Source organism: Haliaeetus leucocephalus, unplaced genomic scaffold, assembly GCF_000737465.1.
Source record: "Haliaeetus leucocephalus isolate CR32 unplaced genomic scaffold, Haliaeetus_leucocephalus-4.0 Scaffold751, whole genome shotgun sequence".
NCBI classification, from domain to species: Eukaryota; Metazoa; Chordata; class Aves; order Accipitriformes; family Accipitridae; genus Haliaeetus; species Haliaeetus leucocephalus.
The window spans coordinates 3,571,326-3,642,934 of record NW_010973187.1 but is presented as its reverse complement, the minus strand read 5'-3'; the positions used below and the strand labels follow the sequence as shown (position 1 = coordinate 3,642,934).

Sequence of the window (71,609 nt, the reverse complement as noted above, 5' to 3'; positions counted from 1 at the left end):
TTACACGTGTGAGCTCTTAGTCAAAGGTCTTAGGGCTGGTTATATACAAATAGGACCCAGCTTTCCAATCTTACTGTTTGTCATGATTCCTGGGCACCTAGAAACATTTCCACTTACTGGAAAACAGTCGTCTAGTTCAGCAAAACTTGCTTTCATGTCTTCTGGGTTGCGTGGCTGCCTCTTCTGAAGGAGAGGTTGTAGCAGGGTGTGCTTCTTAGTCTGCTTGCTGCAATACAGCTCTTGGAGGCCTGATGCCTCTGGTACGCTGCGGGGCATCAAAGTTGAGTGCAGCGATAAAAACTCAGAACAATCCTTGATTAAAACTGCTGTTTAGTTTCTGAAGATTTTGTACTATCCAATAAATAGAAGGGTTTGGCAGGAGTATCGGTAGGATATGAACTATCCCTTCATTGTGTATTTACAGCTTTTCTTTTCACCCTAAAGACAGCCTGTCCTGTTTCTTGACATCTCATCTTCCGTGACTTAGGTCTTGCTTAGAACAGACTCCCATTTACAGCCATCCAAAGTCCCTGCTCCAGTTTAGTCACCCTGTCTAGCTCCTGCAGCTGGATAAAGGCCCCAGATGCCTACAACAAAGAAATCCAAAGATGTCATCTTTCTTTTTATCCCCCCCCCCCCTTTCAGGAAATTTGATGCTCTGTAGTTTGCTTTTGGGCACGGATGGGAGCCTCTTGGAATCCCTCAAATAATCTGTTATAATGGGGTTTTTAATTTTTTATTTTTTTTTTAAACATTGATGGCAATTATATAAGCCAATCGGAGGTTAGTGGGAGTTCAGTGCTAGCTGGTGGTTCGATCGTGTCCTGCAGTCTTCAGCATGCTTCTGTCATTAATGCAAAAAGCCTCGGAATTCCAAGTTTCCGTGACTTTGAGAGACTGTATCTGTTAAAACATTTGTGTAGTGTAAACAAAAGGCTTTGATATCCCCAAGCCAGAATTTAAGCCTGATTGGTAGTTAAACTTTTAGGATCCTTCTTGAAAAGTGAAATCCATAGTTTAGTTTTTGAAATCCCAAGATTTAAATATGTGAATATTAATGAAGTAATTGGGAATAAGTTAGAGCTGAAAGACGTCCTGGTTAAGAGACTGACAGAAGTGTCAAAAATGTTGCTCTCTACCTTCATTTTTACTGTTTCCCCCACATTTTTTTAGGGAGTTTTTGGGAGGTCTTTTGGAGGTCTGTGAGTGGTCTCTGGGCTTCAACTGGTGATGTGGCCTCTCTGTTTTGCCATGAGGCACCACTGGCTTCAATTTGGAAAACCAAACCATTTCTTAGGGGCGGTTGGACGAAGAAAGGTGGGATCTCTACAGAAATCTCCTTTGTGAACTTAGGAAGCTTTGAAATGGGCACAGCTGAATTGGTTTTATGGTGGCTTGTTGGGCAGGTGGGTGCATGCAAGGAATAACGCTCACTGTCCCTTCCTTCCCCACCCCAGCTGTAACTGCTCAGAAAGATATACTGTGTGTATATGGCTCTTTTTCTTAAAGTACTTTGACCTTTGAACCTTTATCATTGCTAACCGAAGTATCATCAAGGCATAAATAAACCTGTCAGCTCAAGTAGTGTATTTCTGGCCCTCATCCCAGTCTTGGAGGCAGATGTAAATGCCATCCTGTAGCTGGCTTTTAAGTTGCTTGGTCTGATTGAAATGATGACTGAAATAATCTTATTTCTTCTCCCTTGGTTCCTTCACTTCGTTACTAAGTTGTCTGTCCTGCTATCTTTGTGTTAATTTAAATCTATTTCAAGTCTGAAGGCTCAGTGATGTGCCAGGTTGCTATTTACTGTCGTTGGGTTTGTATTATCTTAGCAGCCTGACAGGCTTCGTGGTGTATTTGTGACATTTTGAGACGAGAAAATACTGTTTTGAAATAGAGCATGCAAAAAGCATGGTAGATCAGAGTGTTTGTACAAGCTTGATTAATAAACTGAAGAGCTGATCCATTAAGTGCAAACACCACTGGAGTCATAGGTTACCCCATGTTTGCGATCAAAAAACCAAACTGGTAGAGATTTTTTTTTTTGTATGCCTCTTCCTTGAGTCCAGTACATCCTGTGTTGAAACATGGTGGAAACCTTACTAATATGGCTCTATCAAGAGAGGAGCTGGCTTCTCTTGGGAGAAATGCCACTTAGCATGTAACTGTACTTCGGTGATGCTGCCGACAGCAGGCTCCCCCTCGGTAGCGGAGGGGAGCTGGGTTTGTTGATGTGCCCTGGTTTATTTGAAGACTTGGTCTAAGATATCTCGTTCCAGTTGTTTGAAGCAGCTTTAAAAATGTAGTTGTTAACTCCTGTGGATAATTTTTTTTTGTCATCTGCAGTTATGAGGCAATAGGATATAATAAGCACCATTAAAATGTTAATTTCCTGCAATTATGGCCAAATTAGTAAGAACTGGGCTAGTTTATGGTAATGGCCTCAGCTGGCTGGTTTACTTGTTAGGAGAAGGCTTTGTACCTTCCTTACAGACTATGTAATGCATCATTTCTGTGTTTTCTTGAAAGTATGGAATTTTTTGTTTAGTTTTCCTCAACTCTATGCATGCTTTAAGGAAGCCTCAAAATTGCTCATAGAGTATGGCTGCGTATCTCCGTTTTTCATCCCCGTTCCTCCATCAGTCATGCATGTAGCCGTATATGCCAAGCTGCTGAAGGTGGGGAGCTGAACCGCTCTGTGTGTGTCTGGAGATGAGTGGGTGACAATTGTTGGCCAGAGTTCATGCATGGCGTTGTTGAGTGTCTTGAGCGATGAGTTATTTTGGTTTTGTCTGCACAATGAAATTGGTTTCACGAACTAATAAAATTTGGGAGAAAAGACAAGAATGCATGGGAAACGTAACTGGAGTCATGTGGGTTGGTTGGTTTTTTGGTGGTTTTTTTGTTGTTTTTTTTCCCCCTTTTCTTTCCCTCCTGTGTATTTCCCTACAAGTGTCTGACTCGCAGGCTGTCATTCTTTCCGAGGTTATTCCACTTCCCGGCACAGACCCAGACTGTCGTCCCCCCTCTGTGACTGCTGGCGGGGTGAGGGGACACCCTCTGCTCAGCCTCACCTTCGCCCTTCTCCACCAGTTGCCTCTCTAACTGTCAGACTGCTAAGAGGTATGGCAGCCCTTTCCTGGGCTGGACTGGCTCTACTTAGAGCCCTTAGCAGTATCACCAAAATTGGCTTTTTTAACAGCAGTTGATACGATGTACAGAGGTTATTGGGAAAGAGTGTGGAGGAGATGCCCAGGCTACATGCGCTTCTTGGAAGAATCAGGTTTAATAGCAAAGATTTCCACTTGTTTTTGCTGTCCAAAGCATGTTAAAATCACCATGTGAAATGAAAGATCTGCAGTTATGGCAGAATACCCAGCAGTTTACTAAACAAAAGAGTTAACTTGGAGGATTGTGATTATATTCCTTATGGCCCGTCTAGTTTCTTACAGGGTTGGACACTCTGCTGCCTGGTGTGGCTATACCACCTTGGTTGGTTGGTTTTTTGTTGTTGTCTTTTTTTTTTTTTTAAATTCAGGGTTACTATTGTAAGCATGGAGTCAAAGAGCAGATATTCTGCCTACTGAGGGAATGCTGCAGTTTGAAATGTGAGGGAACAGAGGTTTGCTCCTGTAAGGGAGATTACCTTGAACGGCAGCGCCTCTCAACCTTAAGCCTACCATTTCACTATGTTAAGAGAAGTCAGTTAAATAGCCAAATTATTTAAACAAGTAATTACAGTTCAGAAATCAAAACTGTCTTCTGGGTACAGTGATTCAGTTCTGTTTGTAGCTAATGTGCCAGCAGTACAGACAGAACTTATGTAAAGGGTCGCACTCTGAAGAAATGGAGGAGGGGTCCGTGATACCTAGAGGACAAGTTTGGTGCTTTCCTGTGTCACGCAACTTCCTCTGCTATTTCCAAACTCTGCTACGTAGAGAAAAAAATCCCTCTCGTCTTTTGACAAGCTGTGTGGGTGGGATGAAGGAGGCTGTTTTCCAGAGTGCTGCTTTCCAGCGGAGCTGCTGTTCACATTTCTGTCAGTCTGGTGGGAGCTTGACCTTGAGTTTTTTATTCTGTGGTAAATTTCAAGGAATAGTTTACATGGCTTTTACAAGCAGCTGTGTAGTACAGACAGTGCCAGAAATGAAGCTGATGCCCGAAGCCAGACTTACTGTATGAAACTTGCTGTTTCTCTGTTACTCCTTCATTTAACTTGGATAAATCCCTCCTTCATGTGTCGTGCAGCATAGCAGTCTTTCACACAGTGTCCTTTTACGTATTATTTAAGCAAGTTTTTTACACAATACTTCATGCCCCTACATTTAGAAGTTGACATGATGAGGAATTACAACACTACAAATTTGCATAATCCACATAGTGTTTTTATTTATTTATTTATTTTCCCCTGCCCTATCTCTTCTGTGCCTGTAGCACCAACTTCAGGAGCGTTTTCAGGTTTTGTTGGGAGGAAGTGAGAAGGGACAGAATGAACAGTAGCACTGCTTCTTGCATGGAAATGTGTGGGATTTGGGGATTATACACATTCTTTGTAAGCTCAAGGCCAGTATATAGGAAGCATATTAAAGGTTCTTAATCATAGTGGTGGTTGTAATTGGCATATGCTAGCTGTATCTTTGTAGTTCTTCACATACCAGCAATGTTGAACTTATTTACCCATGAGGGGAAAAGTTAAAAGACTTTTAACTCATCAAAATTATTTTTATGACTGTATGGTGGTTGGAGAGCAACTGGTGTTTGGTAAAATACTCGATTCCTTCCCTCAGCTGTGTCCATCATTGATTTCTGTAGTCAGCACATCTGAAACTCTTGGGTTTTATTGTGTTTTATTTTTGCAACATAGATATTTCAAAGGCTTAATGAATTCTCAGATCAGCAGTAGAATAGTTAAAGCTCGCAGAAGCAAGTTGCAAAGTGTTGTACACAAAATCACTGCATCCTGGGAATCTTCTGCTGCAAACTTGCATCTAGATGGTTCCATGATAACTTGTTACTCGCTTGCAAAGATGATTATGTTGGCTTCTGCTGAATTGTCTCCCTAAATTGAGGGAAGCCCCTCAAAATAGACCATCTTGCTGCACTTTGGCCCTTAGCCTTGTTCTCAGTGAGGTGCCCGGATAGCTGAATGATTCGGGGAGTATGAACATGGCCCTGTGGCTGCTTTGTGAGCAAAAGGGTAGGGGAGTTCATTTTATCATTGCATATGTAACACAGGTCTGTGGTCTTTTGCCTGATAGCTTTAGTAATTCCTTCTGTATAGTCTTGCGATAAGTGAAACGATACGGCATAGGTAGCTTGGCACTGTGGCACATTTGAAGTGTTGCTCAAATGTGCAAGTTGCCTACGCGTGGTGCTGCAGGTGTGTGTTGGTAAGGTCTGGGGCAGGCTTCTCTTTAGCAGTGGGCTGCATGCTCTCAGCGGTGCTCAGTGGAGGTACATGCACTGCATAGAGGTCAGCAGAGATTGGTCAGGCTACAGTCGTCAGCTGTGAGCTGTGTCCCCCTTCAAATGTGTACCTCTTCGTTCTCTTTTTTTTTAAATGAATAGCAAGGTAAAATCTTTGTTTATCAAAAAAAAAAAAAAAAGGAATACATAGTCATTCTTCAAAACTAGACCATGTTATATACCTTTGTTCTGTTTCTGAAAGTTGCTGGGTGAGCTACGAGCAGTCACCCTGAGCAGATGAAGTACTTGCCTGCTGCTGAGAGTCGTCTCAAAGAAATACCTTCTAGGTCCGAGCCATTCTGCATAGACCTTGTAAGGCTGTTCTCAAAGTGTCTTTCTCTAAGCCTGGATTATCGTTCATTTCCACAGTGTCTTTTTTTTAAATTTTTTTTTTTTAATTTAAGCGGTACCCCCATTCTTATTTATTGGTATTTATCATCCAAAGATGATGAACATGCATCTGAGATTATGAAAAACACAGTCAGCACCAAAAAGGTATAACTGCACTGGTCTCAATAACTTGTGCTTTTTTTACTTGAAGGGATAGAATTAAAATTCTTCTTCAGGGCTGGTAGGGCTCACAGTTTCTAAACAGTTAGTGATCACTTTCTGTAATAAATTCATTAGTCTGAACAAGATGTTCCATGCTAGTACGTGTACTTCTGACTTCAAATGTTTATTTTAAAGCAGATTATAAAAGGCCAACTTTATTCTGTGTGCTGTGTCAAGCTAGGCTTCTTACACTTCCAGTTGGATGGTGGAAGAGAAGATACATGCAGTGATAGCCTAATCTTACCCTGTTTTAGTGGTGTCCTGTCCTTCCCCCCCATCCATCACCCCCATGTCTCTCTGTTTTTATAGGCAGAAGTTGTGTGCTTGCTTATGGCAGTGCTTCCCCTGTGCCCTGGCTGCTTGCTTGGTTGAAGCCCAGCCAGACCTGAGCTGCCTGAGCCTTCTTGTATGCGGAGGTTCTTGCTGAGCTGGTGATGTTCATCATCTTCTCCATTGGCTCCCCTGACTAGTAGACAAAATTCGGAGTGAGGAAGCAGAACAAAGCCTTTTGTCAATGCTGAGCTGTGACACGCTCTTCCACCATCCTTCAGAGGAGGGACTGAAGCTCTGGTGTGGGACTGATTTCTGAGATGTGCCTCACGGCAGCTTCATAAACACTGTCTTTAGGGTAAGGCTTTGCAGTCGTTTAACCTGATTTAAGTGCAGGTGGCTGCTGTAAAAGGATGCTTTCTCCCTCTGCCCACAACCAGAAACATTTTCTGCGCGGGAGGCATGACAGCTCTAATAGCTTGTGCAACCACGAGTGAGGCTGCATAGCTGTCTGCTCTGATTAGACTGACCTTGCCAGAAAACAAACACAAAAATTAGTTGCATCAGCAATGAACTGATAAACTGCATGAGTGGTTAAGTGACATAAAGGCCGTGGCAGAAATGAACGGGGATGCTCCCTTTGGTGTCAGCCTGTGACCAAGTGGGTTTCAGGCTTGCCTGGGCTGGTCTGGGTTTGGGATGGGTACGCAGCAGGGGAGACCCAGTGGGTGACCGGGAAGGGTGGGGGGGTCACCTGGAGGGTGATCGGCTTTTATTACTATCACGACATGCTGCCCCTTTCACAGGATGTCTGCCAGGCAGAGCAGCTGGCAAACACCAGTGCTGAGCAACCACTTGCTGCCCCATGGCTTGAACGGGTGGCTCCTCCAGTCTGCGTGTGCTGCTTGAGCTCCTCTCTGCAGGAAAGGTCATTTTTGTGTGGGGTTTTTGGTGCTGCCTTTCCAATGGCATAGGAGATGTTTCACTTTTTTCCCCACACAGGTGTCTTGAGAAAAAATGAACTTTATCTTCCTTTTTTGGGAGCTAAAATTCCCATTTTCCCAGTTTACAGAGGAATTAAACAAAGCTTGCTAATTTTAGGTTTCATGATGAAAGAGAGACACAGGTGTGTAGGGTGTCAACATGTTTGTGAAAGGGGTGTGTTTTTGGATGTGTGATGTTTCCAGCGTGCTGTTAAGTGAGGGATTAAGTACAAAATACAAATCCCACAGCTACTCAGCTGAAATAGTCGCTGCCCTCGGTTTCTTTCTTGACACGCTGGTGTGTGGTTTGGGGTTTTTTTTGTGAGCCCCTCCACCCACAGTTTTCCAGTGATGATCAAGCCAAGGGCCCCCCGTTTCAGGTGCCTTGGGCGCCGTCCCTAGCAGTGGGAGCAGCAGCTCCCCCTTCTCCATCTTTCCTTGGAGGGTCGCTGGAGGTGCCACCGCCTCTGGATTGCTGAAGGGCCTGTCCCCAGGTGGTTGAGGGGTTCAGGGGGATGCCTTGCACAGGTCTGAAACTTTGCAGGGACCGAGCAGCTCCTTTTGGGAACCTCCTGCCTTAAAATGTTTGCCAAATATGTGTGAAGTACCCTCTGGCTGAGGCAGGTACAGAAGAGAGTCCTACAGCCCCGTGCCGCCATGTTCTGTGTTTCCCCTCTTCCCCCAGCCCCTCCTGGCTGCAGCAGCCGAGCTGAAGGTTTTGAAGGCAAGTCACTCTTATTGTACAACCCCGTTTTGTCTCCCAGGCAGCTTCATGTTGTGAGCTGAATGACACGTTAGTCTCTTTTGGGAAAAAAATAGATTTTAGTGTAATGCATATTCATGAAGCTGCATTATGGTTGCTGCGACAACCTCACCACTGGCAGTCAAGATCGGTGTGTTGAACTTCTGTCTCCGCTCCTCGTGTTGTACTCTAGCACATGTTACACAGCTTTCCACTTTTTTTTCCTCCCCTCCTCCCCCCAGACACTGGACAATTTAAATTGTTTCAGAGTTGATACTTAATTAATAGCAGCATCTAATTAAGCCTGCAACACTGAAGCACAACTTCCAGCTCATTTTTGACCTGTGTTAATCGAGTGTTGCTTCTGCCAGCAGTCCGTAATGCAGAGGAGATGATTCTGGTGGGATTTTTTTTTTGTTCAGCTCCCTTTAAACTCAAGGGAAAAATAAACCTGAATTACTAAGCATAATATTTCTCCACACCATAGGTGGCCTAACTGATAACTTCATCTCTGATGTAAAAAAAACCCAACAAAGTCTATCCCACTAGTCTATCCCTGTCTAGTCTAGTCTATACCTAGAGTTTTAAGGACTCCTGACTCTGAAAGGGTTGGAAGCTTTTAGTAGGTGTTACTCAAAACCAGAAAGCAGTTTGTTCTGTATATGCATTACATCATATTATGACCCTGGGGCCAAGGGTGACATAACTGGAGGATGACTTTATGAGACTGTGACGCTAAGGCGGTGACTAATTTCAGGATGAACCTGTGACGTGTTGAGCGTGGGGAGAGCTCAGCTCTGAAGGTCAAGCCTTGCGTGTTTGTTGATGCTGGAAATTGAGGGCACTTGTGCAATGCTTGCAACTTTTGGAGAGTGTTTATAAGCTGCTCTTGGCTAGTCCAACTGGATGTTTGGGCCAAAGTATTGCCGTTTCTTGGTTTCAAATGAGAAATGGTGACATCATTCTCTACAGAGAGCTTAACATACCGCGTAGTCCTGGATGATACAAGTCTCACATGGGCGCCGTTCACGAAAGGGCTGCATTGAGTGAGGTTTGTGTCCCTTCTGCGTGCTTAAGCGTCTTGTTGAGTTCAGCTTAGTGTAAAGTTTTCTTGAAAGGTGCCAACTTCATCTATACAAAACCACTCCCTGTTGCTCAAGAAGAGATGCTGTTGGTAAGGTTTGGCTTTCTTCACAGATGTGAGCCTTCCGGAGAGCAAGCAATTTGGGAGAAGTGTGTGCACAGGCGAAGAAAAGCTGAGCAGACAAGGAGCTCTCAAGTGCAGTCAGTTGATCTTTCTCTGGTTAGTTTCTTAAATATTAATAAGTACAAAATGTTCAGACAGTGACTTGAGATGAGATTCTGTCCATTAAAATGAGAAATTGGGGGGAAAAAAATCATGTAGCAAGAGGAACTTTTTGCACAGAGCAGTATATAGAGCTGGACTGTGAATCTGTTGTAGGCTTAGATGTACTCACTGAGGTTTCCAGTTTTAATTAGGCACGTCCAGAAAAGACTGCTGGTGTTTTTTTTTGTTTTGTTTTTTTTTTAGTGCAGGGGACTGACCTTTCCCTGAGTTCCCTCCTCCCTTCTGCATCCCAACCTCTTCCACGATCGTGCAAGAGCAGAGCATGGGTGGAGCAGCGGCAGGAAGGGGTGAGGGCCATGTCCGTAGGAGCAAGCCCTGTACCAAAGTCCCTTCAAACTGCACCAGGCAGGCTGGCTTTTGTCATTCCCCAGCAGCTGGCTGTCTCCTTGCTGAAGCCTCTCTGTAAACGTGGCAGAAAAAGCTGTGCTAGATCTCCTTATGATTTTTATGTGAAAGTTTGGGAAAACTTGATTTTTCTCTACTTAGCATAAGTTTGGAATGTGTGCTTATGTTGGTTTGGGGTTTTGGGTCTTGATATGTTCATTTAAACTGAACGTCTGACTGTTATTTGGGGGTTAATTGAGGGTTTTCATATTAGGTCCAAATAAAGGAATTTCTTCTCTGGCCCTCTGTAAAAGGAATAAAACCTCAGCCGTGAAGGATTTGCTTTAGCAACTAGACATTAATGGTAATTATAAAAACCACCTTTAAAGATTATTTTAGGGTGGGGGTTTTTTTAAGTGTGGAAAATACAGACTTTTTTCACTAATCAAACCCTGTACACATAAACTGTTGCCTAGTTTTTTAATAGATGGTTTGGGATTTCACAATAACTTTGCAGGCTGCTGTATAATTCTGCCAGTTTGACCTCTGCTACTGCAGCAAGAGAAATAAAAGCCACCTTCTCAAAAACCTGGGTGCCTGAATAGCCTTGTTTGTAAGCATGTTAATGTAAGATAGCCTTACTATGTTAAAACAGAGGACCTGCTAGTATTATTAGATCTGGCTGAGGTGCAACAAAGTTGGACCTAAATCAGTCTTGCAGAGTCAGCGTCTGCCTTACTGTGCTGTGCAGCATTTTCTGTTGTAGCATTGAATGTGGGAAAGATCTCCTGTTGCTTACATTAATGGTAGGGTGTTTGTATGCAGAAATAAACTTGATTGGGGAGGACAGATTTGATTTTATGTTGCTGAAGTTAGTAATTTGCAAGCATGATACCAGTCTTGATTCTTATTTATAGCTTGTTTGTTGTATGGTAGTGAGAACAATTATTGTCACGTGTATGACAGTGTTGGGAAATGAGTGTTTACAATGCACAGAGTTAAAATATTTGTATTTTTATTATAATTTCATAATATTTCTTTATGGTTAGTTTGAGAGCAGAGGGAGATGTGGGTCTGCATTTGCACTTTGAGCTGTGCATGTGCAAAACTGCATGTTGGTTTTGATGTTGCTGGTATGGGGAGTTACTAGAAACAGCCCGAAACTTAGAGCTGAACCAGCTGAGTCCAGGATGTGGATGGGTAGTAGGGAGAGGGTAAGGGGATGAATAGCTATGGTGGTGAAGCAAATGTTTTGATATTTAGTTCCTATATTTTACAATAAATCTAAGTCTAGATCAGATTCTGGTCTCATGTTTTACAAAAGCTTCCTCAAGCTTATCTAAATTTGACCCGGGTCACTTGGAATACAAAATCTGTGAGAAGCTTTTTTCCTAGTGAGCCTGAAAGTGCCGAAATGTTGCCATATTTATTGATCTTAATCTAAAAAAAAAAAGCTGCTAGTTGCAAGAACAGCTGCTGACATAAAAAGCCTGTCTTAGATCGTACGTTTGGCTGGAGGCCAGATGATGAGTTTCTATAGGAGTTTGTTGGCAAGCTTAGGTTTTTGCTTAGGTTAATGTAATGTAACTGTAAGTAATCTGAGAGCCTGGTACACTCAAAACAATTTTTAGACAAAATGATCTTATTATTTTTAAATTATAACTGAGCAGATACTTTTATATAACAGCTTCTTGTACTTAAAGCACTTAAAAATGCCTAGAAACATGATTCTTTACTGTTTCATCTTTTAATGGTCAACCTACTGATTAATACTTTAAAAATACTGACACTGATGATGTCTCTTTTTGCTAGCCTCTGTGTTACAGAATTTAAGCTGACTCTGTTCAGTGGAGTGATCTATTAGGGCTTTAAAGAAAGGTTTGCATTTTTAGAAGACCGGGTAGTAACACACTTAAGGATAGGTACATCAGTTTTACTAGTAACAAAATACTGTAAATGTGTTTGTGGGTACATCTGTTGGCCAGGTTTTTCTGTGACCAAGGGCTGAAATGCATGAACCATCCTAGGAGGAGGCTGGAGTTCAGGATTTTGTGTTCCCATATGGGGTCCAACCCAGGCAGTTACACTGCTGGGCCTTTTCACTGGCCCTGTGGGTCTTTCATTTGTCATTGCCTGAAGGCAAAGCTTGAAGAGAAGGGTTGGAGATTGCTCTGTCTCAAGATGGTTTTGTTGCCTCTCACTTCTTTTGTGTGGTAAGTGAATGTGAATCCACTCTAAGGGGAAAACTGAATTCAGATCTTGAAATATCCATTGAAGTGCTGTATATGCCAGGCTATAAAAAGAGGTCCAGATCCAGCCCTGCTCTTTGGGGAGCAGTGGATAAATGTGGCTTTAACAGGAGAACGCTAGGGACTCCTGGTTCCACCCAGGACAGCAATGTTCGTCTGCAGCCTTAACTGCTCCACCTGTGAGAGGGTTGGAGAAGGCTTGGGATGCATGCTTGTCCTCCACTGGTAGGGGCTGATGAGCGCTGAGCAGGAAAGGATAGCACTCTACCATCCTTATTTCTTCATGTAGCTGTGTCATTACCAGTGACGGCATGGATGGTGAGCAAATGGAGTTTGGTTTACAACTGCTTTGCTGTAGGCCTGACTTACATGGTATGTGAAAGTGGTTGAACATAGATGGAGATCTTTGAGATGGGAGGGAGTGTGATACAATTGTGCCAGTGCTTATCAGGGGTTTAAACTTCCCTGATAGCATTTGCTCTCTAGTTGCTATTAGTAGTAGGGCCTAGAGATATTTCTGGATGTGATAGCTGACAAGTTTCTTCATCAAATAGTCCATGAATGAGCAAGAAGTGTTGCTATTTTAAACTTAGCTTTGACAAGTAATAGAACTTCAAAGAAAAGCTGTTATTGGAAAATAACCTTGGTGTAAGTTACTGCAAGTGATTCTCTTTAAGTGAAAGATTAAACACAGGGCTGCAACTTTAAGCATCTCTGATAAAGGAAGAGTTTTGTGGGTTTTTTTGCCAGCTGCACTATAGGGGATTTGTATTGGTTTCAAACTTAAATGTTTAAGTGAAGGGTGCTAGTAAACCTTAGCAGAGGTGCAAACTAAGGCAGATTTTGAAGGGAACGATCTGGTTTGAACTTGGTGTGAACAGTCACTGCCAAAGTGTTAGGGTAAGCGGAGAATCCGCAGGGAAAGACGAAGAGCTCTGTTGAAAAGAGGTTTGTGTTCGGAGGTGAGAATTACCTCAAGTGCAAAGGCTGTGGGAGCCAGCAGCAAAAGGCTCTTCCTTCTTGCTCTTTATTTATACTCCTGAACTGACGCATGTCTAGATCTGTCTTTGCTTTTTCATTTCACACCAGTGCCTGGGATGACATGCCATGAAGCTAAGCATGTTTTTTAATGAAGAGGAGGGCAGTGTTGACCATGGGGAAGAAAGGATAGTAACAGCAACAAGTGCCTCAAAATAAATTTTTACCCTTGCAAAATCCATTTGGGAGAGCATTGCAGCACCCTCCAAATGGAATGCTCTGAGCTGAGGCACAGAGTTTGTAGCAGAGAAAGTTAGAAAGTTGCGGCTGGTTTGTTATAAACTGCCAGAGCAGTAGCTTACTCGAGTGGCAGGATCAAGGAACTAACTTCCCACCTCCCCAGTCTTCTGCAAAAGATGGAGCTTGGGACCTTTGATGTGGAGTGTGGTACACATAGAGCGTTGAATTGGACCGATTTGGCAGGTCTGGTTTGAATCAGAAGTTGTACAGTGCAGTGTCTTGGAAAGCTACCATTACAATGAGTTTACATACGTTAATTAAGCTTTCTTCTATTGTCTTTTAAAAAGCAAAATGCTTCTCCCTGTATGGTTTATGATTTAGAATTTAAGTACTGCTCATGTCAAATACTGTCTCTGGAAGTGAAATGTGCTGGGCATTTCTCATTCCTCTGGAGGCCGGGGCACCTGCAGGTTCTGCAAAAATACTGGCTGTGCTATTTCTCTTACAGTAAAATGTGAAAGCATCACTAATAAAGTGATTTGCCTTTGTGTCTCAAAGGGAATAATAAAAATTGTAAGTAGTGGTAATTTTAAGGATTTGGGCAGTACATTTGAAAGTGGTTTATAGGTGATTCCAACAATCTCTAGCTTTTGGTGGGATCTTGTGCGTGGATCTGTCTGGTGGTTTTCTTCAATAAACCCTTGGTACTTTCTGTTTTCTTAGCCTGAAGCAGTAGGGAGGTACGATAGACTCCTGACTCCTTTGCTCCAGTTTTTCTGGGATTTAAAGATTGGTTGTGAAGCTTAGTGGATTTTCATGTCTTTGATTAGAAGCATCAGCATTTTGAAGAATGTGGACTTATCAGCTACACGTTCTCTTGTTTCAAGTAACCTGTTAGGAACTGACTTCCTAATCTTTCTCTGGAGTGCAGGTTGTTAGCTTGTGCCCGTTATGACTTGCTTTAAAAATAGCCATGAGAAAGAGGCCATGATAGTGTGGGAAGATGGTAAATCATCAACTACTGAAAAACAAACCATGCATCTGTTACACTGGGGAAAAAATGCCTGTTAAAAAGCTAAGCTGCAGCATGTTTTTCCTCCAGTGCCAGGAAGGCCCTTGAAAGATGGTTAGAAGTAGTTAGCGATTAGAATGTGTGTATTTTGGTTTATTGCAAGCTTTCTAAAGTACTCTTGATGTCTTGTTTCTTGCAGAGACTCCAACCGTCATGTTAAGGTAAAGCAGAAAAGTGCAGTGCTGAACATGCTAAAGAAGTTGGACAAAATAAGGTTCAGAGGTCACAAGAGAGATGAGTTCCTTGATTTAGCAGAGTCTCCAAATGCTTCAGACACTGAATGTGGAGATGAAATCCCGGTGAAAATACCTCGAACATCAACTCGAGACAATGAAGAGCTGAGAGACCCTGTAAGTACTTGACTTAAGTATCGTTACAGTATGTTATATAGTTGTCAGACAGAAAAATAACAGAAATTAATAATTCTTTGTCCCTATATTTTGGATTTAACACTTGAAGATTTGTGGACTAGGAAGTAAACTTCCAGTAATAGGCTTCCATTTTGTGGAAAGATCAATTAATTTCTTAGTATTAGGGTTCCTTGTCCCTACCATTGATTTTAAATGCTGTGGGTTGACAGGCTTGTTAACCTTGGATGTGCTTCTGAATGCTGTCTAGTTTGTGTTTCGTTGAACTACTGATGAACACATCTGAAGGAAAGACTTCAGTCTGAGGAGCTCAGATCTGCTCAAGTGGCACTGGCCAGGACTATAGGGATAAGACTTCTGGTGGCTTCGTTAGAGTTAGAGTGTCACACCACCTTGTTCTTCACTGCAGTGTTGTATCCAGTAATGCTTCCATGCTATAGAGGTGTTTTAAACCTATGCAGGAGGTGAGCAAGACTCTTCAGGTGCTAAAACTTTTTGGTGCTTGTAAGCAGAAGCACCCAAACAGACCTACCTTTTTAAAAGACACTGTTTCAGGAAAAGTTAAATATTAGTTAAAAAAAAAAAATCCTGCTTTAACTGTTAAAAAATGACTGTGGATCCTTGAGCTTGGAGTTCTACAATCTAAATTAAGATATGTCCATCTAACTGTATTCTAGCATGTGACTTGGAAGTCAGAATTTGTACCACCCTATTTGGAAACTCACTGTGCAGTTTTTATACCCAAAATGGGGTCAGGCTATTGTCTGAAAGCTCATTTCTAGAAGCACAGGGCTTGCTCGCCGCAAGTGTTAAACTAAAAGACTTCAAACTGTATATGCTTAAGCATCTCCTTTGAGGTTGGCAGCTTGTATCCTGTTCTGTAGCTATTAGTTTTTTTAAATTTAAGTGGGCTTGTATGGTATCACAAACAATCCTGCTTATATGGAGCTCTTTTGCCAGAATTTTTTTCCTATGATCATGGAACAAACAACTGGTAATGACAGAGCGTTTTTTGGTCACAAAAAGTCTATCACATGAAATCCTCAAGCTCCTCAGACAAGGAAGTCTGCTGAATGCCTTTCCTTTGCTCTTATTCTACTGAAGACATCTGTCATTTGTTAAGATGTAGGTATTGTGTATACTGGGACTAATCTGTGCTTCTGCCCTTCCAACGTGGTATTTTCTGAGTTTTTTGTAGGTAAATACTGGCAGTAGGTAAAAAACTCAAGGCATTATATTTATGCGTGGAGAGCAGGGAATAAATACCCTTTGTATCTAATCAGAAGGATCTGGATGGCAGAACTGCAGGCTACAGAAAGATCTGTCTGAAACCATAGATACTATTTTCTGTATTTCTTGAGGAGGATAGCAGCTCCAGGATGGTATGGCTGAGGGAATAGCAAGGTAAAACTACAGTTTTCACTGGTTATAAAGCCTTACAGCTGCGCATCTGCGGTGATGGTCTCTGTTTTCTCAAATTGTTGAGCTCAGTGTGCTGAGAAGGTAATTTGAAGAGAAACACTTTGCTTTCTGGCGGATGACATACTGTTAAGTAGGCTGTCATGATCTAAGTCCTTGGGATACAGTTGAGTATAGTTCTTTAAAAACAGGGAGAAAGGGAGAGAGGAAAGCAACAACAGCATCAGACTTGTTTTGCCCTGCTCATGATGTTCGAGAGCTCCAAACCGTGTGTGATGCTGGAACAGCCTAAGAGCAGCAGCTGTGTTACAGATAGGAGCGAAATAAGCAAACTTGTATGAGGAAGGAGATCTGACATGTAAGGGATGAATTTCAGATGGGAAGTTTTGGGGGATTAGCACTTGCCCCTTGGAGGCATCTGCCCACTAAATGCTGACGCCCATCCATAAAATGAAGGGAGAAGAAATAATCCCCTGTGCTGCAGAGGTGCCAAGAGTAAAGAAAGTACTGCTTGTATATTTAAGTCAATATTAAGGTAGCGGCTGAGATCATGTAAACAGGGCAATTCTGAATTATGTCTCTGTTTCTTATTGAGATCATATGGTTGAATTGTGCCAGAATTGTTTTTAATTTGGTGACTAAAACTCAAATTGCAGGGTGGTTTTCTTTTATAGGCTCTGTAAGCAGCTTAGTGTTATACTTTTATTACACTGATCATGAGAAGACCAAGTCTTGGTTTCTTCCTGTTTAATACATTTGCAGAACTGTTGAAAGCATACAAAAGTCATTGCAAGTCTTCTGCATAAACTGAAGTTAGGCTGCGTGTCTTTTCAGATAGATGTAAGCTATACTGTGCTTCCACTTCTGTTGCTTCACTGTTTCTATTAAAATCTGAGTACAGAACTCATGGGCTTGAAAGAGCAAGATTGGTAGCTTGGAACTGAGCATAGGCATGCAAAATTTGAGTCCTGTTCCCCTTATCCACGTCTTCAATATGTAGATGTCTCTGACTCCGCTGTCAGCCATTCCCTTGACAAAGGCTTCATCTCTGCTCCTCCTCTCTACTACTTTATTTTTTTTGGGGGGGGGGGGTGTGATGTTCTTTTTTTGTGGGTGTTGGTTGGTTGGTTTTTGGGTAGGTTTTTTTTCAGTCTGGTATAGTAATCATGGAGCCATTAAAGGAAGATCTCTGTCTATTAGTACAGCACAGTCATATGAATGAAAGGCCCTTCTGTACTGAGCCTCAAGGGTACGTAATGCACTTAGAAATGTGCACATTAGGTGCCTCTTCTTTATATAGGTGTCTGAACTTGACAGGTGTATGCAAAAACTTGCCACAGATGGAGGTGTTAGAGTAAAAAGCCTGGTCATAAAGACGTGTGACTGCAGAACTCTGACCACCTGCAAAGAATGCATCCTCTGTTGCACATCTCCAACAAGTGAAGAGAACGTTCAGTCCCAGGCCACAGATACAGCAGTGGGACTTAGTCCCAACACTTTACATGTCTTGCTGAAGTAGCATGTGCAAAATTTACACCCTGTGGAAAGACAGAAAGGATGGACAGATGAGGTCATCTTATATTCTTTTTGTTAAAACTTGAGCTTTACCTATTTAGTTCAATAATAAACTTCTTAACTCATGTTTGGGTAAAGCACACAGCTAGATTCTGGTAGGAGGGCCCTGCAGTTGGAAGGATTTGTTATTTTCCTTTGAATTCTCCTTAGCGGTTGCTGACACTTTTTTGTTCAAGGGTGTCTTTTAATTTGAACTAGTTTGGTTTCAGCTTACAGGCTGGCTGTTTGCTTGTGTGCGTACTTTTCCCCTCTCATTTAAGTGCCCTGACTACCAGTTATGTCTTGGGCAGCAGGTACTTTCTTAGGTCTCTGTGGGTACTTGGGCACTGTGATCAGATCATTGCCAAGACAGCTGTGTTGGTTAACAAATTAACTCTTTGCTGAGCATCTCTTTCAGTTCCTGAATGGCTTCCCAGATTTCTTCCTCCCTTCCCTCTTTACCATAGGTGGTTGGTTTGTTGTTGTTTTTTTTTTAAAGCAAGGACATTCAGCACTGTATGCAGCACTGTTATTTCTGCATTGTTTTGTAAAAACACCACAATCACTAAATAGATAGAGGGTGTAACCTGGTCCATTCCTACTTCCTCATAGTGAACGTATCAGCATTTGTCTTGTTGTGATGTTGGAAATTTAGGTAATGTTGCTTGCTTGGTAATTAAAGTCCCCATTATTCAGTGCTATCATGGTTTCCTATTCTGTAGATGGGTTCCTTCCAGCTAGATCACAATTCTGCACCTAAAAAAGCTTTAAAACATTGCTCTGGCAACTTGATTTGCTAAGATGCAAATGTTCAGGGAGGGGGACTATGCCCTGAAAATTATAGCCTGCCCTTGTATTTGCCAGTTCTGGCTTGATTTGCCTAATTTCAACTGATATTTTGTGGTATAGATGAATTTATGTTCTCTTAATGTGACAAATGCCCTGTTTTTATAAAAGGGGAGAAAATGTTCAGTACTACGTACAGGTATGTGAATGAACTCGGTGCAGAAGAGGATCACATCCCCTTCGGCAGAGGGGGGAAAGAACAAATTTGTGTTTAAATCTGTGGAGGTTCTACGCTAACTTGGCAGTGAGAATTACAAGTTGAAGCGCTCTTGTACCTGGCATATTGTACTGAAATCTGCAGTCTAATCTACTTATGCAAGTTCCCTGCCAGTGTGCTAGGATTAAATCTGAGTTATTGTGGTACAGAAAACATTAAATTAATTGCTGTTGCAGTACAGTTTGGCTTTTCCTGAAACATGTCAATTAAAACCTTAAATGCTTCTGTATCGGTCACCTCATTTACAGTGATTGGAAGGTATAAAGCATGATGCAAACATTACAATTAAGATTAAAGTCTCTAAACCTGGCTAGTGCTAGATTTTTTTAAATTTATGTAAAATATAGCTGTGTTTTAGGAGCTTGCCAATATGGGTATGCTTCCAAGAATAGCTTCTAAGGATTAACTATTCATGCAGATGCTTTTGTTCTTGAGCAGTGTTGTTGGGTTTTCCCTTTCCTTACAGCAGGTAAATGCAGCAGCCACAGGGAACCGTTTCATAATTTGAAGTAAGAAAATACACATAAAGTGTCAGTTGAGAAACTCAGGAGGCTGCAACCTCTCTAGCAAGCTCTGTGTTTTGTTGTATTACTGAAGACTGTTTCCCCTGCCCTGCTTCACTGCTTAAATGAATGCAAGTTAAAATTTTGTATTTTAAACTACCTCTTCCCTGTGTCGTATCCCGGCCACTGCCGGGCCCTGAGGAGTGACTTGGGTGGATGGTTACGCCTCTGGGCTTGGCATGCCGTGTCCTCGCTGCTCCCCATCCTCTGTGTTTGAGAACTGCTCCTCCCTAAGTTAATGACAAACTTGGAAATGAGACCAGTGTTTTGTTAGATATTCCTGGAGAAGAATAATCTGCATACGATGTTGTGCAATTAAAATAAAAGGAGAGAGTTGGCCAGTTACGTTTCTGTGTGATGCTGAAGATGTGCTGTGCTGCGGGTGGAGAGGACAGATCGGCATCTGCTGGGTTAAGTGACTTAGACCTTTTCTGTGGCTGTACAGCAACGGTGGCGTCGGTGCTCGGCACACAGAACAAAATCCCGTGGCTCGCAGGATGAAGGGGATTCGGGGAGGGAAGGGAGAGAACTCTCAGGTTGGGAGGTGCTCTTATGAAAAGCCTGAACTGCAGATGGCTTGAAAAACACATTTGTGGGGAGATGCGTTTTTTCGGATCCAGAGCTGGATGTGGCTTGGAGCAGCAACTCTGAACTCTGATAGTGGGTTAGAGGCAATCTGTTGTCATCAGAAATCTTCTTTTAACCCCTCTGTCTCTGACTCCACGCTCAACTCTGGCATTTTGCTGGCTTCCTAGGCACCGCCAAGCCTTGTGTGCGGTCTTCACTAAGCAATAGTGATTGCCAACATTTTAAGAGGGCTCCTGTGTCAAATACTGTCAAAGCTAGAGGTGCAGAAGGAAAAGCAGAAATCTGTGGAAGCCTTCAAGGCCTTTACTGTGAGTCAGAAGCAAGAAAGGGCATCTGTACAGTACAGTGTAGTTAATCCAGCCCAAGTCCTAGCACTAGCCTACAGAGGCAGCAGAAAGGAGAAACCTTTACCCAGTTAACACTGGAATTAATACAAGATCATTTTTTGTTAACTTGTGAGTTGAGTCAGTGATGCTAACTTCAGACAGAGGTACTTTATGAATTCAGAGGCAGGCAGTTGACTTCCAGCAAATGTACAGACGTTAGTTCTTATCTTTTTAGCCTGTTAACACCTCTTGACAGAACAAGGTATGTTGGTGTGGGGAAGAAACTTCTGGACAAAAGAACCATCTGCCTAAATGTCTCCCGTATCACTGTCCTGGACATTCTAAATGCTTCTAAATTGTATTCATTAATATGTTATGGTGTCACTAATTTTGGAAATGGATGCTTTATTTTCCACCAAACTTGTATCACCATGTATCTTACTACTCTGTTTAAAACATTTTATCATTACACGATAATTACATGATCTTGCTCCTAGTATTCTTAGCAAGCAGCCTTATGTTTTAACTTAGTGGATTTTTTTTTTTTCTTTTTTCTCTAACTTAGGTCATTGTAACCTTTTGTGTTAGTTTAATGATGTGTACCCTCCTGGTTTTTAACCCATCAACTGATGTCAGACTTCTTGGATCCAATGCTTTAGCAGATAGACACATTTGGAAACTTTCAGAATGAGTCCTGTTAACTTGCATTACTGCCCGCAGTGCTATGCACCTCTTGCTTTTTCCTTCTTCCAAAGAGGCACAGCCAAGGTATCCTGGGCTTTAATTAATGTCTTAACATCTCTGAAAGAAGCAAAAGTAGAGCTGGTTCTCTAGATGGATTTCTGAAATGTAGCTCACCTCTGGGTGAAATACCTTACAAGTATCTTCAATGAGGTTGAAAACTTGAATATACTTAGATATTTGCTAGCCCCTTCTTCCTCTCATCCCTCACCTCAGCCTCTGTGCTCCTGTCCCCACCACAGCCCATGGGGTTGGGGAGCAGGGACTGGTTGGGCAGGTCTAGGCACTGGGCTGATGTGCAGAGCCCAGGTGCATTCCTGATGAGTACAGCATCTTGCTCTTTGACCTATACATGATTTTATTTATTTATTTATTTTTAAACAGTGGCACTGTTCCTTTAGACCATTCCGTATGAACTCCTGCGTGCTGGGAGCTGAGATTGTCTCTTTGTACCAGATATGGATATACAGTATGGAAAGCCATGCTTCAACACCTGGGCAGCAATCTATATTTTAATAACACTTTCCTTGTGGTTGCCTGTAGAGTGTGTTGTAAGGGTGCTGCTGTTCGACTTCAGCCAGGCCAACCTCCTTGGGACCCTCCAAGTGTCTGGCAAGTGATAACACTGAATCTTGCAGTGTAAATAAATATAGCCCAGCTCTATTGATAAGAAATCAACACAGAGGTTAATTGCCATCCCATGCTCGTCTGAAAACAGGCAGCAGTTGCTCTTCAGCAGGCTGGAGTGGTTGCAAATGGCATGTCTTACTGCACCTCTCTGGCTAAAGGCAGGTGTGAACGGGAAATGTGGAGCACGGGGAGGAGGATGCTGTGCTGCAGCTCCCCGTGTGAGGACTGCCCTGGGGTCTGTCCGTCTCTGCTATGGCGTGGTTCATGCCGGCTCCAAAATGGGAAGCAGCGCAGGGCTGCTGCTCAGCTAACAGCTTCTGCTCCTCATTGGGGCTAGCAGTGTTGGCACAGTGCTGTGTGGGCGTGTGTTGCTTTTGGGGCTGGAAATAGCATCTCTGCTTGGCACTGTGTTGAGCAAGCCCAGGTGGGGAGTTGCTGCCAGGTAAACGCTGTGCAATAAATGCCTTCAGAGTGCTAATTTGCCTGTATAGACAAATTCTGAGGCTTAAACTCAGCATCTGTTCAGCTCAAGCAAGAAAACAGATGTTTAATAGGTATCTCCGCACTGTTTTATCTTAAAAGTGCAAATCATTCCCAACAGTGAAAGTACTTTGCTGTCAGTGAGCTTTCTGCACATATTTCCTAAAACATAGAAATGTCTTTTAATTAAGTCTCTTGTAGATTAGTTGAGTTCATATATGTATGTAATTTAAGCTGTCATGATTAAATGTATGCAAGCTGACTTTTGAAAGCAATACAGTTCCTGTATGTTTTCAGGGCTCAAACAAAGGGTGGGGGAATGATTAGGATAGGTAAATAAATCTCTTTTTGTCTTGAGGTCATTTCTTAGGTGTAGGCTTCTGTAATCTAGCACTTTGATTTTGAGTACAAACTGTTGGAGAAGCTCCTGTAATACTTGTTGGCAGACTTTTTGTACCTGGTGGGGGCTGCACACAGTGCCTGAACAACCTTTACCCAGGAGATGCCCTCACCCACCCTTTCCACTGCTGTCTGAAAATGCCCACTTTGAGGGAAGGACAGCATCACCTGCCTTCTGCTGTGTGGGCTTGGGGCTTTTCTGTGCTCACTTCATGGAGGTGGTGGTTGTCATTGTCATTCCTAACTAATCAAATTGCTCTTCAATTCCAGCATTCTGCAGTATTTCCAGTGCTGAATTTGTTCAAGGGGTGCTGGTAAATCTCTCGAGACATGCAGTCTCCTGACTCCCCCCTCTCCTGGCCTGCCAGGATGAGCTTCTGGGCACTGACCACATCCTTCAGCAGTAACTGGGCTGTGCTGGAGGTTGGGGAGCAGGGAACCCTTTCTGTGCAGAGAAACCGTGGTCTTCAGAATTACACACTTCATAAATGGATATTAAAATAGACAATATGTGTTTTCTAATAGCTCAGTAAATATCTAGAAAAGTATTACATTTGCTAGCTTCACAATTTTATATGTAAAGTATGTTGAATTGACAGTTCGTTTAATAGGAAGAGGAGAGGAATAGTATGCCTTTTAAGTCAGCAGAAGAAAGGCTAAATGATGATGCAGCAGAACTGGTAAGGGGGGGAAAATATCTTTGTTTTCTGTAACTCCCTGAGGTCTGCAGAAGTGCGTTCTGTAAACTCACATGGGAGAGATGCTGTGCATTTGATTAGTTTTCACTCATTTATTTTGGTAATTTAATGCTGAATAAGAGGCATGCAGAGTTGTTGATACTTGCATCTTTACTGCCCCAGAAGTAAGTTGATGTATTTAAATGACAAAAAAAAAAAAATGTGCCTCCGAGCTGTGAGTGTGTTCTGGCTTTCTTATAGGCTGGTCCAGGGACCATCATCATGGCTTCAGGAGTCCAGGATTTTAACAGAACAGAGTCTGACAGACTGAATGAGATCAAAGGTCACCTGGAAATAGCCTTACTGGAAAAACACTTTTTACGTAAGTATAAAATTAATGCTCTGTGGAAAGGAATGGTTTAAGCCTGCTGAAATAAGGCTTCTCTAAACTGCAAAAGTTGGCATCAGAATTTTGAGGTGTGCTTGATGTGTGGATAGCGCGTGGACTGATGCTTCCCTAGGAGGAACTTAAAAGTATTCTCAGGGTTTCTGGGTCACTTGGGTATTTTTGTCCTCATTGCATTCTTCACAACATACCTCACTACATGACAAAGGCTGCTTAGTTGAAGTCTTGGTGTTGACATCTGCAGGTTATCTTAGAATTAACTCAACCTTAGTGTGGTTGCAGTAGGTGTTTTTTGTCTAGTAGTAATTGTAAGAAGAGATTTCTGAAGGGGTGACCAATATATTTCCTTGGCAGCTGTTTCAACAAGTAATATGTCTTAAAACACATGTCTCTTAACAGTATATGAATTACCGGTAAGTGTTGTAAGAAATACAGATAAGAATACCTATAGATTTCAAGTGTTACTTGTTAGGGTTTGTGTGTATGTATATGTGTGTGCATATGAGACAAAATTGTCATTCATGGCTAGAGGCACCTGTGAGACTTTTGGGGTTTTACCTCAGCAGATCTGAACTGCTGACTTGTAAGACAGGATAGTTAAACCAGAAAAGTGGAAGACAAGCATTCCTTTAACTTGACAAAGTAGAGATCTCTGTAATAAATCAATGAGAACTCTTGCTCAGTTGCTTCCCAAAATAATCATTTTAATGGATTATTTTTGAACTTTAGGGTATAAGGGTTGTTTTTATGTGTTCAGAGCTTGTCAGATATTTTCTAAGGGGTAGAAGTAACAAGGCTATAGATTCTACTCAATTTCTAGGTTATAATCTAACAACAAGACTTGTGTTTTCATTTGGCAATATTTCTTTGATATTTATCCCCCTGTGTGTGTGAGAGGGAGGCCTGATAAAGGAGACTGGGCAAGAATTTATAGCGAGCTGCTATCAGCTTCCACTGATATCTGGAAGAGGTATCATGATTGGAGTATCAAGCAAAAACTGAAAGCTCTGTTTGACTTGCCTTGTTGGTTTCAGTGATTTATTTGAATTCTTATTTAACTGTGCAGTACGGAGTTACCACGTACTCCTTCCATCCCCAAAGAGATACTGCTTAAGGTCCTGTTATCAAATTGTTTTTTAAACTAGATGGGACATTTGTGATTTCCTCATGTAATCTGATGTGTAACAAACAGTAGGACTTCCCAGAACTGATTTCTGATTTGAACTAGGACATGCTTTTTGCTGTAAAAACATGATAGGGTTCCCAAATACTTCCATGGCTGGTGAATCCATTCTCAGTCCTTAGTATATGCTTACAGTAACTACATGGGGCAGGCATTTTTGTGAATGTGTTTAGTCTTCAGGCTCTTGCTGTATTTTGAAAACCTTCTGATCAACTATGTTACTACTTCTAGCTCAATCTTTTTCCTTTGCGCAGACCTTTGTAGCAAACTCCAAGGTAAAGGGTAACGAAGCTCACCCTTTCACATAAACTTTGAGCAGATGGTCGTATGTTCAGGCCAATGGGGTGGTTCAGCTGAGTGGCATGGGTCAGTCCTCGGTGTCTCCAGCCCTTACTGCTAGGTCAAGAGCTCTCCACTAAAGCCTGGGGTTTGCTGTAGCTGCAGTTATAGAGTTGTACTGGCAAGTTGGTCGTAACTCTGAACGTAAAAACAGGAGGAAAAAATGGTAAACTGGTAGAGAAATAAGTGCAGTAAAGCTTATCCCTTATTCCCCTACACATTCAAAGTTTTGGGCTGAAATATTTAACTATGTTTGTCAGTTGGGAGTGAAGTAGGAGCTCACTTTTTGGATATGGTTCCTGTATTCTTCTGTTTTCTTCGTCCTTCGCTTTGAGTTAATGTTTTGGGTTTGGTTTTTTTTATGTACTAGAAATGCTTTGTTATTTTTTTTCTTCCCAAAAGTGAATTGATGATGAGTAGAAAAACATTCTTGAAATGTGCAGTTTGTTTACTTTAATTTGCCCTTGGAAGAAGGCCTGATCATTATTGTTTTTAAATCCTATTGCTGCAGTAGGTGTTTTTCAAGAAGGCTAGTCACTCAGCTGTATTTGCATACTATTTTTAATTATGGAATTCCTTAAGGACACCTTGCTGTAATTGTATTTTTGCATAAACTGTTTGCCACTTCCTCTTACTCCATTTCTTCCAGCTAGGTGTGCAAAAATCAAAGCAACTGCTAGTATGTGGGGGAAATATTTAAGGTTCCATGGATTTGCTTTTTAATGTGTTGAGTTTCTAATCATTATTAGCCTGATCCTGGCTTTATTTTTGCCTCTTCTGTAACTCTTATTTGTATTGGTGTGTCATGAGCCAGGAGGTTTAAGGAGGAGAGATTTCCTTCCAGCTATGCATAATGTATAATGTACACATACACAACACAGCTACAAGTCAGTGTGGGTCTGTAGTTGCAGCCTGGCTAAAGGAAGAGTGAACTGGTAGTCTTCTCTAAACTCCGTTCAACCATTAGTAGGCACCAGTAAAAGGTGTAGTTTGGCCAGCTAGTATTTTCAGTGAAACACATCCCAAATCTAACTGTAGCCTCTACAAGCTGCAGAGGAAATCTGGAGCAAATAGTTACTGGATAAAAACAGTTGTCTGTAAAGGGAAAATACCTACATCTAAGATGTCAGATGAATCTCTTCCTTAGCAAAGAGATAATCTAAACATCGAGAAGTGAAGATGGAGAGGAATTGCTTAGTGTGTTGCATAGCTGTAAATGCAAATAAAATGTGACTGGAAACGCAAGGGATTTAAGCTGCAGACTGACAGGAGGATGAGGCACGAGGAGGAAGGGATCTTGGATAATGATGTTTTAAGCAAGGGAGGGATCATCTGACTGCTCCAGCTTGAAAGGGCTAAAGTTGCTTTTCCTGTCTGTGGGGGAATGTTCTTAATCTCCGTAAACTAATGGCTCCTTCTGAGCCATAGTACAGGAATGCTGAAAAAGTGTGTTGGGTCTGTCCAGACGGCAGTATCAGGGTGGGTTCTGCAGAACAAGTCTTGAATGCCTGCTGAATGAAAAGTGCAAAGAGCTTAGTTTGCTGGACCTCCAGATGCACGTGGATGGAAAAAGCTCTGTCTTGGAGCTGTCACCATCGGAATAATCTGCTTATAAAGGACTTTGTGTATTAATATAACTTGTTTTTAATGCACATGAACATTGCCTTGGTGCTGGCTAAAGGTTCAGGTAGGGAAGGCAACTGCTGAACTAGGGCAGCTGGGTTAATATCCTAAGGTTAGTAGTGGTTTTAGCACTTCTATTTCAAAATCTGGTTGTATCTAAACAAGAAATAAAAACTTGCTTGCTGCTTTTGCATTTGAAAGACAAAACTATAGGCAATACCTTTTTGGGTTTGCACCTTCCCGTTACCGTTTGTGCCTGGTTATGGAGGGCGGTTTTCCTGATATCAGCACTCTGGTCCCTGTGCTACAAGGTGCTTTGTAGGCACACGTGCATCCTATGGTTTACATGAAGTATTAGCTAGTTTTCATTCAAGGATGTTCAATCCTTTTGCAATGCTAATTTTAGCAGCTCGGGGAAGAGGAGGTGGTGGTAGCAGCAGCTAACAGTAAACAAACCAGGTGACTTAGAGAAGAACGTTAGTCATAAACTGGTAAATCTAAGAAATGCTGTGTGAGGATGAAAAGCTTTAGGAGGAAATAAAGTCCTCTCCCACAAGGGTTTTGCATTCTAGTCTGTACAGCAGGCTGTGGCAGGAGTCTCTAGGGGCTTACAAAACTGCTGGCTTTGGTTATGATTTTTATATCAACATTACAAAAGAAGTGAGGATTATGCTTTCCCATTGAAATTTCTGCTTTCCCACATTCTTCATTCTCATGTTCCTGTCTAAACCTTGTATGTGACTAACTTCCCATTGTTTTCTCTGGCTTCTCCATTTTGGTATAAATGACCCAATTATTCTTTGTAAGAAGAGCAACCTAGCAGAATGCAGACCTCATGAAAGTAGAGCTCTAGAAAACCATATGTGGTCCTTGGGCAGTTCTGGGGTGTTAGAAAGTGATAAACCTCAGAGGCGAAGTGTTTTGTAGTGGTTGTAACCAGCAAAAGACCTGTACTACAAAGTCCTGTTCTGTACAGAAATGCTAATACCTCCTTCAACAGCCATAGTAATTGTGTGCCACAAATTGACTATGAAGCTGAGTCAGAGTCTGACTCCCAACTGTGTCAGGACACCCTTGGTGTAATTTCTCCTGACATGAGGGTCAAACACCTGCTGCAGTAGCAGAGCTAGAGAAGAGCAGAGGAATAGTTTCACTGCATTGGTTTTGCTGTCGTCTTACTGACCTGGCAGCCTGTAGTCATTTTTGCTTTAGAAATCTTGAAGCAGAATAAAGAGTTGATTTAAGTAGCAGGTGAAGACCCTGGTAAGGGAGTAAGTAGCTGCTGTGTATATCTCAGCCACCCAAATACTGACTGTGGGCCATAGTAGCCATTCCTTGCTTAGATGGACAACCCTGGCCAAGGGATCCTGATGCTGCAGCATGGGCTGCTAAATAAAGCGTGCTGATGCTGGTGAGCACTGAGGCTGTGGTGGCAGTGGAGCTTACCCTGGGTTTCTCCCACCCTCTGCTCCTTCCCCTAAGCGCCCTCCTTTCTTTCAGCTTAAAATCCTGGACTCCCAGACACTGACAGGGTGTTTCCGAGAAATCTGCACACATCTGTCGAGCTTGTGGAGTTCATCTGATGAGGACTGTGGTTTGTGTATGGTGACTGGTGGGGAATCTTCTTGAACATCTTCCTTGGGCACCCAGAGAAGCCACAGTAAAAAGGCATGAGTCCAGGTTTTGCTGCAGAGCTGTCTGTTCATCAGAGCTGCTCTTGCTTGCTTTGTACTAACAAATTTTTTAAGTTTTTTTCAAGGTCTGACTTCTGAATGGGAGACTTCTCAAAACTCACAGAAAGTTTCTTAAAAGGTGTAGGAAAGGTTTTGATTATTCCCAGAGATGCTTACATGATGCACCATGTATATTGAATGCATGTCTAGCCTTCCTGGACAAAACACCCTCCAAAACTGGCTTCGTTTTCCTGGAAACGTTGTTGGAAGAGGCAATTGTGAGCAGGTTAGAGCATTTGCCTGGTGTTTAAGATGCCTCAGTACAGACAAAAGAGGATTCAGACCTCCATTTCTCATCTGTGAGAACTCTGCTCTGACTGATGGAGGATGGGTTGTGCTCTTGCTCTCAACTTGGCTTCCAAGAGCACAAGGTTCCCGAGAGCCTCTCCCGAGGTGAGAGGGAAAGAATGCAATTCCAGCCCAGCGCAGCAGCAGGCTGGAGTCCTGGGCTGGTCCTTGTTCCGGGACTGGCTTGTGCAATCTGCCCTCTTCATTGGATAAAGCATGGCAATGGTGGTGGCGTGAAGATGCCAGAATGCTGGAGGGTCCAACCCAGGAGGATCATGTGCCATCACGCTGCCTTTTCGTGGGGCTGGTTAACCAAAGCGCAGCACAGCGCTGACAGAGGTGTATTGTTTTCGCTCCTCCATGGGCTCAAACAGATGGTGCCTACGCATCGCTTTAAGTAGGTGGGATGTGCTCTTGCTTCTGCCTTTTTTTGGGTGCCCAACTTGGCTTCATGAATTGTGGAGTCGGTGTGAAAGCTCAGGCAGGGCAGTGGTCAGCGCTGCTGTGCCTGTCCCTTTTGTATAACTGGGTCAGAGATTTTGGGACCCCCATGTGGAACCTGCTCTTCCCTGCTCGGCTTAGTAACATAAAAGCCTTGGAAGAACCTACTGCTCTTCCCAAGCCAGACGTTGAAATGTTTATAGCTTGTTTCACTTCTGCCAAAAACAGGGAGTGAAAACAGTTCCTGCAATAATGACAAAATTTTTGCAATTCCCTTCATTTTAGATGGATTCTGCAACTCTTCTGGCATTTTTAGTCTCTGAAATTTCTGAAAATTCATGGAGCAGGAGTACTTTTCATGACTTTTAAGCTGGCAAAAGTGTATCTAGCAACAGAAAACTTCCCACTTGATATTTTGAGATGGGGATCTGTCTCAGTAAGCTATTGATTTTTAAGATAGTTCAGATATTTTCAGGAAGCTTAATTTAAAATCCTTCTGTAATGAAGGGGAAATGATCTTGTGTCTGTTACAACACAGTAAAGGTCTACTGAAAACACTGTATGTAAACGTAAAGTTACTAATTGGTTGTTAGCATAACTATTTTGTACATACCATAGTAATGACATCTTAATTCTTTCCAACCTCACCCACTTGAAGTGGGACATAACAGGAATGGTGAGAGAGGAGACCAGACCAGTTTGCATAGAGGAAGAAGATCTTGTCAAACATGATGTGCTTTGTAAATCAGTCTTCCTCATCACATGAGATAGAAGAGCAGTTTCACATGAAACTCTGCTATTGAGGTGAGGAAAATAGTACCAGGGGGAGTATTAATTGCACTAAGAAGCAGGATGACGGTTCAGATTTAACCTTCCCTCCACTGCTTCTGGATCAGAGTTGGCTTATTTCCTATCAGCGTAGAGAGGGCCCAGGCTGCTCCCCACCCTGTAGGCGTATGCAAAGACACTCAAAAATTGGTCCTCAAAAGCTATGCTTATTTTAAGTACTGGAACAGGAGCTCTGCCTTTGAAAGAGCAACGAGAGGCACAGCAGAATGATGGAAACAAAAAAAGTAAAAAGAGGGATTGTTTAACTGCCAAACCCATGTTAGGGGTTTTTTAAGGCAAACTCGTATGACTGTTTCTGAATATGACACATCACTTGTTGGTTTTGATGTGTGCAGGTAAACCAGACTGAGCTGGAGAAAGGTTATAGTGAAAATGTGGGTTTTATACTTAACTGTTTCATTTCTCCACTCTACCAAAACACCTATATAAAACAGGATAGAGAGGAGGAAAGGATATGCACTCAAAAAATCTAGCTTATCTTTAATGTTTCTCTCTGCTTTTTTGGCTTTTTATGACACCAATATTGCCATTAGAAAATCTTCTTTTTTTCCCCTTTTTTCTGTATGAAAGACTCATGCAAACAAGCAAGAGGCCTGACCAAAAGGGAAAACCATTAAATTGACAAAGCAAGGAAACAAGGTGTTCTCAAATGCAAAAACCCTCTGAACAGTTCTTCCTTCAGTTTTCTTTCTTTGCTGACTTGTTTTTGTTTGGTTTGTGGGTTTTTTCCCCTTATAATTAGCATGTGGATGTCTTGCTTTTTGTCCCCATTCATAGACTGGTTGGGTTAAAAAGAATCTTCATATGTTTTTAGCATTATTTTCTTCTAGAGAGTGTAGCTGAGCAAAGATTAGCTGAAGATAAAGTAGCTCAGGATGGGTCTTTTGGAGCAATAGGAAAAGAAGTTTTTGAGGAAGGAGGAATGAGAGTTCATTGAGGATTAGTTGTGTAGCTGAATGTGTGGACAACACATTTTGATCCCTGTATAGTAGTAGATCATGTGAGGTATTGAATTTGAGGTGGTGTCACATAAGCCCTGGGTAAGGAGAGTTAGAGATTAGAAGAACAAGAAACAAATAGTACACAATTAAGCTGTATCCAGTTATTGCTATGAATTGTGAACTTGTCTCCGGAGGAGTATATGAATTACAAAATAACTGGAAACAGGAAAAAAACAGGTTAGGGATTGCTGTTGTGGGTCCTTCCTCCATCACTGCTTGTTGGTCAGTGTTCTTTGTATGTCTTTGCATTATCAGAAGTGGTGGAGCGATTCCTTGTCTTTCAGAACACTGCAACTTGCTGCTGGTGTTTAAAATAAAGACTAAAAGCTCTTCAATGTCTATGTTAGTGAAAATAGACATGTTTTAAGACTCCTAACACCTTGTTAGTAATGTCATATAGTTGGTTTAGTTGGGACAAATTTAAAATATTAGCTTTCTGTAGGAGCTGGGGGTCTGGCAAAGGTAGAAGCTGCCTGCACTGGAGAAAACTCCGAATGTCTGGCTCTGTCAGCGTGGCTGGTGAGATCCAGTTTGACTGTGTGTGGTTGGGATTTAGTGCATTTAGTACCAACTAAACAACATCCTTGAACTCTGGTAATGTTCAGAGGGTTGTAGGGAGATTTGCCATAATTAACATAGACGTAGAAGGGTTATTTATATCTTGTTAAGTACTGGTGTTTCCCCATGTAAATATTACAGGGTGCATGTATGCTTTTGGGCATTTCTAGTTTTTTAACTTGGTCTCCTTAGGTTTAATACTAAACTGATTTGGTAGCTAGAAACAGTAGTCTGCAGTCTTTAGCTATGCTCTGAAAGAAATTTTTGGTCACTTTGTCCCAGAGGGGGATTTTGCAGCATACCTGTAGGCCTACGAAGGAATGCTATTATGTAAAACAGCTACTAGGAGACTCCCTAATCCACCTCCAATCCCCGCATTAAGGGAAACATCCGCTTTACTGCACATGCAGTATTGAATTAGAAATCCAAGCTGCTGCCACACCTTCCCAGCCTGATGTATCATCTTTCTTTTCGAAATACTACTCAGGTTCTGTTCAGTCTCACCTGAACTAAATACTTTGGTATCTAAGAGCTTTTTATCAAAGCATTTCTTACAAGCTTTTGTATTCTGAGGAGCAAACTGAAATTTTTCAGTTGCTGTAATGGCTGATGCCATATGATGACGCAACGAAGCGCTCAGTAGCTTGTCTTTTAGCAGTTGCGTGATAGCAGCTAAACTTTTTGAAACGTTAAATCTTTAAATTTAAATGATCAAATCCTTCAGGTGTGACAGTTATGTTACACCTAATAGAGGATAAAATGCTGTAGAAAAACTGAAATGGATAAATTTTTTTGGTAACCTGTGAGATGCATCGTGGATGATGCTCTTTCCTATGGGGTCAATTCTCCTAGGGTTTACAGTGCAGTAGTACTCAGGTTAATGCAGTTGAAATGCTATTGTTGCCCTGTCTCACAGACTTCTGAAGCTCACTTTTAAAAGTGCAATAGCATCCAGATACTGTCCTGCTTTTCTACAGAAGTTGACTTAGCTGGAGAGATTTTAAAGTGGTTTTTCTGGGTCACACTTGCTGTCACAACCTAAAGGGTTACCCAGCCTGCGGGTATATAGAGATTGTGACAGTGGGTTGGTAGGATTCTGTAATGCAGAAGGACACGGAGGCTTTTTACTCTAAATTTCTCTATTTTATTACAGTTTGCTACAAATACCACAAAAATCACTACTAGCAACTATACCTATGATTGATAAAGCAAATATACGTGTATGGAAAAAAAAGTATATATAAAGCTGTTACAAATTGTTGGCAGCAGTCAATAGTATGGCAGCAACCAAGTAGGTGTATACTATTACAGGTGACTACAAACTTAACACTGGTGAAGCAAACTTATCAATAATATAGCAGCAGATGTAATTATGATAGATTACTTACGCACATATACATATGTTTACAATAATACCAGTATTAAGCTTATTGGACAGATCTCAGAATGGGCCAAACCATCCCAGAAGTGGGAGGACAAACCAAACCCTCCCCAGCGAGGGTCCAAGATCTCTTAGAAAGTTTGTGTCGAGAGTTCAGCCTATTTAGGAAAGGAAAACTACATGCAGCATGGGAAGTTCTCAGAGAGAGAAGCTTCATTTTGGATAAAAATTAAGTCATTTTTATATCATAGAGAAATAAGGAGGTGTAGGACACCACCACTTCAGCAGCCAATAGATGCTATTAATTTCTGTTTTTTACCTGGAATAGCCAATAAATGTTGATGTTTTCTGTTCTCTCAGGCAAATTTTTATTTTTCCAGACTGTTTTCCTGTTCTTGCAGACAGAACAGCCAATGGCAGTTACCAATTCTTACTTTCTCAGGATGTTTTCTCCCTTTTGCAGACTATTTTTCACCTTTTCAGATGATAAGTTGCTGTTACAGTTCCTTGTTTTTGTGCTTATCAGTGGTATCTCAGGATGTCTCTGGTTTCTAGGTACCCATCTGTGTACTTCAAAGAGGCCAGCTGTACTTCTCAAGGATGCTTCTGGTTCCAAGGCCTAGTTCCCAGGCTGGCAGGCATTTTCTCATTTCAGTATTTCAGCAGACGTTTTCTTCTGTTAGTAATTTTCCCCTTCTAACCAGGTCACTGTTATGGCTACTCACATCACCTGCATGTCCAGTTAAGACATGCACTGAGCCTCTTGTAATATTTTAATGTTTCTTGCCCAGCAGGAGATAGGGAGCTGTGATTGATATGCCAAGGAGGGAAATTATGGAAGCCGATTCATCTTGGAGCTGAAGCCTGACCTTTTATGTTCTACCCTTTTGTGTGTGTGTGTGTGTGTGGAGTGGGGAGGTTGTTTGAATTTTGACTGGCTGAAGATGAAATCCAAGGAGCCCTCCCATTCTCATCGTCAAGGAGGATACTAATCTGTAAAGCTCAGTGGATAGATACCATGGTGAAATGTTTACAGGTTCTTCTCAAGGGTTCGTAACCTCTGCTCTTTGTAGCCAGCTTCACTGGTTCTGCAGGACGACCCCTTGGGGCTAGAGAAATATCCTCTGAAAGTGCCGTTCAGCTTGGTCAAATTGTAGATTATTTCAGGGGAGAGAGCAAGGAAGAACACCACCCCACCCTCTGCCATGGTTTCTGTTGCTTAGCAAACTTTAGAGTATTTAACTAACCAAACACAGAGGTTTTACAACACCAGACAGCACTGCTGCCAAGTAGCAACAAATACTGCTTTAAGGAGTTGGAGGGGCCAGAGCAGTCATAGTGGGGTGGATCTGAATTGCAGTCATGTATGTGAAAGTTAGGAAATGCTATGAAAGGTGAAGCTGTGACAATCCTTAATGATGGGGTGCTGTATTTTTATGTTTTGTTCTATAGGAGTTCTGCCCTGTTCGTTGTGTATCCTTTTACTCTGCCTCTTTCCATAAAGAATCTCTGGCACTGCTTGTCCTGCTAGTGGTCAAGTTTCTGGGGGTTGTTTTGGTTTTAGTAGAACAAGATGTAGCACAATCAGAACAACTGGAATTAAGGAAGCTGGAAGATCTGAGTAGACTTTCAAGGGCACCGAGGTTAATTTATACTACTTGTGGTTTTCTTATGTACACACAATGCATAGTCACTTCCTCTTTAAAAAAAAAAAAAAAAGTGCGTAGTGAAAAATTTTTTCCCTTTAATGGTCTTGAAGATAACAACCCTATGAAGCTTTGGAAGTTTTTGTGATATCTTCATGATATTGCACAAGGTCCAGTGCATTTAAGTGCAACAGATGTTTCCCCTTAGCTGTGTGCGTGCTCTTGTTCTGGAACAGGGTGAGCCCTTGGAAGTAGGGTAAACTAATTATAAACGTAGTTTTCGTATTGGATTTAAAAGTCCTTGTGGACACATGATTAGGAACAGCACCACGTATGGGTATGCCTTTTTGTCCATATCTTTCCATTTATTTACAGGAGAGACAATACCTGCTGCAACAGTGAAAGTTCCCTACCCTACCCTTCTAGCACTTTTAGTTGCTAGAAGATAACTTGGTTTATGTGCTCTGACTCTTCTTTCTGAGGTCACTAACGAAGCATCAATGGGGAGATGGCAGCACTCCTTTCTGTTTGGTGGAGTTCAACCTGTAGCCTCATGGTGGAAACTGTCATGTCCTCTTGATTTGTGTATCTTTTTCCTTTCTCCCCTAACTCTGTGCTCTAAATCTCTTAGCGCTGCAGGAATACAGATAATCTAGTACCACCTAACTTGCACAGCAAGTAAAATAAATGATCAAAGGTACTGCACAAGGGCCTCCTTCAGAGGTGGGAGTGTTTGTCAGTTCCTCTGAACATTTGCACTAGGGCTTCAGACCTTCTCAAGATGCATAATGATTGGAGTCAGAGAGGGTCAGATATCAAAATTATCTGACTAGCAAAGGTTTACAAGGCAATACGTGAAAATAAACAGAAGAGGTTGCTGGAGGGTATGGCGTAATACACGAATCATGTAAAAACAATGTAAAACCTCAACCCTTGTGTCTGTGGTGATGGTGGAATTAGCAAGTATTTTCTGTACTGGTTTGCTGTAAGCTTGAAATACACCTGCTGTTCTACAATTTATTGCTGATACTGAACTTAAAAACCAGCCCAGAGACCAAAATGTAGAGTAATTTTTTTGTTTAAAAAAGAAAAAAAAAAAAAAGAGAGGGATTCCCAGTTGTCGTCTTTTTGTCATGTCTCTTATATGCCTATCTGGGAAAAGTGATCACTGATAGTGACCCTGTTGTAGCTCTAGAGTAAAATAAGCTCATGAATAAGGATACTGCCAGAAACAAAAATGCAAGGCTCATTAGCCACAAAAAAGCCTTATGCATAGTTGATACTAACTTCTCATGAAAAAAGTTCTGAGACGGTCTATGTGTGTTTGTATAAGTAAATATATGTGTGTGTATGTGTTTATATTTTTATATATAAAATTATTACATGGAAGTTAGTAGGGTACATTGTAACCTCAGAAAAGGGTAAAAATCTGAACTTAATTCCTTGTCTCATAACCCCATCTTAAAACCATAAGATGCTTAGGTCCATAATGGGGCCATCTGACTTATACAAAAATACAGGGGTGCCAGAAATTGATGTATAGAGGATTATATGGCATAATATAACTTCATGTGAGTATACGGTTTGGTTTTTTCCTACCCATAGACATGGGCGAAGAAAACGGATACTTTTTTTTCTTGTTATGACCACTGGATTTAGCAATAGACAGCCTTTTCTGCTGATTATTTCTTTGCAGAATAAAGGGTATGTCACCTTGTGTTTAGATAAAGGTAGCTTGTACCAAGGGCTTATTTTTGATACATTGCATCTTGAAAAGAAAACTTTAAAGTTGTTTTTCTCCTTGATTTAACAACTGTAACTAAATATTTTGTACGTGATACAGCTGTGTGCTTTTTATGAAACCTTCCTAGCCCTTGATTACTTGTTTTTTTCTGGTGAACGTATTTGGTATAGCACAGATAAAACCCCCCTACCTAATCTATCATAATTAGATTTTAATTTCCTTGTAGAAATATTTCAAGGTAACTAAATCTTTTTCTTCTCCTTTAATTAACAGAGGAGGAGCTCAGGAAGCTGAGAGAAGAAACAAACGCTGAAACGTTAAGGCAGGAGCTAGAAAAGGAACGGCAGAGGAGATTAGAACTAGAACAAAAAGTCAATGAAGTACTTAAAGCAAGGTAAGAGAAATATATAAAGCAAGGTAAGAGAAATATCTTCACTGTAAAGCTGAAAGCCACTTGAGATCTCTGACTGTCTCTGAGGAGTTCTGGTAAAAGCATCCATTTCCAGCCTAGGCTCTCTTAAAATAAATTAGTAGCTCACAGAGAGAGAAGTTGTCTACGTTTTCCTGTAAAAGTGCATCTTGTGCACCCATGTACACCCAAGTTACTTGACCATACATACTGCCCTAGCTACAGAAGTGTTCTGACACTTTTCTATTTGGGATATTCTTCATTTCACCTTCTCTGATGCCGTCCCTCTGGGATCTCACCTGCCTGGAGCTATCAGCGTGCACTGTGTGCTACTGAATGCCAGAGCCTTTGCCATGCCACTGCATATGCTATGCCTCTTCAAAACCTGTGTCATCTCCAGACTGGCTAGTCCTTGTTACTCCTGTTCTAGCAGCAGCAAGGACATCCCAGTACTGCAGCACAACTCTAACTGTGTGGGAGTGACCTGGGTTTGAGCCTTCCTTGCCACTGCAATAACAAATTGAAACATGCCTTCCCATGCCTCTAAGTCCTTTCAGCCTTGAGGACGCCCACCTTGATGATGCAAAGCATCATGTTTGATGTTTTCTCCTTAGTCTGCCTAGCTGCACAGACTTTAGGACTTAAGACCATAGCAGGTGCTTGGTGGCCTTGTTGGTCTAGACCAGTTGCATACATAGCTGCCTGTGTTATCTTCCTCAGCAGTAGCTAAGATTACTTGGCTGAGCAGTAGGATCTGTGGTTCACCATCAACTGCTGTCATCAGGAGATAGAGCACACTGAGTTGGTAATTGCACGTGATAAGCACTGCCAGTTACTTACAGGTGACAAGCAAAAACCATCAGGCAAAACTTTTTGCTTGGATGTGAGGTTTCCCAGGGCCATGCAAACTCTTCCCAGCCCGCCGCTTCCCTCTGTACTCATCCTGAGCATACAAATGCCTTTCTGGTCAGGCCAGTAGTCCATGTCCCCTGGTACTCTGTAGCAATGGTTATAGGAGCTATTTATAGGAAATGTGTGAGCTTAGTTGCTTTCTGTGGTCTCTTTACCTCCTACTCCTATATAGCATCCACAAACACTGTATTAGGGGTATCAGAAGGTACATCGCTGCCTTGTCACTTCAGTATCTGTTTGCAGACCTGTTATCCATGAATTTAACTCCCTATTGAAAGTGCTGGTGCTGTCTACAACTGGAAGCTATGGAGACAGTACGTTACAGAAATCCACTCTTGACTCTAAAGAAGCGATTTATTTTCTTTCCTTTTTAACAGATTTCTTAGTGGTTTCAAGAAGTGGCCTGAAGTTACAGAATTTTGAGATTTGGTGAATAACTGTTCAGCATTCAGCTTATTTACCACTCTTGATCAGTCCTTTCCTCTCTTACTCTTCTCTTCTCCAGACTGAAGAGTTCCAGCTTTGCCAGTATCTTCTTAAGAGTACTCCATTCCTTTCATCACTTCAGTTGCCATTCTTTAACTGTTCTGTCTTAAGATGAAGAGGCAGAGTTCATGCAGTATTCAAAGTGTGGGTTCACCAAGGCCTTGTATAGAATAAATCAGTCCTTTCCTCTTACCCTCAGTACCCAGTACAGTGGGGGTTTTTTGGCTGATGTTTCACACTGATGGTTTTCCAAAATCACTGGTTCCGTGCAGGGTCGGTCTACATGTAGTCTGGACCTGAGCTGTCAAGTTGCACGCTTAGAAGGGGCTCTGCAAGGTCCTTGTGGAGGAGCCTTGTTCCCAAGCCAGCCTTGTGACCATGCACTGGGAAGGTGATCTGGACAGCTCTGACCTGGGTGGTTTTTTGGTGACTTTTAAAAGTTGCTCTTACAACTGGGAAGTGGGATTGCATTTTTATTGCCTATGCTGGTTGACCTGGCTGTATGCATGTGTAACTTCTATTTTGTATCTAGACTGATGTTTCCTAGTTGAGAGGGCTACTGGGGACAGTGGAAGAGGACAAACTTGGACCCATCCCCATGCTTAGAGTATCTGTTAGCTCCATAAAAGCAGTACAAAGCAATTAGTATTGTTTTCTGCTATTGGTAGAGAAAGCTAACGGTTCAGGATACCTTTCGTCTCTGACATGCTGCCTTGAAGAAGTCATCTGACATGCAAGTTCCACATGCTTGTCTTTGAGCACGGTACAGGTTATATCATTAACACTGGCGTAGGCCTTAAGTTTTTCTCCCGGGAGCAGATATGCTTGGGCTCTAGCTCATGCACCAGAGAAGGGAGAGAGTGATCCCATCATTGCTGGGAGTCCTGGAGAAGGATGAGGAGCTGCCTTCCTCTGCAGGAAGGTACTCATCATCCTGTCCTATTTCAGAGTAATGAGGATGGTCCAGGGTCTGCTATGGCCCAGGGCAACTTAAGAGTACGTGTGTGTTATAGAAAAAAGAGTTTGAAGGATTTTGGTTCTCAGTATTAGTGTCAACATCTGTGTCTCGTTGGATTGTGGACAACAGCAAATCTCTAGCAGGTGTGCCATTGCTAAATTAAGGTAGCATGACCTGTGTGCTTCAATGCTGTATTCCCATTTAGATATCCTAAGGATTACACTAGCCCTGTTAGCTTGGGTATTGCACTTGGGGATTACATTCAGCCAATTATCCCCTTTATCCATGTCTTTTTCAGGCTAGTCTTGCTAATATTCCAACCTTTTCGGGACAGGCAGGTATATGTAAGATGACAACAAAAAAAAAGACTTTGAAGACTTTCCCAGTTTCTACCCAGAAGAAGAAAAAGCAGGTTTCCTACGTTTTTTCCTTAACTTGTGCTCCATTGTGTGAATTTTTTTCATTGCTTTTTTATCTTTTTGCACTTTGCTGTAGACATTTTAAAATACTTTTATTAGGACTACAGGCAAAGTGTTGGCTGACACAATCAAATATGTAATAGGCCAAATTTACACCTGATGGAAACTTAATTTTATCAAGCAAAGTTACCAAAGTCATCTCTGCTTATGTCAACAAAACAAAATTTGCCCTGCTTCTCAGCTAGCTAATTTTTCATGTAATCTTTAAATAGATATGTATATAAACATTTTTGCTTGTACTCTTTTTTTGCTTACAGAAGTGAAGTACTGATGAAAAACATACCATGCTATGGTGTAAGAAGGAAGAAATTATTTTAATAGTTACAGTATTCAGAAGTATTTGTGAAGTACATCAATACATGTAGCTATATGAATACATGCTGCAAAGTGTTCAGCAAGGAGAAAACAATGAGCTAACAATCTAGCCTTTTTTTTTTGTGTGTGTGTGAAGAAAATGGGCTTCTTTCATTGAGTTGTGTGGAGGGAGGAGTGGAAGAATAGGATTTTTAGTGGTTTTGTTTGGTGTTCATTGTCTGTATGTCGGCATTCAGAAACATGGTGGCCCCAGCTGAAGTTTTCCATAGATGCACTTCGGGACATCCCAGCACTTGGTACGACAGCTGAAGCTTATGACATTTTGCTAGTGGAACAATGCATAAATAATTTGGAATAGTCTGTGTGAGCAGTGCTTGTTTAGCATAAATTGTGGGCTGTTGCTGCCTTATTTTACAAATTGTGAGCTAGCTCTATCACGCAGGAAAAAAACCCACCCCAAAACCAAGTAGTTTTGTAACAACACCTACCAACAAGATGTGGCTTATAAAAATCTTTTTATTAGTATCATTGTGAACTATTTTTAAGAGGAGCAAATAGGCAATGCTTCTGTATAAGCCCCTATTCCTTCTGTGCTGCTTACCTTAGTTATCTTAATCAGCTCTTCCTGGCCTTTTATTAAACGACATTGTCTTTGACACATGCGATGTTTTGAGCATGGCTGACTTTGTCCATTGAGAAGATGCCTCAGCTTGAGATTGCTCTGGAGGCTGGAAATGTTCCCTCCTGGAAGGATCCCTGTCAGGCTGGGACTCTGCACAGGTAGCAAGAACCTGAGTCCCAGGGCCAAACGTTTCTCACCTGGCTGCCGTGCTGCACTGGGCTTGCTGACATACATGGTTGCTGACGTACCCAGTTGGCTGAACTTCATGTATGTGTTTATTTTTAACTTAGTGGATTTGGTCACAGGCTGCTTGTAAAGTAGCTCCTGTGAAGAGTTTCTTTTGAATTTTTTCTGCCCGTGAACATCTAGATCTTGTACGACTTCTGGTTGATGACATTTCTTTGAAGGAGATGCAAAACACGAAAATAAGGTTTAAGTCACAGCTCCTCAGGTGAAGAAGCCAAGCATACCTGAAAGATATGCCTTTAAACTAGGCTGTGAAAATACCTGCTTTATGCTTATTTTGCAGTTCTGAGGTTGGAGGGCGCTTTTGATGGAAGCACACACACATTCATGTTGCTTTGAGCAGTAAGAAGGATGTAACAGCCTTGACTGGCTTCCACAACAGCTGTCAAAAGAATGATGGTGGGTTGCTTGTGAATGTGGAGTTAGCCTGTAGGAAAATTGCTTTTAATATGTCTAAGAACATCCTGACATCAACTGGACCTGTTGTGTGCAGCAAGTCCGGTCTTCACGCAGTTGTTGGGGGAAGTCAGTTGATCCACATACGCTTCAACTCATGACTGTATTCAAGGCCTAATATGCACAAACCAAAAATGCTTATTTAAGGTCAATGGCCTTCAGTACCCAGGCTCCCTTAACTTTTGTGTCATAATTGCAGCTACAAAAATAACGCTTTGGTGCTATTCTGTGGAGCAGCATTGAGTGGATGCTGCATCAGTGTGCAGGTCATTTTTGAATGGTACATGTGTACTGGTCATGAACAGCTCTAACATTCATGCTTCCCTGATTTCAGTATCTTTGAAGAAAAAAAAAAAAGGCACATTTGTGTTTGTCTTCTCCATTGGCTGAGATTGCTCTTACCTGTTTTAATCAGCCTGTGCTTTTAAATGGGTACAACCTCTAGTTGCATAAACATGACCTAACCTCAGGTTGGGGATCTGTTGGTGTTACCAGTCACACCCTTTTTCTGGGTGAAAACCATGGTCCCGGAGGAATTTGTGCAGCTTGTTTTCTTTGGTACAGGCTGCAGTTAGGAAGCCCTCATAGAAACACAGCCTTTTACGTTGTTCTGAGGGACCGCTTATGTTTTCCAGCCTTTTAACTGATCTCTGGCATGAAGAGTGGTTCAGAAACTGTAGGAGAGATAATTTCTCCCCTCTGTTAGTGGTCTTGATGTGCTGGCTGGTTCAACATGACCTGGTTTGGGGATTGAGCTTCCCAGTGGGTGTGCAAGCCTAAACAATGAATTCTGAGCTTCCTGGCCCAAATCTGTCTGAAGTGGCTAATTATAACCTGATTCACAGGTGCAGTAATGAGCTGTCATTAACCTGATGATTCGTAAAGGTCAGGTTCTTCACAGGGAAGGAGTAACAAGCAGGTGGCAAGTAAGACATTGCCAAAAAAACCAAAACAAAAAAGCACCAAGAAGGGCCAAAGCCAAAGCATCATGTACTCCTGATGGAGCCCAGTGAGGCTGCTATCCAGAACTCCTTCTTGATGAGATTTTTTTGGATTTTTTTCCAAGAAACATGGGGAGTAATGACGCTGTGCTGCTTCTGAAAATATATCCCAGCATGTCAAAGGAAGACCCAGCCTGAAGGCTTTGGCGGCTGGCAGTGGTGGGATCCTCTCTCGGCTCTGTCAATGGGGCCATTCAGGTGTGACACCCCCCAGTGCCTTTGCACGACTGGAGCAGGTTGAGTAACTGGCTCCTGCCTGTGTGAACCTGCTTGTGAATGACTACCTCCTTTCTACCTAAATGTGTTTTCAGCTTCGGTGAAACACGGTGACTGTGACAGATTGCAGGTGAAAATGCCCACCTATATAGTGTAATCATCTGGTGTGCTGGCTGAGGAAAACAAGACAGTGCTGTATAATAGTTTGTGCAAATTTAATCACATTAATGGCGCTCTGCCTTTAGAGAGTCAGAGCTGGGAATGGAGGAGATGCAAGGATGTGGGGGAAAGAGCAAGGAGAAGAGGAGGTTTTAGGTGGGGAACCCATGGCTTGTGTAGAAATTTGGGAAGAATGGCACAGAAAGCAAAGTTAAAATTTAGCTAGAAAAAATAAACTGGTGGAATTTCAGGTGGCTTTTGAAAAGAAGAGTTGCTGTGGATACAGAAGCTGTGTAGAAAAGTCCTGAAGAGGTGTGAAAACAAGTGGCTTTGAAAGCAGAAACCGTTGAATTCACCTTCTCCACACTGATAGATGTCCAGTTATAATTTATAAATCAGTAAATTATTTCTAAATGTTCCTTTTAGAAATGAACAAGGATGTGGAAAGCTCATTAAATGTGCTTAGGAACAAAAGGAGGTAATTAGTTCTGTAGTTTCTCCATCATGCTCGTTGATATATGCTGATGCTGAGACAGCACGAGTTAGTAATGGCTTTTTCCATGTGCAGACAGTACACCAAGATCTTTCCCTAATGTACTTTGTAGAGGAACAGCAGGAGAGAAAACTATGTATTTGTCTAGATTGCTGCAATGTGCCCAGTCCAGTGGAATCCCTCTTCTCGCTATCCATTTGCTGACTGGCATCCCAGTTGGTTCCCTTCCTGAGGAGCAAATGATTAAGGGGAACATCTGAAAGCACCTATATTGTCTGATAAATGAGTGATAATGAAATTGCATGACGGACATGTTTTTGTTTCAAGCAGTAATCTTTTCAGTCATACAACTCCCTGTCAAGTAAAACTTGCTGCGGCTGGTGTTACATTTCATTGTCAAAGCTGCTGCTTCATTAGAAGAATCTTTCTGTAGGACATCTACATTGATGGCTGAAGTCTTTTGGACTGAAGCCTGAAGTATTCTCAAGACGGGTTGGCAGTTGGAGGCTGTGGATAGTGTAAATGTAATTTGAAGCCTTGCACATGTGCAGAATAGCAAAAGCATTTGTGTTTTCCAAAATCTGTTCACTTTTAATGGATGAGAATATTATTCTTGACTCATTTTGAAAGGTGAGACTAATGGTGCCTGCTACTTGCCATATATTTTTAGAACATTTTTGTCTTGTTTTTTCAGACTGTTATTTCAATTTTGCAAGTTTTAAAAAAAATATTTTTAGAATTGGTTGGTATCTGCCCATTTCAAGAGCTTACAAGATAATTCTTGACACCCGTTCCTCTCATTGTGAAGATGAGTGGTGTTTGACTCTGGTAACGATGGCAGATTTCAAGGTTCACGCATTAAACTGTAATTTTGTTCTAGTACTGTGGTTATCAACTTGCGATATGGAATCCCTTTCATTTATTACTGTGGGAGAAGTCAGGACTCTGAAGAGTTTTCCTGGCAGGCATTGAAATGAATATACAACACAAAGGCATAAGTAATGCAACAAATTTGATACTAAATTATGTAGTAGCTGTAAGTTGAAATGGAGCTGTCGGTGGCAGGAAATGGCTAAACCGCACCTCTCCTTCCAGCGGACGGTATTTCCCTGGATCCCAAGTGCAACGTGCGGTGAATATTTTGACTCTTGCGAAAGGGCGTGAGTGTGGTTTTTTTCTTGTCATCTTGTATTATCTCAGCTGTGGAAGCCGCGGAGGTTCCGGTGCTCCCTTTACCTAAGAGGGAAAAAAATTCTTCATCTGTAGCATTTCACATTGTTTCCATTTTCTTTGTAGGACGGAAGAGGTGCCAGCAGCTCAGCAACCTGCAAAGCCACAGACACAAGCCAACGGAACAGGTAATCTTGGTCAGATCTCTACGAGCAATTTGATTCAGTCAGACTTTTTCCACCCCTTTCTTTTGATCCTTAGAAGATCAAACCTTGCTGAAAAACTTGCTGGGTCCTGAAGCAGGCTTCCGAAGAAGCTGAATATGAAAGACCACTTGAGCAGCTTCTTACCTCTTCTGCATTTACTTTTTGTAGTTGACTTTGCACACCTGAGCAAGGAGTTTATTGTGCATTGTATAGCTTCTAGGAATATAATGAAACCTGTTGCCTGACATCATCATTCTTGCATGCTTTGCTGATCCTTGACTTACCAGAAAACAGGTATAATACATAGAAAAGATGTTCTATTTTGTTCTCAACTGTAAAAGCTCTTTTATGCCATTAACTGATTACTTCTTCCTTTTTCTAAAAGAAAAGACATCCTGGAGAAGGAATAGGCTTAAGAGGTACTCATTCTTTGGACACCTAAACTGTCGTCTACATTTCTCAAGCTGCTGCTTATTATGAATTCAATAGCATAGTGTTTTCTGAAAGAACTGAGGCAGCAGGCAGATTCTCAATCTTTCAGTACACTTAAGCTTTCCACCCCACATCTCTTGATTGAGACTTAGGCTTTTAAATCTGCAGATTAAATTTGAAGTTGCTTCTCCTGTACTCCCATAATGTCAAGACTTTTTGTTATGTGAACTATAACCTGCCATTTTTTTTCCTGTCTTGTACACTCAAAATTTCTTTCTCAGTACTCTCTGAAGTATTAGCATGTGGGAAGCTAATAAAAAAATATTTTTTTATTTTCAAATTGTAGTGTTGTCTCAGCTGTAAACTGTCACTAAATTCCTGTTTTTTCTAGATACCACTGTCATTCATTAATAAATAGTTTGATTCTGTTTTCTGAACGCTGGTTGCTTTTTCTCACATGTTTAAAAGCATTATTTTGGCTGTTGTAGTTGGCTGATTAATTTTTCATGCCTCTGTTTAATCATATCTTAATTTTATGGAGTTCTGTACAAAGTTTGATTCTGGAATAGTTGTGACCAGTGTACCCTTCGTGAAAATTGCTGTGTTGACCTACCTTTCCAAAGAATAGTCTGTCTGTTCCTTCTAGACAGTGATTTTCTGAATTACAGGTAAAGCAAAAGATGATGGTTTTGTTCTCACTTGTGCTACCATAAGGCTTTTACCCTTCTACTATTTCCATATATCCATATATTTGTTATATATTTCCACTGAAACTGACGTACAAAAAGTGTGGATCGCTTCATTACTTTGCTGTATGAGACTTTCCAGGCAGTATTATGCCTGTATGTTCCATATATAGAAAGTGGCATAAACAGCATAATTTCTGTAGCCTGGCTTTAAAAAAAAGAAGGCGCATGTTTTAGAGAGAGAGAGAGATATATACACGCATATACACACACACACACACACACACACACACAATCTTTGCAAGCCTATAAATGGTTGGAAAGTGGTAGGAAAAATGCCTCTTGCAGAATCTTGCTTAAGTTTCCACCTACCTTTCCTGTTAAATTTGTATGGCTGCAAGGTGGTCGTCCTGCTTTCTGCTCAGGAGTGTTTTGCTTTACGTTTGCTTTTCTCGACGTGATACTTCAGCAAAATAGGAGCGCTGAGATTTATGTCAGTCTTTTGTTTACAGGAACCTCTTAACCAGCAAATGTTTTTACAGTGTTTGCTAAAATTCTCGTTTGTTAGGATGTTTAAGTAAGCTCTATACTTCTGGTAATAAGGTGCTTCCATGTGCCATACTTAGAACAAAGCAGGAGTAACCTTTAGTCTTATTTTACCAGCTCAGTGCAGTCAGGGTTTCTGTGCAATGGCAGAAGTAAATTGCATAGTGAGTTTCTGTGAAGAGTGTTGGTGAAGGACAGGAAAGTTGTACAAAGTTTGCTTTCCAATGAAGCATGGCATGCAGGAGCAAGGGCAGGCTTTGGATGAAGATGTCTTCTAGTATTAGCCTGATACTTAGTGCTTCTTTTTTACAGATAAGCGTAGTCACACAATCTGTTCAAGACTCCAGAAGTGGTTTTGTGACAAATTTGGGGAGTATGTTGAGGACTTCAGATTTCAGCCAGAAGAGAATACAGTGGAAACAGAAGAGCCACTTAGTGCTAGAAGGTAAATCTGTAATGTGATTGTATGAAATTGTTGGCTTCTTTGCAAGTGGCTTTTTTTTTCTTTTCTTTTTTTTTTACAACCTTTTACATGGTTTAAACAAGTGTTTGCATAACAAGTAATAAAACTGAAAGTACAGAACCATCTCAAAAGGTTCGTGAATGCTTTGGCCAAAACATGAAATTTGAACTTTATCTGCTATCTGAGGTAGGATAAGAGTTATATTATTTACCACATTCTGTCATATGCCTCTCAAAAACTGTGGACAAAGTCTTAGTTAGGCTGGAGAGCTTTTACATTTCAGTTTTTTGGTCTGATGCAAGGCAGGCTGTGTTAGTTACTAGAAACACATTTTATAACAGGCAAGAACGAAGCTTCATGCACAAACATCTAATTTATAACTGTGAGCAGTATTTCAGGGACCAAATGTACACAACTGTGCACTACTTGCCTATTTAACAAGTTGGTTTTATCCTTTATTTTTCAGATTGACTGAAAATATGAGAAGATTAAGTAAGTACTTAGCAGTATTTTATTTTCTGGAAGTAAAAATAGTTCTTAGTAACCCTATTGGGAGGGTTGCTGCATTTTAAAATATAGTGTTTTGAAATACTTCTGCTAGTTCATAAGCAGAAACAATTCTGAAATCCTGAATTAGTGTTTGGAGTGCAAAGTAACTTAGAGGAGCGGTGGTAGAAGCTTGCCTTTAATCTTGAATTACACAGGGTATCTCTGAACTAAAAATGTAATGTCAATTAAAATGTGTAAACATGTAATGAATGAGAACAGGGTATTTGTCCAATGGCAGAAGTAACAGCGTTCATACGCTTATACCTGGAGCTGCTGGTAGTTCGCTTGCTGGTCTATTACCTTATGCTTTTAAAGAAGGAAGGGTTGGACAGTGCATACCCTGAGTGTGTCTTGCATTTCTTTCTATTGAATAGCTGATAAAATTATTTTGGAAGGTGGAGGATGCAAGATGGCGGGTTAAACAAAGTAGTTAAGCCCTCCAGAAGTTCTGTACAGCAAAGAATTGCTAGCCTGAAAAAAAAAATATGGCTGATTTGTGCTCCAAATTGTTAAATTATTGTAGGGGGGAAGGTGAAGTTGAAATAAGGGTCTGTAATCTCCATGTAAGGTCAGTTTTGTTCTCCTTATTCTAATACTGGTATTCATTCTAGTTTCATTTGAGAGAGCACTTGTGACCTGTTCTCCTTGGTAGATGTGCATTGCCTTCAGAATAGCTTTTAAAAAAAGCAGTATTAAGCTCAAGCTTTAAGTGGTTCTTAACTTCCACTTGGTGAGCTACAAAATCTAGATCCCTCTTGTCCAGGGGTGCCTGACGACCACCCAGAGCTCAAGACCCTTGGATGCTCTCAAGACCCCTGTTGTCACCAGCGGTTTCCCTGCAGGTTTGGTGGAGGATGGTGGAGCAGTGCTCGAGTCCGTGACCACCTCCAGTGCCTCAAGCGTGCCCTTCCACTTACTTCATCCACTGCTTTGGTTGTCCTGATACTCAAGGAAGTCTAGTCCTAGCTGTTGTAATTACTTCCCATAGGGAATGTGTCAAGGATAGCTGAATTCCAAGCCAAACAAACTTGAACAGCAAGTCGCAGGTTCTCTTGAGGAAAGCCTTTGAAAGTTGTGAGCTATACTGCAAACGATGATGGGTGCTTCAGGGGCCTCCTGTGCAAGAGAAGTCGTCACTCTTCTCAGCAGGGAAGGCAAAACCCATGTGTTCCAACAGAGAAAGCAAAGGTCTTCTTGCAGCAGCCCTCTCCTGTTTTCTTGTGTCCCCTAGCTAGTTTGCCCAAGTGGTAAAAGAACTTAGTGGAATAGGAAGGGTAAAGGACAAGTCTTTTTTGGGGAGCTGAGGAAGAGCTCCTCTTGCTGTGGGCATCTGTGCATGGGAGTGATGCCTCTCCCAGCCCAGGTTTGTCTCCTGTGCAGTGACTGTGAGAGCAAAGGTCTGCAGAGGTGGGAGAAAAACTTCTTCAGGCAGCAAGGTCCTGTGTCTCTTGGCTTAGGAAGAGTAAGCAGCAAAATGCTACCAATGGATATACTCCTGCAGAAACGTAGCCAAGAGAGATCTATCCTGGTTTTGAGCTAGCTTGGTCAAGCAGCAGCAAGTTGTTCCTTGGTGGCTTGGAGTCCAGTCAGGCTAATTTACCTTGTTTTACAGTGGGATGAACTGACCTGTGCGGAGGTCTTCGGGGTAGCGTGAACAGGACTCAGAACAGACTGCTATCAGCATCCAGGGTACCCTTGTAGAGGGTATTGATTATTTTTGTCTGTACTTCAGAGTTTAGACATAACCTTTGTCTTGAATAACACTTTAGTTTTTGGAAATGCATTACCTAACTAGTTCAGTTACATTGATGGATTTCATTTTTCTTAATTTGGATTAGCCTTTTTATCTTTCCATGTCTTGAATATTCCTGTTAATTTTCTGATTTGGGTGTTTGTCATTTACAAGTGATTTAACCACTGCCAGCTAATTCTAACAGTTGTATTTTTTCTCCACTTCTGTTTAGAGAGAGGTGCCAAACCTGTTACTAATTTTGTGAAGAATCTTTCTGCCTTATCAGACTGGTATTCTATCTACACTTCTGCTATTGCCTTTATTGTAAGTTATCCTATTCCTCCAGGAGTAATAAGAACTTTTAAATGTATTATTTAACGAAATTCATTGAAACTGCCATATCTGAGATGGGGTTATGCTGCAATGTAAGTCAAATCAAACAGTGTAATTTCATTTAACACAAAATACTGGTAGTTGTCACTTCAATTATATTTCAAAGCCACTTAAATTGTGTATTCTGGGTTTATTGTAGCATAGTTCTGAAACTGTTAAAATAACTTAGAACGATTTGGTCATCATTCTGTCATTTCTTGTTTCCTGTCTCCCAGTACTGTATTTTGATGGTTACTTCAGCATCTGCAAAATCCCTTGTCCAGGGCTGAAATGCTGATAGCAGCTGTGTTTGATAAGAAGCTATTGTTCACCATCAGTGCTCTTTGGCCTTCGTTAGGATCATACTTACTGATGAGAAACAAAATGCCCTGATTTGAGTATCATTTAATGTGCAAACATTGGGTCTATGAACTAAATTCAAGTATTCCCATGCTATGTAAGGAGGTTTGAATGCCACAAAGTGACATAACTGTTTAGTAGAGTTTTTATTTGCTTTCCTTCCAATTGTTAATTAAATGATCTAAATTCTTTTGGTCACGGTATATATGAAATATTTTGATACTTGTAGAAATTATTACCAGTAGTTGTTGAATGAACCTGTTTGGTGAAAGTGTCACGCACCTTTTCGTTAAACGATCCCTCCCTGTAAGTTACAGAGCCTTACTTAATGCTGCTTTGATGGCACAGCTCAAGGAATATTGAGGAGACTTCCCCCTCCTGGTGCCCTGTGTCTGTCCCTTTTCCTTATGAACTGATTTTTCTCTCACCTGTCCTGACAAACCCATTCTTCAGATACAAGGTGAAGGAAGGAACTTCAGCTGTTGTTCAGAAAGCTCTGAGACCTCAGAGCCAGAGCGATGCTTCATTTTGGGGTTATCAGTAAAAATTAGCCTAATGTCTCTTGGCAGGGAGGCTGTAGTCTCTGTATTTTCAGAAGTTGGGAAGGAGACAGAACACCTTTTGAAGCACTTTGTGTCTGTACTTGTTAGGTAAAATAAGGCCTGTTTTCCTACAGTCTTTTTAAGCTTGGTAAAAATTTGGGCTTTAGTTGACCTGAAATAATACAGCAAGAGTTTATCCCATCGCCCTGTAAGGGGGCTGTCAGAACTCTTCTACCGTACCACTGCTTCAGCTGATCTAGGTGAGATCAGACCGTATCATGGTCATGTAGCAGATTCACAAACTTTAAGGTTTACTTTTTTTTTCTATAACTTCATGCAATTGCAGTGTTGGAAATATTCATTCTTTCAAGCAGCTGAGCACTATTTAAGTGTCCTCTCTGGAGATTTAGTTCAATCTTTTAGTTTCGACTTTACATTCATGAATGCAGTGCTATTGTCTGTCATGGGGTGGCTGAAACTTATTAACTTTTGTGATCTGAGTTGTGTGATTCTGAAACCAACAGTACAGTGGGAAACGGTATTTCATACAACTCACTGTACCCCAGTTTTTAATCCACATCTCTTTTTCTTTTTTTCTTTTTTCTTCTTAATCTGCAGATTTACATGAATGCTGTATGGCATGGCTGGGCCATTCCTATGTTCTTATTTTTAGCAATTTTGAGGTTGTCCCTAAATTACCTCATAGCCAGGTATTTACTTAAATACTAGATTATTGTCTTGTAACACTTTGCTTGAAAGATGTTTTATTATTCTTGCACTGAGTCATAAACTGTTACCTGTTCTAACATTGTGAGTTAAATTTAACAAAGTGAAATTCAAACTCTAATATCCTTAATTTCATTGCTCAGTTTCTATAATTTGTGACTATTCTAAGGAATTGTCTTCATTTCCTGCGACTTGGGTCATCATAAATGATTCTGCATGTTCTCAGACAAACCCCTCAACACTTTAAAATTCTAAAATAAAAATATTCTGCAGTATTCAGAGTAGGTGGAGAACATCACCTTAAATATTGAACCCTGCTGCTTTTCCCTGGAGAGGATTTTTTACCTAGGCTTAAAATGGCAGGCTTTTTCCATTTGTATATTTGGTCTCTATTAAAAATTAAGACTTTCTTTTTTTAGAAAAAAGTACATTTTCTGTACTGAGAAGATCTCTTAAAAATGCTATTTTAGGCTAATGGTGTTTTCCCCCTTAAAAAGCTAAAGATGGCAGGAAGGATCTTAATGTGCATATTTTAAAATAATTTTCTGATTTCTTAATTAATACTTACTGTCTGACACTCTGTTTGAAAATTGCCAGTAGCAAATAGGCTCCAGAATAGGTTGATACAATTTTGTTCACATAAAAAACCCAAGAAAAAATATTCCTAATTATTTACTCTGTGCACACAGTTCACTTTTGTTGTAAAACCCACAAGCGGTGATTCTGTGTAGTATCCACCTAGCTAATATAATTTTTTTTTATGTATATACCTTTAAAGCTGTCTGTTGTTGGCCACTTATGCTTATGTTATTTTGTGGGTTCTTTGTTGATTTGGGGATTATTTGTTTTATTTTTTATTTTTAAGCCGTAAGTGCTTGTTGCAGAAAACTACTTTTTAACCTCTTACAAATAATCCATGTTGGCAGGTGGAGAAGAAGTACTTGCTCTCTTTAACTATTTCCATAACTTCTAGGGGTTGGAGAATACAGTGGAGCATTGTGCCTGAAGTTTCTGAACCCATGGTAGGTCTTTGATGGGTTTGGCCTATATGCCTATGTTAAAAGTTGTACCTTCAAAACCCTCCTCTGTCTTTATGTGGGTAGCTGTAAAAGGAGAGAAGAGTGAGATGCAAATAAAGACACTACAGCTTTTTTCTTTCTCTTTAAATTTAGAAATCTTCACCAACAGCACTAGGTTTGGGTGTTTCACCATAAAGTAGTCCAAACTTGAATTACATTTCTGCAATAGATGTTAATATGCCAGCTTGGGACAAGTTAGATCCTATGGGATCTTCAGGAAGCCTTGCATTCTGTTATCTCTGTATTATTTTTGAAATAAATATTTGCATATCCTGCTTTAAGCAGGAAGTATTGTAAGTAAGATGGAGTTCTTTGAATTTCAACCCTTTTAGTAAGACTTAGTGAGGCCTTGCTTCCAGGATAATTTTGTTACTCTTAAAAGGCCGATAATCTATTAAAATAAATAAATAATAAAGTTATAGATGTAAAAGTTAAAAAAAAAAAAAAAAAGACATTTCTATGCTAGACCAGAAGTAGGTCAATTTAAGCGTGTGTTCATAGACTGAAATTCATTGTAACCATGCTGTTCCAAAGACTTACTGTATCTTTCACAGCCTCATGTTACTATGTTTGCATATACGGTGGAGGCAAAGCATTGATAACTAAAGATAACCAGTGCAAACAGTAGATCTGAAACAAGGGAGGAACTTGGCAAATTTAGAGACTGTTTAAAGCAAGAGGACTATTGCCAAGAATGTTGAGGAGTCATGTTTTCATGAGGAATTTTGTAAAATACCAGTTTTAGCTGAGCTGAAAATTAATGGGTTATCTCTTTCTTGCCCAAGGAACCCCCAAAAGAGGACCTGACGGTGTCTGAAAAGTTTCAGCTTGTTCTAGACGTGGCTCAGAAGGCGCAGGTACTGTGCTGTTCTTGGACTTCTCTGGCTGCTTCCTTAGAACAAGGAGGTTCATAGTCCAAATGGTCAAAGTACTTTGTTATGCAGCATGTGAAAACAAACACTTAAACAAGCAATATTTTCCTTGCATAGGGTTCTTTACTTACAAGCAATAGAAATCTCAGTAAGATGCCTGGAGCTTCTGGAATGGCATGATGCTTCAGAGAACCGGTCAAAATTCTGCCGTCACAGCTCTGAGCGAGGTCTGAAGGGGAACAGAAGCAGCTTCTGATGGTTTTTCCCGTAATATATGCAAATGAGCTTCTGATAATGTAGGTCAGGTGGCAGATCTTACCAGTGTACTGGAGTATGGATCCATTTCCCAAATCTGCTAGTTGCAAAACTGGTGTAAGAGGCCCTATTCCTTCAACTGTCTGTTTAGCTGTGTTAATTCAACAGTTTGCACAGCATCTCTGAAATAGTCTGTTTTAAGCACCACAGCCCTGAAATCTGCTGCTTGTGTGGGAGAGGGTGAGCAAAGGTTTTCTCCCAGCTACATCAGTTTGCTGAGCTACCCTAGCAGCTGAGTGACTCCACCATCCAGTTGAACTGCAGCCTTGTGCCTTGTCTAACGATGTGTCACTGCTGAAAGTAGCTTACCTTTGTCTCGCCAACTGTGTGTGCTGATCTCCTTCCTTCTGCTGGTGGTGGTGCATATGTTTATATGAACGCCTTTGGAAATTTATTGGGAAGGTGAAGTTTACAGGTCCTGTGACAGCAAGAATCGGTTAGAGGAGATGGCTGAATAACCCTCTTAGTCCTGAGCAGGGGTCTGTTTGCATCAACAACTGTTGGAATTCTGTGGAATCTAGTAACTCGAAGGGTACATCATAAACACCTGGGGGTGGTGTGTTTCTGAAGAAGCTACGAGTCCAACATTAGATGAACTCAGTAACCACTGCCTGAGATTTCAGTGCTCAAAATGCGTGAAGAAACTTCCCATTTTGTTACTTACTGACAGAAGTTCTTAACTCTTAGATTGACACGTTCATTTAAAATATTTGCCGTGATGTAAATACTTTCCAGTTGTGACAGTGGGGTAAGGTAACTTCTTCACTTCTAACAGTCAATCACGAGTTTCAGAACAAGGTGTTAAATGAGATGGCAGTCATTGAGTATTGCTATTCTGTTCTGTATTTACTCAATCGTGAAGTACATAAATGGCTAAAAATGAGTTAAAAAACCTCACTTCTGGGAATTGCTTATTACCAACAGGGTAAGATAACTGTTGTTTTCTATTATGTGGAGAAAAAGCTCAAAATAATGCAGGATTTGGTTATAATTCTCTTGCTTCTTATGTAGAACCTTTTTGGCAAGATGGCAGACATACTGGAAAAAATTAAAAAGTAAGTTATCTGACATGAGTCTTTTTTTCCTCTTAAAACAAGACTTGACCAATGTCTGGAATGCTAGTAATAAAATTTTGTTTCTTTTTTTGTTTTCAGCTTGTTCATGTGGGTCCAGCCAGAAATAACACAGAAGCTCTACATTACTCTATGGGCAGCTTTTATTGCATCCTGCTTTTTGCCCTACAGGATTATTGGGCTTGCAATGGGTAAACGTAATAAATAATTGATCTGTTACAGTCTAGACTTAATGTGTTAAAACTTAAAGTGATCTTTAGAGGGAGAATTTTAGAGTTTAAGAAGGAAAACTCTGCATTAATAAGTAATGCAGTGTTTTAAAGTATTTTCATTGTGCTTGACGTTGTCGTGTGCATTTTTAAAACCATCTCTGGATACATAATATAACAGAAAAAGACTGGATAATGCATTCACTCCTTGAAGAGGGGAACTTTATGATGAGCTATTAGCAGAGGTCTTCAGACTGTCAGCTACAAGGCTTCCAGAAAGTCCTATATTTTGGGTTTTTTTTTTCACTCATACATCCTTGCAAATTAAATACGTGGGACCACACAGAAGGCACAAAAATGACAGGGTTGGGAAAAATGAAAGGGTTAATGGGACTCCTTATAAAACTTGGAAGATAGGCTGGACAAAATGAACAGATTACTGTGGGTGAAGTTGCAGATACTTAAACTCTCAACTGAGAATTGGGAAAAGAGGGTTTTTGCTATAGCATGAGACTGTCTTTTTTTCTAAGATATGAAACCACGTCCTGTGAACCAAGAATTCTCTTTTTTTTTTTTTTTTCATTAAAGTAATGATATGATCAAATCAGTATTACTTTTAGTGGCACTGAACGTCAAACTGTGTTAGCTTGAACATTAACATAGGTTTGCTTGATGTGACAATTGACTTAGATGTGTGAGGAATTATTTTTTTACACTGACTCTTAGAAAGAGATCTGAATTGCATTCAGTAAAGTTTTGAGAGAGTATTTCAAGCCTTTATTAATCTGGCAGAATGCAAGGAAATACCTTGTTTAAGATAAGAGGACATACTGACTGGAAGATAGAGTTTAATGTAGTACATGAGAGCCCTCTGTTGCCATTTAAATTCCTGCAGGGAGCTGCAGAGTTGAATGCTCTGGCACATTTTCTGTTTTGGAAGTATATAATGTTTTCAGAATGCTTCTGGCAACAAGGAATATATGTTTGTATTATTTTAATATTCTTCTGCATCATAAGAAGCTACGTAAGTGGTTTAAAAGAACTGAGGATGGGGAGGAAGGAATCTGTGCAGCAGAGGAAAAGAAAAATAATTTCTTGCCTCTGGAAGAAGAATCAAAATATTAAAACCAAGAGAATGGTTTAGCACTATGACTGAAAATACAGAATTTGGTTTCATTCATGAACTTGTTAAAACATGATCAAAGCAGTGATGTTCTTAATGCCCTTTAACGTGCCTACTAAAGTGACCTTTTTTTCAGGACTCTATGCTGGAATCAAATTTTTCCTTATTGATTTTATCTTCAAACGATGCCCCAGACTAAGAGCTAAGTATGATACTCCTTATATCATCTGGACAAGTCTCCCGACAGATCCTCAGCTCAAAGAAAGATCTAATGCTACAGTGTCGAGACGGGTAAGGGTAATAAATCTTTTTGTCCCTCCATTCCCAACATCTGAAAATCGGATCCCTTTCTCCCTCTCCCTTTTCCCCAGTGACTAGAGCACATTAAAAGGAAGGTTAATTAAATCCTACAAGTCAATGTTAGTTCTATTTTTTTTTAATTATTTTCATGATCCACAGAGTTTTTATATGGATTCTGTTTCTTGTAAGAAAGAAATCTATTATCAAAATGTGTATATAAATATACATATACTAGAAGTTGTATGAAGCTAAATACACAAAAATAACACCATCCATATTCATATAAATTTCTGTAACATACATTCTGTGTGATTTTATTGTCAAAATTTAGTCTTTTTGTATTCCCCTTCTCTGTTCTCAGACATTCTTTTTCAGTGGAAATTCAGCTGCTTTTGTAGATTGAAGACAGTTAGTTAAAAAATAAACAAAGGCTTGGATGTAATATGCAGCTTACTAATGGGATAAGCATTAATAGAAGTAATAAAGCAGTTTACAGATTTAGGCATTATGTCTTATGGTTATTTGTATTGGATGACCTTTTAACATAGTGGTGATAAATGACTTTTCACCATGTTGGTACTCCAACAGTAAATTTTTCTTTTGTTAAAATCTCATAGTTAAATCTTTAAGTGTTGCGTTTTGTGCATCTTTGCAAATTGTTTTGGGGCCTGACATGACAACTGAAAAGCAAGTCATGCTTTTCCATGTCCCTGATTTTGTCAATGTTTATTAGTTTAAAAATAAAAATAGTTGTAATAAAACTTCAGTCTAATCCCATTTTAGCATTTGCTTAATGCCTCTTATTACGGTATCTAATTACGTTCATGGAGTATCTGAGTACCGTCATAAGCTCACTGACTAAAATGTGCAGCACTTAGCAATAATTCAGCCTGGGTACACAACTGGAGAGCCAAAGGGTTAAACACATGAACCCTTGGTTGTTAACCTGTGAAGAAGTAGTATGGGGTTCTGGGGGTGATGGAGCAGCTGGTGGTAAAATAACTGCAGCATAATCTGAGTATTTCAGAAGGAAGTAGAAGAGAAAGACAGTCTCTGACAGAAAGTGAGTCTTTTGCTCCTATTTTCCAAGGGACAAGAGAGGTGAACGAGCGGTTGGATGGAGCTGTCCATAGCTGGTATTTCTCTTGCTTGCAGAAGATGGGCTTAAAGGTTTCTGTGCTTCTCAAGCTTACAGGTTATCATTCACATACTGTGGTGGTGGTGGCAGCTTCTTGCCAGGCGTCTTTAATCTGCCTTGGAGGTGGAAAAGCTATGAATTGCTGAACTTGAATCCATAAACTTAGAGAGTAATTATCCCTTCTGGCTTTTCCTCATGGCTTAAGTTTTGACAAGTAGACCAGAGTTTTAGTACTACTGTGCCTGACTTTATGGGCTTGGCTTGTCTGCCTGGAAAGGATGTGCATTATCTGCTTCTAAATGTCTTTGAAACCATTAACTTGGTCTCAGTAATTTTAGACAAACTTTCTTACCCCTTGAGAGATTTCTGGGAACCTCATAGTATAAAAAACAGGGGGGGTTGTATGAAAAAGTAAAAACCAAATAGGTTTTTCATTTTTTTCATAGAAAAGGCAGAGCCCAAAAACATGTAGTGCCAGCATATGTACATTTGCTTTGGCTTCTTATCGTTAAACAGCATACAAGACACTGTAAACCTAGACACAATGCAATATTCATTGCCTATACCACCACTTTGACCTTGTGTCCTTAGAGAACAATCGTATCAACAGTATCTGATGGGTAAAGGTTGTATGTCAAAAGCTGACAACAGATCAAGTGAAAAGGAATACCTCCAGATATTCCGGCCTCCAGGTTGCTGGTGATGTTTTTAGACAGTCAGGACTCTTCCAACATTACAAATCCAATCACTTCCAGTTAGATTTAAGGCTTACCAAAATTGGATGCAATGCTTTTCTTTTGAGTAATCGACCATAGGTTGTCTCAAGCCTGGGTGCTCATGGATAAATTAGCTGATTTTTTTTTTAAGGGTAGAAGAGGAAACATTTCTCATATCTTCAGCCACTGGATGGGATGTGGTACTGAAGTTTAAACACCTTTTTTTAATCTCTTTATATAACGGGTAGGTAGGAATCAGTGTAGCAGAGAGCAGGAATAATCCTCATGCCAGCACAAAATGCATTAGACCTCTTGCCCTGACTTTTTTACATTTTGGGGCATGGAGCTTCATGCGGTTACGTGCATATGGAGCCAAATAACTTGTCCAAGAAAGCCTTCAAAAAATTCATCTGATCTTTACTTGCACAGAAATTTTTGGAGAAGCTGTTATTTTCATTGGTTCCAGGGGCTCGATCATTGCTAAGAGCACCGCAGAAGGGCAGTAACTGAAGCAATAGTACAGTTATCATTCAACCATTTACTTTCTATGTCAACTTTCTTTATTCTTTTCCTCCAAGGCATCGTTGTATTACAGTTACCCTAAAAGCTGGATGGTAAATACCCTATGCTGTGCCTGTTTTGTCAGTCTGGTTTCTAGTCAGCAATTGCAGTGCGCATTTTTTCATTTGCTTTGGATTTCTTTTGTAAGCGCTAAATCCTGCGAAGTGTTGAGTGTTGCCAACTTACGTGCAAAAAAAGCCAGCAGAGGCTAGTTGGCCTGCGACAGCATTGGGCCTTTACAGAAGAAGGGCTTAGTCTGGAGCTTGCATGTTGTCAGTTTGCCAGTTGTTTAACTGCACGTGTATGGTAAGGCTAAGAACAGAGCTGTTAATGCTTCGATGACAAAAGCCAGGCTTTGGGATCGTGTGGTGCCCCACCAAGATGAAAAAGCAAACGCAGGCAAGCTTTCCAGAAGAAACTGCCTGCTGTCCTTCCAGAAGCAAGACTTGTTTGCTAGGGCAGTCTCCAGTGGTTCAAGAGCTCTGCTTAAAAGTAGATTTTACTCAAGTACTTCGGTTTTGAGAACTCCATGCTGTCTTCCCCCCCTTTCCCTGCCGCGTCAAGGATGCTGACAACCATTCCAGTTTTATTTCACATGTCAACACTCAAAATTCAGTGTAACTTCAAAGCAAAGGAAAGATCAATGGCTCTAATGCAACCTGAATAAATTGAACTGGTGTGCTCTAACCACTGATAACTTTTTTTTAATTGCATTCATTGTGTGTAGTCTTTTGGTTTGTGAGCAAGATCTTGCAGTGTCACTCAGTTCATGTTTTATTCTATGTATTATACTGTTAAATAGACTTCACTTTTTTCTTTTGTCACTGTCACATTTGTGTTGTTTGTTTCTTTTCCTGCTAGCTGTCAGGGCATGAAAAGGTATGGATCATAGTGTGGAAAACTTCCTTTCAATTTCAGCATTTGTATTCATAATGAGCTTAAGCAGTTTTCTGTGGCTTTTTCTTTGTTTGCTCTTTTTTCTTTCTAAACTTATTTTGTGCAATAATATTTTGTGCTTGGTCTGTCTCTTGAAGACAAGCCAAGTACTGGTAATGTATTAACTGTTCCTAGTCCTACTAGTATAATAATTGGAGCTGTGTGCAGTGACTTATCTGTATCTAATCAGATATACCTTTTACTGCAGAAAAATGGTATTTTAAGATAGGTGCATTTAGCACCATGCACTTTCACCCCTGCAAAGGGTGTCCATCAAAGGGCAGCACTTTGAAAGACTATGTTCAGATAGCACATTAGACTTTTGTGCTATAGCAATAGTACAGTGCAATAGTCCCCAGTTAACTTTATTAAGTAGTTAATGAAAATTGTTGTGTTATGGATTTATTTTTATTTCTTTTTTTTAGGAAGAGTAGTTAGCCAAGTTATTTTTAAGAGCTCACCTTAAATGTTGCTGTTCAAATTTTGGTATCATGTTTATTTTTCTGCAGCTTCAAACAGCAGCATCCAGAAGTTACGTGGGCTCAAGCGCCCCAACTGGAATAAGCAAAGATGAAGACACAAGTCGTTTTCATACCACCAAGAGGGGGAATTTCCATGAAGTTTTTAACCTGTCAGAAAATGAGCGTCCTTTGGCAGGTATTATGCAACAGGGAGGCTACACTAGTATTTTCTAAAAAGCCAAGGATAGGTTAAAGTTGAATTCCCTTTGTGCAATCTTACAGGTATAAGCTTTTGATTAAAAAGACTTGCTTTAAAGCAGGATGAATGGGGACGGTCTCTTTCATTCCACATCCTTGCAGTTCTTTGAAAGGATGGACAGCCTGGCATGCCTTTTGTGGTAATGCAAGTGGAATAGGCAAGTTAAAGGGAATAATTGTGTCAGTGGTTTTTGTTTTGTGTTTTTTTAAAAACAGTGTCAAAACAGATGTTCTGGTATCTAAAAACACCTTATTTAGGCTTTTCTTTATAAACATGTCTAGTTTTAGGTACCTAAAGTTTAATTTTCAGTGATTTCTGCTGTTTTATAAGGAAACTGTTGGGGCTAATGCATGTCTGTCTCTCTTTTTCTTAAAGCAAGATTTCTTGTTATGACTTTTTCAGTGTGTGAAAATGGCTGGCGCTGTTGCTTGATAAACAGGGATAGGAAGATGCCTACAGACTACATCAGGAATGGAGTTCTTTATGTCACAGAAAAGTGAGTCATTGCACTCCACACATTTCTTAAGAGGGAAACTTAACAGGCATTAAAAAATCGAATCTAAAAGTAATCCTTTAACAATGTTTTGAAACAAAAATACCTTTTCATGGTGGTTTAAAACCTCAAGAAAGCACCATAATGAGGGAGAGCTGAATCTAGGGTGTGGTAAGGCTTAACAAATGTGGTTTTGCCTTGGAAAGGCTTGCATAGGAATGGAGAGTAGCTCTATATAGTTAGCTGTTAGTCGCTGCAGTTCTTGATGTGGATAACATACTACCTATATACAAAAAAGAAACCTAAAAGCTGAGTGTATTTGGAGAATTGTGATCAATGGTTATTTGGCAAATACTCTTAGTTCCTTTTTTTTAAAGGAAACTGATTGTATAGCTTCCTTGAAACAGTGTGCAATAAAAAGAACATAGAAATTCAAGCCTTGGTTTCAAAACTAGTACTTGATTTTTTATTTTGTTTTAATCCTTACTTGCCCCTCAGCCTCCCAGAGCTGACTAGCTATCCTCACTACTGTTTGGGTCTCTTGCACTGAAATTCCTTTGGAGTGTAATGAATGGAAGTAAAGCTCATCTGTATGCAATGTCACCTAGTGATGGAGAGTACTCTCCAGCGTTTGGAAATCTGAGCTTTTGTTTGCATCACAATAGCATGAAACTAACACAGTGTTTTCCATTAATCTTCTTTTAGAATGGTAAAAGGTTTATAAGCCTTTTGAGACTTGGTATTTCAACTGTTAAAGGATATACGAGCTTCCTGTGTCTTTAAAATGCTTGTAAGGTTTAACCATTCAGTGCAGTAATATAAATACAAGATTTTGTGTGTGTGTGTTTGTGTACATACTGTGTGTTCTGGGCTTTCAGACATGTTAGCTGGTTGCTAGAATTTACAAACGTTTGCTCAAAATTAGAAGCCATAACTGAATTGTGTGCCTCATTCTTTTTTTTGAAGCTGGTTTTAACCTGTGAGATTTCAAACTTCAGAAGTGATAAGATGTTGAGAGCTTTGTTTTAGAATACTGTATCAAAATGAGGATTTTCTTTCCTTGTCTTCAGTTACTTGTGCTTCGAAAGCTCCAAATCTGGCTCATCTAAAAGAAATAAAGTTATAAAGCTAACGGATATAACAGATATTCAGAAGGTATGTCTGATTTGTGTTGCAAATAGGGGCGAAAGCTCGTTTTTTATGTTCAGCTAGTCATGTTTTGCTTTTCTGCTTAAGTTAGTTTGAAAAAGCATGCAGTTGATAATTTTTATAAGTAAAATGTAATTCTTTGATCAAGAATATTTCCCAGAACCGCTTGTTTAGCCATTTGGACTCAAACTCACTATGACCGTAAAAACACAGTAGTTTACTAAACCCTTACACTTCTGAATTATTTTAAAATTAAATTTGTGTTGATTCTTAACTCCTGCATTGGCTAGAGCTGTGTAGGCTTTAAGATTTATTGTTAGCAGGAATTGTGTAATACTAACTTCAGTTTGTGTGTTGATATCAGTAGATGCACTATCTTAAAAGTAGATGCCTCAGAGGGATGAGGCATTATTGTCAGTGGAGAAAGGTAAATCATTAGAATTGTTAGACTGGATCAGGCTGGAGTTTCATCTAATTAGGATCCCGTCACTAACAGAGGCAAGAAGTGGATGGTTGGAAGCATGGCAAGTACAATGTGATCCTTTCTCTGGTTGAGTTTTATCAGCCTGCAGTCACCAACAGCTTTATTGGTGCTTTGCTTCACTCTATATGGCATTTAATGTCACTTTTTGTTACCCTGTCCGAACTTGTCCTACTCTTAAATGCGGCACCCCTGCTTTCTACTACATCATGTGGCCGTGAGTGCCACAGATTAAATCACGCTGTGCAAAGAAACACCTCAGTCTGGTGTCTACTGCTTAAGTACCTCCAGATTTTCAAATTAGTTCCTTCTATTTATATCACATGTCTATTAAGCTGACACTTATGCATAACTTGAACATTCCTGTTGGAATTCATAATTCATGTTGATGGATTTTAAACATCATACTTCAAGTGTATGCTGGCTCATTGTTTAGTAGGTCTACTGCCATAAAGGTCCTTTTGCATCTGTGTAGTTTTTTTAATGAAGATGAGACTGGGATCATGCAGCCAGGCATAAAAACATACTGTGCCTGGGTTTATTTAGGGGTGGGGAACACAGGCCAGACTCAGGGTCTCTTCTCCCTTGGGGATATTCCCCAGTTCAGCCAACTGTATTCCTTAGCATTACAGACTGACTTTAAAAAAAAAAACCACACAAAAAAACCCCACCAAAAAACCCCACAAAACAAAGAAAAACCAAAAAACCAAACCAAAAAACAACCTATACATACCCCATTTGTCTATTTAATTTTGAAAAAGAAGCTTTTTCTGGTCTGCTTGCTGCTCCTTTAAACAGTGGATGAATGTTACTTCTAGGGAAACCTCTCGGTGGTACTCACAAGCACACTCTCACGTACAGATATACACGTAGGGCCAGGGTGTACTACCTGCCCGCGCTGTCCAGCAGCCAGCGTGGTCCCTGGCATCGCGGCTGGGCCAGCTCCCACGTGCCGTAGTGGTACCGGGGTGCTCCGTTTAGGGCCCGGGCCGGTTCTGGCAGGCAGGCTGGGTGCCACCGCAGCGCATGGGAGGAGGAGAGGCAGGTTCTCGCAGTATGGGCAATGCTATACCCATTGACTCCAGAGTCAAAGAACATCGTCTGGCCTCCTCTTGTTTTTAATAGAGGTCTGCTAGTTGTGGCTGGGAGGATACACCAGTGACGAGTTGTGTAACCTTCTCAGCACCTTTTGCAATTGTTCGGTATGTAAGATACCTTTGGTCTGGGTTTTGTTTTTTTTTTCTTTTTAGTATAAAGTGCTCTCTGTTCTCCCGGGATCAGGGATGGGTATTGCTGTATCAACACCATCTACGCAAAAAGTAAGTAACTGGCTGTATCTGTATTGTTGTGCTTGACTTCGTGCCCTTTTTGTCTTCCTTCGCTGGCTAGCACTAACATAAAGGCTTTTTTTTTTTTTTTTTCCTTATTCCAGTGGTGTGGTTTTTTGTTTGGTTTGGTTTTGGTTTTTTTAATTCAGTTGTCTGTTATTCAGTATATTTGGCTTCAGAATTTTAATTTAAACATTTCACTTATTCTACTGCATCTGGGCTATTTTACTGTAACACTTCAGAAAGACTTGCTTCATTATTTCACTACCTCCATTGACCATTCCCCAGTATCCTTCATCAGGAGCATGGGGGCTGCTCTGCTGTGCAGTCTGGAACGAAAAGCTGATGGCTTGAGAGTATCTGTGGGTGAGGCAGTTTTGGAGTGGAAAGGCCTGACCCTCAGATGTGGTTTTCCTGTTTCAGTCTTATGTTGCTGAAGATTTAAGCTTCTCTAAGCCTCAGATACCCTCTGGGAGACTGTAGCTTTTCATAACATATGACTGAACCTTATTTTAAACTAATCACCTATAAACTTTTCTCAAAGTCACATGACCATTGTACCAGGCTTCCTATTTGCCGTTTGGTATTGAGAAGTACTTCTTAATTACGAGGTTGAAAATATTCATCTACCTAAATAAATATTCTATGAGCCAAAACAAAGAGGCACTGATAAAGATTTCTAAAAATCTTTAACGGAGGCAGAGGTCAATCAGGAAAACATCATGCACTGTGTGGATGGAGAGGAAAGAGAGTTGAAATATTCTCCATTGCTAATACTCTGTGCAGTTGCATTTTATGCCATAGTTGTTTTAAGAAGAGGAGAAGTGAAAAAAACTTAGAAATTCTGCCATATATCCAAGGATTTAGTAGAGAAAAAGATTCTTATGTCTTTATTAATGCACTTTAAGTAGAGTTCATCTCCTGTTGCTATTGATTTGGCCAAAACTATACCTAGGGGAAGATTTTTCATTTCCAGACTGACATGATCTTTTTTTCTGTCATTTAGCCTTTGGTGTTTGGTGCCATGGTACACAGAGATGAAGCTTTTGAGACAATTTTCAACCAATATGTGAAGATAACCTCTGCATCATCAAGCAGTGAGAGCTAGTATCTTATCTTAGAAGATCTAAAGGAAACTTTCTTATTTTACAACTTGGTAGTGAAAAAAAATGAACATCCTCATCTATTTTGCAATAATTTTTCTTGTCTGGTGGTTTATATTCTATCTGTTACATAAATCAAGTGTATTTTATATATGCCTTCATGTTTGTTTTTAAGGTTTTTGTAAAAAAAAAACAAAACAAAAACAAAATGAAACAACAGTGAAAGTGCTATCATCACTATTAGCCTTGCACATTAAGCACTTTTAATGTTTATTTACTGACATTAAAAGCTGGGAAGATACTTGGAGAACTGACTAAATAACAAAGTGAAACAGATTGATCCCTTTAACTCCACTGATACCACTAGGGATACATTTGTCCCTTTATCTTAGTTGTTTTTGCCCAATATGTGAGAATGATGACTGCAGCAGCCTGAAGTCTCTTTCTTTAGCTCAGAGTTTTTAATTGAGTTCTTTATTAAAACTGATAGCAACACCAGGGAAGTATTATCATCTTAATATTTCCATATTTAAAACTGCACTTAAAATAACTCCTCCCTGCTAATTACTGCATTGCAGAAGGATGTTTTACTGGTTTGGTTAGGTTCCTGCATAGACATTTAAATTGCTTGTACAGTGAAATGGAGGAAAAAGTTTGTAACTATATCTTCCTTTCCTAATTAACCAAAGTAAGAGGAGGGAAGGCAGGCAGATACTTTTTATAAAAGAGGGCACCAAAATGTTGTTCCTAAAATGTTAGGCATCGTATATTTGTATTTCTGTAGATACTTGCCATAGAAGGGCTCAACTATTGTACATGTTGTATGTACAAGGTGTTTGTATGTTAATGCATTGAAGACTTGCAGGCTTTCTTTGTTGGGGGAGGTGGGAATAATTAAATTAAACTGAGATATGACTTTTTTTTTTTTAATTTGGCTTTTCTCTTGAGTTACCTTGTAATAAAATAACACTACAATATAGCAGCTGAAAGCACTAGTTCCTTTTCAAAGCATAGTTTGAGGGGTATTGTTATGTTGCTGTCTTTCCCCTTGCAAAATTAAATTTTAGTAACAATTAAACCCAACTGCCAGGTAAAACAGGAAGGCTGTGCTCCTTCTCTAAACTCTCTCAGGCCTTTCTAGCAGCAAAGCACATATTGACCTTTGTCTTTAATATTAGAAAGCTTTTATACTCTATATAATAGCACCCATCTGAGAGGTTTAGAATTCTCATGAAAGCACACTAGGAGTTATGCCAAGCCTTCCAGTATGTCTTTTCCTTTGCTATGTCTTTTGAGTTGAGTAGTATGGGTGTCTCCAGACATTATATGAATGCCCCTCCCAAAAAGCAATGGAGATACAAATTCTTATGTAAAAATGGGACTTAATTTCATGGATTTTTCTTCTCTTTTTTTAAACAGGAATTTTCTTTCTTTATAGGGAAAGGGGGAAAATGAGAGGAGACAAACACCAAAGGGTGTTTAACTCTTAGCACAGTTTTTGATTAAAGTCTCTCAACAAACGCAGCAGTTAGGAAAAAGGTGGCAGTCAAACTGTACAAACCTTATTTCAGTCTGGCCATGAAGAGGCATGATATGAAGAACTTAATATGAACTTGATATGAAGAAATACTGTTGAATACTGTGATTTGGTTGGGTGGTGTAAAGTGAAACGCTGACAGGGTAAAACTCTGTGGCCTGGGTGGAAATGTGAACAAGAATGGGGGAGAATCCACCATAATGGCTAAAATGCTATTTTTGAGTTCTCCCTTTAGAGTAGCACTTGAACATGTCTTTATGTGACCTGAAAAAGGGATGCATTTCTAAGACCTCCTTACGTATGGTGTAACTCAGGGCCTGAAAACTTAAAATACAAGTGAAGCTGGTGGGAAATCCATTTTGCCACCATCTAATATGGATGTAGCTTGACAGTTTATGGTTTCTTCACTTTACACATGCAGGTTTTATGTTTAAAAATCCTTGATCTTAAATTTTTCTCATCAAACCTACTTTAAAACCAATTAATCTCTTTTTGTAATTGCTGTGTATTACCATTTGGCTTTCCTTTCTAGAAGCTTCCTTGAATAGTAAGTGTGACTAACAAATAGGCATTAAAATCGCTTAATGTTATATAAATCTTAATCAGATTCATTCATTTTGTCTTAAGAAGAAAAATCCCTTGGGTGTGTTTAAGGTTATCCTTTTTTTTTGAAGAAACAGAAAACTATATTTTTTACAGAGAGCATGGTCTTTTTCTTATTTTTGTATCATTTTTCAAATGTAATTTATACCTTCACTCTGATCATAACAGCAGTTTCAGTAGGAAATCAGTTGACTTGCACTTATTACCTCCTCCCCCTCCCACCCTTCACTGGTTGACCCTTGTATACAGGGTTGTCCTAGATTCTGGTTCCTGGAGGAGCTATAGGTCTGATGTTGATGGTGCCGGGACAATTAACCATACCTAGGCTTCGGAGAGGGAGAAAAGAAGTCATTATCCTTTTCCCAGACTGAAATGCCTCATGCATACAATATGCTCTTAAAATTTTTTTTCTGGACAAAGAAATTAGAAACTTCTTATAAAATCTAACGTGTTGATGTTTGAAATTAATCTGCACTTTAACAGTGTGAACTTAAAAGTTAGTGATTCTTAAAGCAGTAAACCTAGTGCAAATTGCAATGCAACATTGTTTCACTCTAATATATAGAAAACAGACTGGATTTTTTTTTAAAAATAGAGTTGTAATATAACTGACAAACATCTATGTACATATTTTGCAAAGTTCACTTTACGTTGGGTTGTCCAAGTTCCTGCTACATTAACTGCTCCTGTGGTGTATGTGACTTCAGAGACGCTAGAAGGTAACCTTGGTGTGTTTACTCATGCTTTTCCTCCTGCTACGCTCTCCCAGGTTTGGAGGGCAGAAGGGGATGGACAGTGAGTAAATATAAACTTGACTTGTATAATTACACTGAAGCTCTAACCTTAAATTCCAATCTTCCTACGCAGTCTTGCAGTATAGCCTGCTGTACTTCAATAACAGGATGGGTCGTACCACTTAATGTAAAGTGCTACTTTCTAATAGCAGAAAGTGATGTTCTTGTCATTCTGTCTGTCTGCTGTTTATATTTGCAATTCTGTTGATGTCTGTGGTTCATTGCTGGATCATTCACGTGTAATTGGATTTAACTTCTTTAGAAGTGCATTGGTTAGTTTGAGTCCCTTTTAAAGAGGAAAAAAAAAAGGGAGATGAAAACTGACTGCTTTAATTCTTCATTGGTGACCATTTAAATTCAAAAGGCAAAAAAAGACAAAATATGAAATCATGCCTTTCTGTGCACTGTAGCTTTTGTGAGGCAAGATTGAATGAAATGAGCTATTTATTAGCAGCAACATCACACAGGACGCCAGCAGCATTGTTCCTGCAGACAAAGAGAAAAGAGATTTTATCCAATCGTGAAGAGATGAAAGGATGTACTTTTTTTTGGCTACTTAAACTTGTATTGAAAACACTGGTAGTTTTTATTGAATTCTGTACATTTTGGCAGATGTTTAATTTCTACTAATCATTGAAATATAATGGATGTTAAAATTTTTATGTCTGAAGTTTGAGTCTATATTTTGAAGTTGTAAATAATTCATTATCAGTGTAACTTTTGTTTGACAAAAGACTTATACTGTATGAAGAATTGAAATAATGAAATGATTTGCTCTGTACATTTTTTAAGAAAATCTTGTTTGTTTAAAAAGTCTTGTATAAATTATAATTTTTATTTAAATAAACCTAAAAATGCTTTGTGCTAACACTTCTTACAAACTTTAATAACTTATCTATCAAAACTATGCCTGATTTCTTGGAACGAGGTGAGTTAGTGCTTTTGGGCAGATTCATAGCCACCTCAAGTCTGTCACTGGGGGGAAGGTGAGTGGGTTTTGTTTCTCACTGCTTTTGAAGCCCAAGGAGCATGGTTTTGTTTTAAATAATCCTGTTAATGTATTGGAGACTGGATGTACATTTTTGGTTAGATCTTTGTCTATAAGTACATCTGTCACTTTGTAATCATACAGTTAATTTAAGGGATGAAAAAGCAAGGAGTGATTTCTAAGATGCTGCCACTGCAGGAGGGCACGGATAGCACAAGACTGTTCATAGGAGTACTAACTCATACCTGCCAGAGTTCGTCCATGAAACAAATAGCCACAGACTGTGCTACAGGTGGGCACTGGAGGTGAGGATAAGCCTTTTTCCACCCCTGAGGTGTGCAGGAGGTGTGCTCAGCAGAACCGTTTCACATCCAGATGTGGCGGCTGTTCTGCAGCATCTGCGGTCACGTCAGCTCATCGCTTGCACCAACATGTGCCTAGTTGCTGAGCCTTTGGCTGTGCTTCTGTGTAACCTGTAACGCTGCTGGGGATAAATGGCAGGGCTTCTTTATCCATGGTGTGTGCCAGGGAGGCTCGCTGCACAGCACTGGCTTTCACCGGGTACACAGGCCTTTGTCTGCAGTTAGGAACGTAATACCAGGAGTGAGCTGCCTGGTCATCTAATCCAGACCTATTTGTTTGCCTCTACAATACTCCTTTCTGTGTTTTGCTCAGCTGAAATAGATCAGTCTGGGACAGATCTTCCAGTCATGAATGCGTGCTGCTCTATTTATTTCAATGTTTAGTTTTTTCATGATGGCAGGGATGCATCTGGCAATGCAGTGGTGCTTTTAAGCTGGTACTTTATGTGTTCTGACAATACTTAACTTCAGACTTGTACTACTTTAATGCCTTTTTCATTAAATATTTGTACAAGATGAGTTGCATCTGCAGCAGCGCTCACAGGGATTGGATTCAACCCTCCCTGCTTGAAGCCTGGTAGAAGGAGGGTGTAGAGCCTGGAATTCTCATTTCAGCCGTAGACTGCATGGCACTTGGGAGGAGGGGATGGTCGTTCATGCCATTCATGAAAATGCCACTTGCTTTCTCAAACTCTCTTTAGCAGCCCATGAAGATAATAGAATTGAATTGAATGAGCCATTTACCTGCTCTTTGTGTAACTCTAATGCCTGTGCAAGGAAAGGAGGCGTGCTGGTGGTGGTCTGCAGAGTGTCGCCAGCACATGCTGGCTTAATGCAGAGAGGCAGATAAAAGCATGTCTTGTGCAGTACCTGGATTAACAGTAAAGGACAGTGACAGTGTTCAGCTTGCAGAAGCAGAGGGGGTTCTTTGCTGTCACTTTTAAGTAATTTTTAAGTCTCAGTTCCTCTACTGAATCCCTGGATTCACTAAATTCCTCTGTTTAGACAGTTTCAGGATAAGCTACATGTTTTACCTGTGAATTATTAGCTCATCTCAGACCGTCAAGTATTTTTCTTACATCATGAGTAAAAAGTACTATAGATGTGAGGCGTTCCTTTTCTGTGTTGGAGAAGTCAGAGCATTGCAAAGGGAGCAGGCCCTTGCAGCAACAGTGTCCTCACTGGGCTGTGGATGCTCTAAAAGTTAAGTTGCCTTAATGCAGTGCCTCAGGAAGGTAGTTGTGAACATGTGTTTGATATATTTAGCCTGAACTGATGCTGTATTTGGCCAGGTTGGATTTGGTTGGGAGACAGGGAAGAAAAGGGGAAAACAAACACCTGTTTCTGTGTTTAGATAGCTGGCTCTTCTGTACCTTGTGAGCTTCGCAGCCAATTTGAGGTGTGAATTAGGCAAAATCTCTGCTTTTGCATCCTCTACTGAAGCTCCATCTTTGCCCGTTTCATGGAAAATAGTTGTATGTGGAGGATGATTTCCTTCAGTCTTCCTTTTTCACTGTGCTTTTCGATTAAATACCAACTTTGTTTATTCTATAGCTTCTGCCTTATGCTTCACCCTCCCCTAATTCTCTATATTTGTTTTCCTTCGTGTTTTTTTCTTGCTTTTCCTCATGCGCATACACAAGCCTTCCTCCAAAACCACTTGGCCCATTTGGCCTACTGCATCCCTTATCCTCTGCTCTTTATTTCATCTCTGGATGTTCTCATGTGAATGGATAAAATCCTACTAGCATGTGCATGCCTAGACAGAAATTTCTCTTCATTCTCACTTCATTTAGTAATTTGTGGCTGGCTCTTACCTTACAGTCTAGCTGAAAGTTCAAGCTGAATTATGTCTGAAGAGAAGTTGCTCTTTTTTCATTCCTAAATGCCCCAAATTTCTGATTTGCAGTCTCTGTGACTACTCAAGTTTTGAAGTGAGAGCTTTCTTCTCTTTCCTCTCAACTGGATTTTTCTGCTTCAGTGTTGTTCCAGTTTTCTTCCTCTGGCAAAAATACCCTCATACTTTCAGTCCTGATTATTTTGAAATACTGACTGACCGTTCCCTGATGAACGTGTCACAAGTTCACTAAAGCTGCATCGCACGTGTTACATTTTCCATTTTGTGCAAATTGGAGCTAAAGTACTCTCTCTGCTGCTTTGGATTACTCAGTGGCTTCCATTTTCTCACGCTGATGTGTCATGTCTTTGTTCCTTGATGACCTGCACAACTGAAGGGACAGGATGCCTCTTGAAATCGTTGAGTGAGCTCTTCAAAGCGGACAAAATCTCTTCTTGACAAAGCCAGTTTTCTCACTGGTGCAAGCCTATGTCAAACAAAACTTGTTTGGAGAGGAATAAATGTAGAAATAGCTGCCTGCTGCCAAATGGTATTTGGGAAGGACTGAACCTAAGCCAATATTTGCTCAGGCATCTCCATGCTACTCTTGAGCACAGGAGTGAGGTTTTAACCTCTCACAGCTGAGTCAGCAAGAACTTTTGAAAATCCTCTCCCTAGTTTTTTAGGTCAGGTAAGTATTTGGGGAGGAGTGCTCCTAGTGTACAGTCTGTAAATCAAACAACTATGTAGTGTTATTTTTTGCTTTTTGAAAAATCGTCTCCTCTGACCAGAAATGTCATTAGCCACTGACAAATGTTAACCAGCCACACAACAGGAATAAGGAATAAGACTCACATGAGCTGTTTCTAAACCAAATAATCCCTAAAAATATCATGCAGGTCTATAAATTTGCAGAGATGCTGTCTGAGAAGCATTTGGGAACAAAAGATGCTCTTTGCAAAAAAGGTTGGGGTGGAAATGATCTAATGGGCATTTCTTCGTGGAGTATATATGTAACGGTAGCAGTTACCTTTTTTTACTCTCGGGGTAGGGTTTAGTATATTACTTCAGGGCTTTCCTGTGTTCAGATGGGTTTTTCTTGCAATACCCT

The 71,609-nt window shown here is 40.5% G+C and overlaps 1 protein-coding gene across 1 annotated transcript; it reads left to right on the top strand.

Annotated features, from left to right (window-relative positions):
- The first annotated feature begins 14,390 nt into the window (after positions 1–14,390).
- Positions 14,391–64,581, top strand: GRAMD4 (GRAM domain containing 4). The gene is made up of 18 exons (XM_010580856.1): positions 14,391–14,595; positions 23,315–23,435; positions 36,519–36,639; positions 44,294–44,355; positions 46,350–46,482; positions 46,967–46,992; positions 49,014–49,105; positions 50,674–50,765; positions 51,755–51,803; positions 52,646–52,717; positions 54,059–54,102; positions 54,202–54,311; positions 55,589–55,743; positions 59,613–59,760; positions 60,226–60,319; positions 61,387–61,471; positions 63,197–63,265; positions 64,281–64,581. Exons 1-18 carry the CDS (start codon positions 14,434–14,436, stop codon positions 64,380–64,382), a joined length of 1,737 nt encoding a protein of 578 aa, XP_010579158.1. The 5' UTR covers positions 14,391–14,433; the 3' UTR covers positions 64,383–64,581.
- The last annotated feature ends 7,028 nt before the right edge of the window (positions 64,582–71,609 follow it).

Coding starts and splice junctions, on each gene's coding strand:
- GRAMD4 (XM_010580856.1), top strand. CDS start 14,434: ATGCTAAAGAAGTTGGACAAAATAAGGTTCAGAGGTCACAAGAGAGAT. Junction 46,483..46,966: donor GAGCCACTTAGTGCTAGAAG/GTAAATCTGTAA, acceptor TTTATTTTTCAG/ATTGACTGAAAATATGAGAA. Junction 50,766..51,754: donor CTAAATTACCTCATAGCCAG/GTATTTACTTAA, acceptor CATAACTTCTAG/GGGTTGGAGAATACAGTGGA.